This window comes from Pinus tabuliformis, chromosome 7 (genome assembly GCF_031772625.1).
Source record: "Pinus tabuliformis cultivar Carrire ecotype Pingquan chromosome 7, CPIR1, whole genome shotgun sequence".
Classification (NCBI taxonomy): Eukaryota; Viridiplantae; Streptophyta; class Pinopsida; order Pinales; family Pinaceae; genus Pinus; species Pinus tabuliformis.
The window spans coordinates 1,696,858,086-1,696,930,174 of record NC_142293.1 but is presented as its reverse complement, the minus strand read 5'-3'; the positions used below and the strand labels follow the sequence as shown (position 1 = coordinate 1,696,930,174).

At 38.1% G+C, this 72,089-nt stretch overlaps 2 protein-coding genes across 3 annotated transcripts; both read left to right on the top strand.

The window, feature by feature from the left end:
* The first annotated feature begins 50,099 nt into the window (after window positions 1-50,099).
* On the top strand, window positions 50,100-57,125 carry LOC149255054 (uncharacterized). Of its 2 annotated transcripts, XM_089460302.1 has the most exons (4): window positions 50,100-50,773; window positions 51,631-51,782; window positions 52,261-55,685; window positions 55,836-57,125. In XM_089460302.1, exons 3-4 carry the CDS (start codon window positions 55,647-55,649, stop codon window positions 56,283-56,285), a joined length of 489 nt encoding a protein of 162 aa, XP_089316428.1. In that variant the 5' UTR covers window positions 50,100-50,773; window positions 51,631-51,782; window positions 52,261-55,646; the 3' UTR covers window positions 56,286-57,125. The 2 variants fall into 2 exon arrangements, with proteins under 2 accessions (XP_089316428.1, XP_089316429.1); XM_089460303.1 differs by lacking the exons at window positions 51,631-51,782; window positions 55,836-57,125 and having other exon boundaries at window positions 50,154-50,773; window positions 52,261-54,940.
* Window positions 55,073-55,474, top strand: LOC149255055 (UDP-glycosyltransferase 85A4-like). Its single transcript, XM_089454937.1, has one exon. The coding sequence runs from the start codon at window positions 55,073-55,075 to the stop codon at window positions 55,472-55,474; it is 402 nt and encodes a 133-aa protein (XP_089311063.1).
* Window positions 57,126-72,089: the final 14,964 nt, after the last annotated feature.

Below are 72,089 nucleotides of genomic sequence, written 5' to 3'. Positions count from 1 at the left end.
ACCAGCTCACAAAAAGATAGAAAATATAGATCATCGCCTTAGAATTCAGCCTCTTCGAGGGGGAAACCTCCTTCACATTACACAAATGAATGATTCCTTGATGATTCAAATGACAAAACCTCCTTTCTATATATAGGAGTCTAAGGAGTCACAATATAACCCAGCCAACCTAACAATAATAATATAAAGGCCCAAAAATAACAATAAAGGGATTCTATGGGGCACATTAATAAAAATATGGGGACAATAGGGGCACAACAATATTAATAAGGGATACAACTACAATAGTAATGGGGTAATCACTAGTATTGTAGGGACCTAACATAGGAAGGGGTTTTGAGCAGTTGTTTTCCCCTTAGAAAAATCTATGAGCATATGTGATGAATCTTGTCTGATGTTTATGTTGTGATTTCTCAATCATTTAATTGTTTCCACTGATGAGTAGAGTATATTCAAGTCTTTTGTTTTAGAAAATTACATAAGGAGTTTTAATCTACAAGGAATTTATACATGGTATTAGAGCAAAAATCACAATAGAAGAGAAGAATTTGAGTTTGTCTTTGCAGGTGAATCGAATTTGCAATATCACTTTTCATATCCAACGGGATGTCGTTCTATGGACTGAGACTCGAGTATGCCCTAAGTGTAGCTCGAATTATATTACTTGGAAGGATAGGACGGAGGAAGTGTTGGAAGATAAGGGGCTGAAGGAATTCATATACAATGATATTCCTAAGCCTCCAACAACTAATGCTCAAGGTTTGACAAAGTGGAAGAAATGTGTGGCAAAGGCGAGGAGGATCATACTAGAAGGAGTTCAATATCATATTGTGTTGAATCTCCATGGGAAGGACACCCCATATGCGATGTGGCAAGCATTGATAGACTTGTTTTAGAATAGCAGTGACCGCAGAAAGCTGGCACTAAAGGACAAGCTTCAAAAGACCAAGATGGAGAAGGGAAACACAATACCACAGTACCTAAGCAGGTTCACCCAATGTAGGGATGAACTTGGGAGTGTTGGTATTACAATTGTTGAAGATGGTCTAGTAAGCCTATCACTTCTAGGCCTTCCCAAGAGCTGGCACGACTACCAGGATTCGGTAAATGGGAGAGAGAAGCTACCAAATTGGGAGCGATTGTGGTGTGACTTGGTGCAAGAAGAGATAAGGCAGAACACTTGATATGGAACCTCATCTAAGCATGATGATGAGGATAATTGCGCCTTGGATGGAAAGGTAAAGAAAGGGAAAGGGAATAAATCTCAATCCAAATGGGATTCTAGTCAGGGCGGCAAGAAGAAATACTTGTTGAAGATCAAATTCTTTCACTATCATGAACTGGGACACTATGCCACGAAGTGTCCACACAAGAAGGCGGGTAAGAAGTCCTCAAGAGGAGCGACAGGTGAAGATTTTTCTTCACAATTAAAACTTTATTTCACCCTCATTGTTTGTATGGTGAGCACCATGATGTGTAGTGTGTTGTATCTCAATAGTGGAGCCTCATTCCATATGATAGGCAACTGAGAATTCTTTAGTGACTTGGAAGAGAAGGACCTCTAGATGCATATCGAAATGGGATATGACATAATGTATAATGTTACTGATATTGGTCTAGTTACTTTTCAGAGGGAGTATGCCCCCCCTCTAAAATTAAAAGACGTGATGTATGTTCCGGGTCTGAAGAAGAATCTCGTTTCAATTTCTATGTTGGAAGATCATGGCTACGATGTGATATTTAGTGACTTGGAAGAGAAGGACCTCTAGATGCACATCGAAATGGGATATGACATAAGGTATAATGTTACCGATATTGGTCTAGTTACTTTTCAGAGGGAGTATGCCCCGCCTCTCAAATTAAAAGACGTGATGTATGTTCTGGGTCTGAAGAAGAATCTCGTTTCAATTTCTATGTTGGAAGATCATGGCTACGATGTGATATTTAGGACAAGTGAAGCAATTTGAGCTTCGTGTGAAGAACCTCTACAAATTAGATGTAGAATATTGTCCAACATTGAACACAAAAGCATAGAAGGTGCAAAGTCAAGACATCGGTGAATTATGGCATGGAAGATTAGGCCATTTGTTGGGTGTGGAGCCTGATTATCTTATTCAAAGGTGTAGCCGCATTGGATGCTAGTTCGTGATGGGGCAACAACACCACATGTTTGTTCACTGCGAGGGGGGTCTAGGGGGGAAGACGATGATTTTTATGAGCCCCACCCTGGTGGGGGTTTAGGGACAGCTCCCCCAAAGCTAAAAATAGATGTAAAATTGCCTTGTAAAATGTTGTAATTTTGTAGTCAATCTGAGTCGTACATTAGGCGGATGATCTCACAATAGAAATTATGTTTAATTTATGGTTTTTTGCCCTAAAAGGAAACCCCTCGCTATATATGAGGGAATTGTATTGCGGTTGTGTATTCTGAACGAGAATGAGAGAGGAGATTATGTGAGAGTGAAGAGGAAATTACAACATATTTGCTGTAGGTTGTATCTCTTAATTTTGCTGGATAACATAAAGGAAGGACTAGCTGTTTCTCCGTGGACGTAACCCAAATTGGGTGAACCACGTATATCTGCGTCTCTCTTGTTTATGCGTTTTATATGTTTATAATTCTGCAATATTTTATGTGTTCCATTGCTCTATAATATATAATTTTCTAACACCATTTGCAACATGGAGCTTTGAAGATCATGCAATAGATTTCTACAGGACTTCCCAAGGGTGCACTGGAGTAGAGAGATACATGCAAAGGGTGTACATTGGGGAAGTACATGAAAGCCACCTTCCATGAGTGGGATAGTAAAGCGCAAGAAGTCCTTGAGAGAGTTCACTTGGATGTGTGTGGACCTTTCTCGATAGCCTCCACAACCAAGCACATGTATTATGTGATATTTGCAGATGATTTCTCACGAAAGTGCTAGATCTTCTTCATGCAGAAGAAGGCTATACATTCTCTTGTTCAATTTAAATACTTGTTGAAAAAGAGACTGGCAAGAAAGTAAAGGCTCTCAGGAGCAAAAATGATGGAGAATATGTGTTGAATGAATTTAAGAACTCCTGTGCAATAGAAGGCATTCGACAGGAGTTGAAAACACCTCATAGCCCATAGCGGAATGGGGTGGTTGAGAGGAAGAACAAAAGTATTGTGGGTGTTGCACGAGCCATGTTCCATGATCAGAGCCTACCATTGCACTTATGGATGAAGCATGCAACATAGCTATTTATTTGGAAAACATGAGTCCTCACATGATTCTTGGCATGAGTACAACAGAGAAAACTTTTTCAGGGAAGAAATCAGATGTGTCACACTTCAAGATATTTGGATCATCAATTTATTGTCATGTTTCCAAGGATGCAAGGAAAAAACTAGAGCCTACAATTGAGTTGGGCATATTTGTGGGGTACAATGATACACCTCAAAAATATCATGTGTACTTTCCATCTCTCAAGATGACAGTTGTCAGAAGAGATGTGAAGTTTGACGAGGAGAAGAAAATGAGGTGTTCCCTTGAGAGGGAGCTTCAGTTGCATTTAGTGCAAGAGCTTTTGGCTCCAAAAGAGGAACCTCGGGAAGTTTTGGAGCAACCACAAGAAGAGATAGAGAGAGTGGAGACTTCCACTCAAATAGAGACATCCAAATATGGAAGGAAGTGCACTAGAGAAGTTGGAAAATTATTGCATAATGCTAGAGAGAATGTGGGAGCACTCACATCACAACATAGACGGAGGAGGTCACCAGATCGATACACTAGTTACATGGCTCTTACGAGTGAGCTTGTAGGGACTGAGCCATCCTCATTTGACGAGGAAGCAATGCATATGGGTTGATACCATGGTAGAAGAGTATGACTCCATTATCATAAATAGTGTTTGGGAAGTGGTCCCAAGACCAAAGGACAAGTCAGTGGTAGGTTCCAGGTGGATCTACAAGGTGAAACAAGCAGTAGATGGAAGTGTTGAGAAACACAAGGCTAGATTTGTGGTGAAGGGGTTCTCTCAGGTGGAGGAATTAACTATGAGGAGAACTTTGCTCCAGTTCCAAGGTACTCTTCAATCAGATCAATTCTAGCTCTTGCAGCACAGATGCGATGGAAGATACATCTGATGGATGTGAAGACAACATTCCTCAATGGAGGGATTGTAGAGGAGGTGTACATTGAGCAGCCATAAATATTTGAGACCTTCGATAGAGAGTCACATGTGTGCAAAGTCAAGTGAGTGTTGTATGAATTGAAACAAACACCTCGTGCTTGGTACACCAGGATCAACAATTATCTCACCGGGTTGGGCTTCACCAAAAGTGAATCAAATGCAAACCTTTACCATATTTTTGATTGTAGTATTATATGTCGATGATTTAATTTTAACCGATGATGACAAGCTGATCAAGTCTTGTAAAGAGGATTTTGCAAGAGAATTCGAGATGAAGGACCTATGGCTCATGCACTATTTCCTCAGTATGGAAGTATGGAAAGGAGATGGGGAATTGTTTGTCTCTCAGGGAAAGTATGCCAATGATCAGATGCTAAAGAAGTTCCACATGGAGAGAAAGAAACCTATGGAGACACCTCTAGTAAGGAATTGGAGGAAGGAAGAAGCTACTTCAGGTGAAGTAGTGGAGGCTATCATCTATAGACAACTAGTGGGTTCACTTATGTATTTGGTGAAATCACGACCGGACATGTTTGATGCAGTTAACCAGCTTAGTCAAGCTATGGTTAAGCCAAAAAAACTGTATTGGAAGCATGTGTTGAGATACCTTAGAGGCACCACTTAGTTTGGTCTTTGGTACAAGTGGACAGAGGGAGTGAAGCTACAAGGTTTCACAGATGCAGATTGGTCGGGTAGTCCATCAGTCAAGAAGATCACATCAGGAGGAATTTTTAGTGTTAGGTCAGCAATGGTTTCTTGGTACAACAGGAAGTAGAGATATGTTGCACTCAACTCAGCAGAGGCAGAGTACATGGTTGCTAGCCAAGCAACATGTGAGGCTATCTGGATGAGAAAGATCCTTGTTGGGTTATTTGGTTAGATGATGGATCCTATAGTGATTTACTATGACAACCAGAGTTGTATCAAACTCTCTGAGAATCCAGTTTTTCATGATCGGTCCAAGAAAATCGACATCCGGTATCACCATCTACAAGATTGTGCGCAGAGGAGAATCATGTTGTTGGACTACATTCCTACAGAGGAACATGATGCAGATATTTTGACAAAGGAATTGTTAAGATGCAAATTCGAGTTCCATAGAGGTGGGATCAGGGTAGCAGATAATCCCTTTCTTGCTGAGAGGGAGTATTGAAAATGCAGCAAGAAATTCCTAATTTATTTTTTCTCGAAATTAATTAGGAGAAATTTGAATTCTAATTTCATAAAAATATTTGGAGGAATTTAACTGAAGTGATATGGCCCTTATCACTTAGTTAAATCAGTTAATTCGAGTTAGAGATACTTGAGTTTAGTTCTACATGATTGATTGCTAATTTGTAGGAATCTATTTCAGTTAATTTGAGTTATTGTTAGTGTAACTAGTTCTCATTGTTAGTAGAACTAGTGGAGGTTCAGTCAAGGGTGCGTAACTTTTTTCACATGGAGTGATCATCTAGTTAAACTGATCAATCAATCTAAATTAAATCATGCATGCAAAGAATTTGAGTTACCCAGTTGAGATTGGAGTTCAAGGGCAGTGTACAATCAGTTGTAAACAATTCCAAGTTGTATAGGTGGTGCATGCAGTCAGAGAAGGGCATACAGGGATTATGCAATTCTAATTGGGAATTTCCCTAATTAATAGGGGGATAATTCCTTGAGGAACAATGTAAGGAAATAGGGACTTGGGCAGGCTTGGATTTGGTTAAGTATTGACCAGAGCTTGTTTAGGAAGTAGTGAGATAGATTATACTAGTGTAGAGGTTGCTCGGGCTTGAGCAAGCATTGTATTTCTTCTCTATTTTCTGACTAATGCAATATAGATAAGAAGGGGTTTTGAGAAGTTGCTTTCCCCTTAGATAAATCTCTGAGCATATGTGATTGAATCTTGTCTCATGTTTATGTTGTGATTTCTCGATAGTTTAATTGTTTCCACTGATGAGTAGAGTAGATTCAAGTATTTTGTTTTAGAAAATTACATAAGGAGTTTGAATCTACAAGGAATTTCTACATTTCAGACCTTGGATATTCGAAAGATACAACAATTTCAATATTGAGGTCCAAAAAAGCAGCAAAAAGGTGTGTATTTTTTTAAAAAATTGCATAAATTTTATTTGAAAAAATAGTTTGAAGTGATTCAAAGGGCATAGTGAAACATAGATATAATTGTTTAATTATAAAATGCCTTGAAATAAAAAAAAATAGACACACCTAATAAGCAATTAGAAAGCTCTTCTATGACGCATGAAGAAGAGGAATAAATGCAACATGATATATCAAATTATGAGACCAAGTGTAACAAATTTCGCTTTCGCAAAGAGTAACCAAAAATGAATTGTAAGCAATGATGAATGTTAAGATGGATGGTTTAGAAGTAAAAATAAAAATGGACATGGAAGGTTTGAAGGATAGTTTAAAAGTAGATATGGGAGTTTTTAAAGTAGACATGGATGCAATGAATATCAAATTTTAAGGGTTGACAAAGTTGCTGCAAGAAAGGCTTCCCGATGGTGACAAGGTAATCCATGAAAATCATGATGAGGTGAAAAGGAATATGAATTATGATTTTAGAGACTCCAATGTTGGGTTTAAGAATCACCACATTCCAAAGATCGATATGAGGAAGTTTGATGGTAAAGATCCAGTAACATGGATACTATAGATGGATAAATATTTTGATCTCCATGATGTGCAACACACACAAAAGGTATGCATTGCATTTTTATATTTAGAACCAAATTAGTTTGTATGGTATCTGTTAGTGTCAGTCTTGTTAGCCTACCACCTGGATCAAAATTACTTTTACCATGTTTTTTCAAGCTTTCACCATCAAATTTTTTTGTTACTAGGTTTACACAACAAATTTGGTCATTGTATGGTCAGTCTAAAGATGAAGTCATCGTTTGAAGTCTCACTCATGCTGGTCACCTATCACACTTTATGAAGGTTTCACAATGAAAATGGGTCAGTCATCATCATCATTCCATTAGGTCTTAGGTCATCCATTAGGTCACTAGGGTCTCCAAGGTCCATCATTTCCATGAAAAAAACTAGCAATAAGTCAAACATGACAAAGCAACTGTTGAAGAATTGATCATGATTATCCACACACTCCTCATATTCTCATGATATCAAAGGTTCCAAAAAAAGAAGCTCCAACACTCAGGAAAGCAAAAGGACATTTGCAATGGTAAAGGTAAAATCTGTCTTCATAAAGTGAAAATCAGTTCCTAAAGGAGGGTGGGTTTCTTTTCCTTTTGAAAAAGTGAGGAAATTTTCCCTATATAAACTCAAAAATCCCCATAAATCTTTCATTCATATCCTATTCACTCTTTACCATCAAGCTCTCTCGCCCAAAAAAGCAAAAAAATTGTTTTCCTAGGAGAAAATAGCAAAAATTTGAAGGTGTTGCGCATAGAAGCACTGCACTGCACTTAGCAGATAGGCGTTGCACTTATGTGAACTACGTTGCGCATAGGAAAACTATGCTGCACGCAAGGCAAAGTGCCCCGAAACTCACCAAAATTCTCCCAAACTTCAAATTTTCACTTGCAAGCTTGGTTTAACTGTCTTCTAAGCTAAGGAACAAGACTTTGTGTCATCATGGAGGCAGAATCTTCACCAGAAAGAAAGAGACAACACAAAGGAGGGAGGATTCTCAAATATGAACCATCAGACTGCAACACAATCAACTACTATCCTTTCATCAAACAGTGCTTTGAGGATGTTCACTGCTTGGAATTTTGCAAAAGGGTAAGTGAGGCAGGGTTTTATGAGCAACTGACAGATTGGGTAGCAACACAACTGAAAGGAGAGACTGCTGTCATTGCTGGTATTGAGTTTAGTTTCTCAGTGGCCTCCATCTCAATAGCAACTGGCTTACCAAACAATGGTGAATATTGGTTCAAAGGAATGAGTCTAGATCTTGAAAACTACAAGCCTTTCCTAAAGACGCCATACAGAGATACACATACTCACCTCATGCCTTTCAGATATCTACTTGAGAAATATGCCCCTTTAATGAAAACTATCATGAGGTTCTTTACTTGTGAAGGTAGATTCTCCAGGTTGTATGCCTATCATATTCGCCTCTTGATGCACTTCACATCTCAAAATCCACTCAACATGTGTAATTACCTATTTAGGAACATTTCAAAAATGTTTGAAAAGATACAATTAAAGGACAAAGAGCACTACCCAAGCTTGCTCCATCACAGTCTCATCAAAACCATTGTCCTTCATCAGCTGGAAAAGAGAGGTATGGCTTGGGAAGCCTTTTTAGAAGCAACTTTAAAATGGCATGAGGAAAATGCAACATCTCAGTTTCCAAGTGCACCAAAAAAACAAACAGAGATGGGGTCATCTAGCAAGACAATGGAGAAGACTCAACTACCCAAACCTGAGGTGACCAAAGTGTATAAGAAAGGGCAGAGGTTTTTGTTTTCTTCTCACAAAGAGAAAGGGGCCAAGCCTTCTTCATTGACAAAGCAAGAAACGACAACAAAGGATAAGGACACGGTGCAACATGAGTTTGAGCTAATTGATCTAGAGGCTGAGGATCAAACCACAAACATGAGAAAGACTAATATGGACAAGGACTACCAAATCAAGGAGCTGGCAATAAATCTGGAAAGGGAAAAGTATGTTATATCATTCCTTGAACAGGAAAACAGTCAACTCAAAGCAAAGGAGTTGATCCTAGAAAGGGAAAAAACCAAGTCAATGCAACAAATTGGCAAAGGTAAGGAGATCATGACATCAAACTAGCTTGAAGCATCATCGGTGAGAGGAAAAAGGAAAATACCAAGGACAAGAGGCCTCAAGAAAGCTTTGCAAGAGGAACAAGAACAAATTTTGCTTAATGAAGACCTTGACTTGGAAGAAAGGATTGCCCTAGAGGTTCATCAAGATAAAGAATATTGGCTTAATAGGGTGAATGAACACTTGAAGAAGCTCCTTGAGAAGGCAAATAGAAACAATAAATTGCTCAAACACATGGTGCATCACTATCAAGCTCAAAACATGATCGCCAATGTCAAGGTAAAACAACTTGAAAATAAGCTCAAGGAGGCCAAGAAAGACCAAAAGGATGAGGGTAACTTGGAGATTCTTGTTGAAGCATCCATGAAGCTATAAAAAACCTATTTTTACACCTTCCCTCCGATTTTGAGCAATTTCTGAGCATTTTGAGTTTTTTGAGAATTTTTGGTCTAAGTTCAGAAATTCAGTTGCTCCAGAAGTGCAGCGCCAAGACGCTACGCTTTTTCCTCAGACCTCCATTTGAGGGAAGGTCTACATTTTTGCAAAGGTCTTAACGTCCTCTAAAACCCATTTTCCCAGATTCTACAGAGGTGGCTTAGTGTTGGAGAAAAATGAAAAAAAAAATGGCAAAAAATAGCATTTTGGACCATTTTTTGACAGGCGCTGCGCTTCTGGTGTGACCTTGGGAGAATGGATTTTTCAAGGTCTTCCCATGCTCCAAATTCAGAAATTAAAACTGTTATGAAAACTATACTTGAAGGGATAGTTGACCGTTCTCTCAGAGTTCTATTTTTACCCTTGGAAGGCACCTAAACATCAGCTCAAAGTCAGCATTGCACTTCTGCACTTTCTATGTTTCTATTTGGAAAATTTCACTATGTAAAATTTATAGTTTTCAGTCTGACTTGGTCAAAGTCAAGATTCTCTATGTAATGGCACTAGTTACGAGGTTTGGTGATGTAGGCATGAATAAATGTACATCATAGGTTGTTTTTGATGTTTATTAGGCCTCATAAAAGAAGCAAACTCCTAAACAAACTCTTCATGAAGTGTTTCAGTTGCACCTTCTCACTCTCACATGTTGGTTGAGAGAATCTTGGAGTCAGTTCCTCCACCAAAGAATTCGACTTCTGAAGGTGGGCAAGTGGTCTAGGAGAGTCTATAAGTATCATTTCACTTCAGGAGAAAAGGGTTGAAATTTTTGTGAAGGAGGCTTGCATTGTAATCATCTTTCAACTAATACAGATACAGGTTGCAACTATTTTCAAGGAACTCTAGCCCAGTGAGTTCATGGTGCTTGTGCTTCATTCTTTTTGTTTTCTCATGGTCTAAACATATTTATCTACATTATATCTCTTCTTTCTATGAATGCCTTGTGATAAAATATTCAGAATTCTTGTTTTTCAAGCTTTGTTATCTGGTTTTCATAGTTATGTGTTTTGTCTTCCTAAGCTAATGAAATCATGTTTATTTATGCTCATTAGTTTCTTCCACACTATATCCTCTATACCACACTGACAAATACCCAAATTACACCATGGCTTTTGATATCTAGCTCCTTCTTATTTTTGCTCCTGCATTCCCATAGCCTAGACCTACTTGTGGCTTTTGATGTCTAGTCTAAAATCCATTTGCTTTAAAGTCATATCACTGATAAGAGACTTAGAGGGATCCCTCTCATGCTCAGTAGGGCTAACTACTAAGCTAAAGTGGTTTGAGGTTACCCTTGTCAATTTCCTTTTCAGCCTAGGAGATCGTAAGGACTAACATTTTTGGCGTTGTTGCCAGGGAACGATTGTTAAATTATTCCTGGGAAATATCTAAGAGCTTTCAAAGAACTGGTTCTGTACCTCTCAGTTTCCAGTATTCGAAGTTAGGTTGAATTCATAAATTTCATCAGTTTAGGGTGTATACATTCTGGCTTCCAAAAGGCATACCAGGTCAAATCTTGACCCAAATCCACCCTTCATCATTGAAGATATAGAAACACTGCTCAGAAAACTTAGACTACCCATCACTAAAAGTGCAATTCGTAAAATTAAAAGAACAACTTCTTTGCCTAAACACCTATTCGCCTTTGAGCAAATTCCTTTTGAAGAGCAGATATAATTATCACTTACAAGGTCCAAGTCTGACTCTTGTATCTCTAATATAACATTAGAACCTTTAAAGGTTGAAACTCACTCTTTTTCTTCAAAATCTTTGCCTGCTAAGACTGATCACGAACTGTGGTTAAATTTTGATAAGCTTCAAAGCCTTGCTGACCAACTCCAGATCACTACTGAAAAAGCTTTTGTTCAATACCAACTTGAATACCTAGCCATAACTTCGTCCTCTTTTTCACCTCCAAGCTCATCTACCACATCTCCTAAAGCTTCAGTTTCACCATCTTTCCTACCTTCCCCATTCGTTCCATCCTTGCCTCTACAACCCATTTTAGTAGTTCCATCATCCTCATCAACATCACCACCCTTACTTACACAATCCATTGTAACAACCTCACTTTCTCCAGCAGTCATGGCAATATTTGTGCCTCTTTTATTGCCTACTCAACTTATTGCTTTGCCTTAGAACAACGGTCAAAGACTTCCTTTGTTTGACGGAAGTGCAGAAATTACAACTCAGCAGCATGTTGACAAGTTAATAGACTTCATTGATTTAGAAGAAATTGATGAGGAGAATGCCAAAATGAGGATTATTGCTCAAATTCTCTCAAGAGATGTTAAGAAATGGTTTCGAAGTATGGCTGCAAATTCTATTAACAGTTCTCAAAGATTGATTGAATTATTTCTAGCTCATTGGCAAGAGAAGAAAAATCCATTACAGATATTGGCTGAGTATAATTCAATGAAAAGGAACCCCAATGAAATAGTTCAAGAATTCACATCAAGATTTAATACAATGTACAATTCTATACCTGATGATATGAAACCTCCTCCTGGTTTGGCTCTTCTTCATTATCTTAATGCTTTCGATCCAGATATGGCCTACCAGCTCAGAGAAAGAGACCCAACTACTCTTGAAGAGATGCAATGGAATGCAATCAGTGTTGAAGGCAATTTGCTCATTAAGAAGTCAAAATCAAAGCCAAAGAGGGCGGAGAAGAAAGTTTTCTTCAAAGAAGAGCCTGCATCATCCTTTTATGCAAAGCTTGACAGTCTGATAAAAACTATGGAGAGGATGATGGATAGAATATCCATAATTGATCGACAAGCTGAACCATCAGTAAGGAATCCTAACTTTCACGGACAGCAGCAACAGCAGTTCAAAAATCAACAAAAAGAGTAGCAAAACCAAGATCCTCAAAGTCAAGTAAGAGCTCCATTTTAGCAAAACTACACTGAAGGTCAGAAAGAAGATGAAGAAGAAATTGTAGAAGCGAATCACTTCTTTCAAGAAGATGAACTGCCTACTTTCATAACAGAGGAAGATCAGTTTTCCAGAGACTCTCTCATGCCAAATGATCAAAAATTTGTGCTCGCAAGTGAAGATCTATGGGCTAATAGGACTGAAGAGTACCAAAGAGGATATCAGAATGCCCTCAGTCATCTCCAAAAGAAATACAATTTAAGGAATAGAAATGTACCTGTTACTCTAACTCAGAAAAGACAAAATTTACAAAAGGACGCACCAAGCAAAGAAACCACTCCTGCAGGCCAGAATAAAGACAAAGATATTGTCATACTGAATCGGGATAGAACCAATGAAGCCTCCACTAGCAATGTGAGGAAGGATAAAGAATTGCAAACTGAAAGCCAAAGGAAGGAGCCTCAAGCTAAAGGCCAAATAGAAAGGAAGGATATCGCTTCAAAAGAGGTAGAAAAGCAATCTAATCTTTTTAGTTTGGAAAATGAAATTTCTAAATTCAAAATAGCTATTCCCCTCACCGAATTGGTAAGGAATGACAAATATAAATTTCAGATTGCAAAAATGCTTAGGGTTGATAAGATGTTTGATACAGTTAAAGTAGCTGATGATGAGCCAGCGATCCTTTTTGGTCCAGCTTTAGAAGGAGCTCCTGAAGATAGTGAAATTCCTCCTTTTTATCTGAGCCTTGAACTTCATGACTTTATCCTTCATAATGCTATGCTAGATTCTAGCACCTCTCGTAATCTGATGCCTAAAGCCATCATGGATAAACTAGGACTGAGCATCACCCGACCTTACCATGATCTTTATTCTTTTGATTATGGAAGAGTGAAATGCCTTGGCCTCATTAAAGACTTGGTAGTGTCCTTGGACTAAATCACGACCAAAAATGTACTTATGGATGTCGTAGTTGCCGATATTCCTCCTAGGTTTGGCATGTTGCTTTCGAGGTTTTGGGGAGCAAAATTAACGGGCACTCTACAGCTTGACTTTTCATACGCCACTATCCCTATTTTTGGATAGCTCCGAAAACTTTATAGAGAAAAGAAGATGAAATTTATGATCAGTAGTAAGAAGAAGCCAGCCAATCATCCTATACATGTTGTTCATACTGATCTTGACTCTTTCATTCTATTTAGTGATATGAATTCTGTTGATGATGAAAGTCAATTAGTGGAAATTTCTGAAGTTCCCAACCTAATAGGAAGCATACATGAAACTATCACAGCATAAGGTAAAGAGGTTGGTGAGAAATGTAGGCAGCTTGCAAATACTATTGAGGAGATTCAAAAAATAGTGCAGAAAACAGAAAGTTTTGAGATAGCCGTTCAAAATCCTAAAAATAAAAAAAATTCAGTCTTCAGAAATTCTTTTTCCAGATGAACAAAATGGTCTTTGGACCATGGAGTTCGATGGTGCATTAGGAAGAGAAGGAGTAGGAATTGGTGTTTGGATACATGGTCCATTACATCAGTCAAACAAAATCCCTCGAAATGTGAGAATGAGCTCTTACAAGTTGGCTTTTGAATGTTCAAACAATGAGGCGAAGTATGAGGCATTGATTGCTGGCCTCAAAATTATGAAAAAGTTGGGAGCAAAAAAGATTTCTGTTTATGGTGACTCTGAATTAGTGATCAAGCAAGTCAAAGGGGAATACCAGGCCAAACACCCAAGAATGAGAGCTTATCGCAATGTTGTACTTGATATTCTCAAAACTTTTTCAGAATATACATTATCTCTTATTCCTAGAACTTAGAATGTCATAGCTGATTCACTCGCCACTGCAGCAAGTATGGTGAAGATCCCTATTCATCCTAATCATAAGTAATCCATCCATGTTAAGCATCGCCCAGCTATCCTGGATAACATGAGGTTTTTGCAAGTGTTTGGTGATGATAAGCAAATAAACAATTTTCTGCAGTTGGAGGGGGAATTTCAGAATTCTCACATTGATGATGCATACAACTTTGATGATCCCCACATTCATTCAGCTAACACTGAAGTATTACAACTCAAGGACAACAACATTCCAAGAGGCTTGGTGCCTTTGGAAGAGTTATTTGACAGGGATGATATCGCCAAGAAGCCCACCATGGTTCCTATAGAAAAGGGAGTTGAAGATGTAAACATTGGTATAACTGAAAATCCTAAATTGGTCAAACTATCAAAGTCTTTATCTCCTGAAACAAAGGGTAAGTACATGTCTTTAATGAAGGAATTTGCTGATGCATTTGCTTGGGATTACTCAAATCTAAAATTTTATGACAAGAGTATCATTCAACACATCATTCCTATAAAGCTCGATCAGAAGCCATTTCACGATAAATTGAGAAGAATCAATCCCAAGTTGTTGCCATCAATTGAAAAAGAGGTAAATAGACTTTATAATTCTGGAATAATAGTTCCCATTCAGTTTTCTGAATGGATGTCTAATCCAGTACTTGTGAGGAAGAAGACCAGGGAAATTCGTCTATGTATTGAATTCAGAAATCTCAATAAGGTTTCACTGAAAGACAATTATCCCCTACCTAAGATGGATCACATACTACAGAGGGTGGTCGAATCCTCTAGGATGTCACTGCTTGATGGATACTCTAGGTACAATCAAATTTTGGTACACAAAGACGATCAGCTCAAGACAACCTTCACAACACCATGGGGTACATTCATGTATGTCAAGATGCCTTTTAGGCTGAAGAATGTAGGAGCTACCTTTCAACGGGCTATGGACATAGCATTTGCAAATGAAAAAGATGTATTTCTGGTTATCTATCCAGATGATCTAATAGTATTTTCAAAATTTGACGAAGATCACTTGCATCACTCAAGGATTGTTTTTCAGAAATGCAGAAAATTTGGCATCTCACTTAACCCAAAGAAGAGCTTGTTTACCATGGAAGAAGGTAAGCTACTAGGACAGATCATCTCTAAAGATGGCATCCACATTGATCCTACCAGAGTGGAGGGCATTCAACAACTAGACTTCCCTAGGAACAAGAAAGAGATTCAATCGTTTAATGGAAAAATTAATTTTTTGAGGAGATTTATTCCTAATCTAGCTGAGCACTTGAAAGAAATGACAAATATGTTGAAAAAGGACAGCAAGGTAAAGTTGTCTTTGGAAGCTAAGAAATCATTTCATGAGGTAAAATTTGCATTATCTACTGCTCCTATTTTGATTAGCCCAGATTATACCTCAGATTTCATCATTTTTTCTTTTGCTTCTGAGCATACATTAGCAGCAATCCTAATGCAGAAAAAAGATCAGAAAAATGAGCAGCCTATAACATTTTTCAGTCGCACTATAAGAGTTGCAGCATTGAGATATAATATCATTGGGAAATAGGCATTGGCATTGGTAAAAGCCCTCAAGGATTTCTGAGTCTATATTTTACATTCACATACCATTGCTTATGTTCCTACTATAGCAGTAAAAGAAATTCTTGTGCAAACAGATCCTGAAGGCAGAAAAGGAAAGTGGATTGCAGCCATGCTGGAATATGACTTGGAGATAAAACCTACAAAGCTCATCAAAGGAAAAGGGTTAGCCAAACTTATGGTGGAATCAAATCTACATGCACTGGATATTAATTTGATGGCTGCACTATCAGAAGAACCAGAAGAAGATGACCCTTTCCTGCAGGTGTCTGATATGTTCATGTCCTCACCTTGGTACTCCAACATTGTCTATGTCTTGCAGCACTTGAATCCTCCTCCGGAAGTCCCCAAAGGTAAAGTTAGATCACTGAAACTCAAAGCTTCAAAATATTGTATTCTAGATGGTGTTTTATTTTGGAAAGATCCTGGAGGTGTGTTGCTGAATTGTTTGATAGAAAATGAAGCTAAAGATATAATGAAGGATTTTCATAAAGGAGATTGTGGCAGTCATCATTTTTGGAAAACTACAGCAAACAAGATCTTAAGAGCTGGTTTCTATTGGCCCACCCTCTTTTCTGATACATACAAAATAGTCATGAGCTTCCATGAATGTCAAATTTTTCAAGGAAAGAGGAAACTTCTGCCATTACCACTACAACCAATTTTGATTTCAGCTCCTTTCCAGCAGTGGGGTCTTGATTTCATTGGCGAAATCCATCCTTCATCTTCAGCACAACACAAATGGATATTAACAACCACCGACTACTTTACAAAGTGGATTGAAGCTATCCCAACTAGGCAAGCTATTGATTTTGTCATCATTCAATTTCTGGAGTCTAATATTTTGTCTAGATTTGGCTGCCCACAGAAAATAATAACAGACAACGTTGCTGCTTTTAAATGAAAAATAATGGTGAATTTATGTGCCAAATATCATATTGTGCTAGGAAATTCTACTGCTTATCATCCACAAGGGAACGACCTTGTTGAATCTTCCAACAAATATTTGGTTAACATCATCAAAAAGGTCTTGGAGGTGAACAAGAAGAATTGGCATAAAAAACTCATCAATGCCTTGTGGGTAGATAGGGTCAACACCAAAAAGTCAATAGGTATGTCTCCTTTCCAGTTGGTATATGGAGTTGACACAGTATTTCCTTCATCTCTTGTTGTCCCAGTAATGAAAATCCTACAGGAATTGGATAGTGAAACTAATGACATACAAAGGAGAATAAACTAGATGATTCATTTACAACAAACAAGAGAAGAAGTTTTTCAAAACACATCCAAACTCCAAGAAAAGATTAAAAAGATTTATGACCGCAAAACCAAGGAAGACAATTTCAATTTGGGAGTTGTAGTCCTTCGGTGGGATGCTAGAAATGAAGACAAAGGAAAACATGGTAAGTTTGAGAAATTATGGAAGGGACCATACAAAAATTATGCTTTCAAAGGAAAGAATGTTGTCTTGTTGGAAGAAATGGATGGAAAAGATTATTCAGGAGGGGCAACCAACAGTAGGCTTCTCAAGCACTACTATGTCTAAAATCCTGAAAGGTCATCATCATTGTACATACCGGTGTGTATTTTACTTCTAGCATTTTATATAGTTGTCATCAGAGTTTGAAGCCCGAAGTGAAGGCCCTAAGGCTCTTTGAGTCAGTACTATTTTCATTCTTTTTATTCAGCTTTTTTGTCATGTCAAAAGGTCAGTCAGTCTCAAGTCAAAAATCATTTTTTATGCATGTTGACTCCATTGCCCAAATGAATAAGGCTACTTGGTCTACGGTGTTCTTGACACCTCCAAGGATCTGCCATCCCCAGTTGGAGCCAATGTTAGTGTCAGTCTTGTTAGCCTATCACTTGGATCAAAAATGCTTTTACCATGTTTTTTCAGGCTTTCACCATCAAATTTTTCTGTTACTAGGTTTACACAGCAAATTTGGTCATTGTATGGTCAGTCTAAAGATGAAGTCATCATTTGAAATTTCACTCATGCTGGTCGCCTATCACACTTTATGAAGGTTTCACAATGAAAATGGGTCAGTCATCATCATCATTCCATTAGGTCTTAGGTCATCCATTAGGTCACTAGGGTCTCCAAGGTCCATCATTTCCATGAAAAAAAACCAGCAATAAGTCAAACATGACAAAGCAATTGTTGAAGAATTGATCATGATTATCCACACACTCCTCATATTCTCATGATATCAAAGGTTTCAGAAAAAGAAGCTCCAACACTCAGGAAAGCAAAAGCACATTTGCAATGGTAAAGGTAAAATCTGTCTTCATAAAGTGAAAATTAGTTCCTAAAGGAGGGTGGGTTTCTTTTCCTTTTGAAAAAGTGAGGAAATTTTCCCTATATAAACTCAAAAAGCCCCATAACTCTTTCATTCATATCCTATTCACTCTTTACCATCAAGCTCTCTCGCCCAAAAAAGTAAAAAACTTGGAGATGCTTGCTGAAGCATCCAAGAAGCTATAACAAACCTATTTTTACACCTTCCATCCAATTTTGAGCAAATTCTGAGCATTTTGAGTTTTTTGAAAATTTCTGGTCTAAATTTAGAAATTCAGCTGCTCCAGAAGCACAGTGCCAAGAGAATATCCATTTGAGGAAAGGTCTACCATTTTGGAAAGGTCTTGACATCCTCTAAAAACCCATTTTCCTAGATTTTGCAGAGGTGGCTTAATTTTGGAGAAAACTGCAAAAAGGTGGCAAAAAACTAGCATTCTGGACCATTTTTTGACAGGCATTGGGCTTCTAAAGTGACCTTCGGAGAATGGTTTTTGAACTTCTTCCCATGCTCCAAATTCAAAAATTAAAACTGTTCTGGAAACTATACTTGAAGGACTAGTTGACCGTTCTCTCAGATTTGCATTTTGACCCCTGGAAGGCACCTAAAAATTAGCTCAAAGTCGGTGTTGCACTTCTGCACTTTCTGTGTTTCTATTTGGAAAATTTCACTATGTAAAATTTCTAGTTTTCAATTTGACTTGGTCAAAGTCAAGATTCTCTATGTAATGGCACTAGTTACGAGGCTAGGTGATGTAGGCATGAATAAATGTACATCATAGGTTGTTTTTGATGTTTATTAGGCCTCATAAAAGAAGCAAACTCCTAAACAAACTCTTCATGAAGTGTTTGAGTTGCACCTTCTCACTCTCACCTGTTGGTTGAGAGAATCTTGGAGTCAGTTCCTCCACCAAAGAATTCAAATCCTGAAGGTGGGCAAGTGATCTAGGAGAGTCTATAAGTATCATTTCACTTCATTGTAATCATCTTTCAACTAATACATATACATGTTGCAACTATTTTCAAGGAATTCTAGCCCAGTGAGTTCATGGTGCTTGTGCTTCATCCTTTTTGTTTTCTCATGGTCTAAACATCTTTATCTACATTATATCTCTTCTTTCTATGAATGCCTTGTGATAAAATATTCAAAATTCTTGTTTTTAAAGCTCTGTTATCTGGTTTTCATAGTTATGTGTTTTATCTTCCTAAGCTAACGAAATCATGTTTATTTATGCTTATTAGTTTCTTCCACACTATATCCTTTATACTACACTGACAAATATCCAAATTACACCATGGCTTCTGATATCTAGCTCCTTCTTAGGTTTGCTCATGCATTCCCATAGCCTAGACCTACTTGTGGCTCCAAACCCTAAGTTCAGCGAATCCTTAAAAACCAAAATTTCATAAACAAACAAATACTCATATCTAGTCTAAAATCCATTTGCTTTAAATTCATATCACTGATAAGAGACTTAGAGAGATCCCTCTCATGCTCAGTAGGGCTAGCTACTGAGTTGAAGTGGTTTGAGGTTACCCTTGTCGATTTCCTTTTCAGCCTAGGAGATTGTAAGGACTAACAGTATCAATGGCTTTGTTCTCGTAAACCACTTGTTACTTGGTCACTTTTTATGGAGGAAATGATAGCACATTATGAGGATACAAAGAGAAAAACCTTCTTTATCCAATTGATAAATCCCAAACAAAAGGGTTCAATGGCGGAGCACATTGAGGACTTCCAAAAATTGAATATCAAGGTAACTGATATTCCAGAGGAGCATAAGATTGATGTCTTCATAGGGACTTTAAAGGATAACATCCAACATGAGGTTCACCTTTGGGAACCTGATTTATTGGAGAAGGCATTTAGGGTGCCAAGAAAAGTTGAAAGAAAAATTATGGCAACAAGGAAGTCTACGACTCACAACTATAAAGATGGAATTGTTGCTGCTCCTAGCCTTCCACAACCTACAAGGTTGACACCACAACAATTGGAGGAAAAAAAGTAAAATGGCTTTGTAACAATTTTGATAGAAAATACACTAAAGTTCATAAGTGCATCAAGAATAAATTATTTTACATATATTGCGAAGAGGAGGACGAAAAGGAACAAGAAACATCAAAAGAGGAGGATATACACCAGGAACCAACCCTAGATAAAGAAGAAAAGAATATGACCATATCTTGTAATAATGCTTGTAATGCATTGGCAGGAATTACCACTCCTCAAACTCTCAAGATAGAAGGTTATATCAAGAAGAAAAAGGTAATAGTGATGATTGATTTAGGTAGTACCCATAATTTTATTCATTGTAAGATAGCCAAGGAATTGAATTAATTTCTATATCCAACACCAGACTACCAAGTGACGGTTGCAAATGGAGGAACTATAAATCACTCTGGAAATTGCCATAATATCAAGCTGAATATGTATCAAATAGTCCAATGCTTTCCATTCCAATGGGTGGTGTTGATGTTGTAATAGGAGTCCAATTGTTACAATCTTTGGGGACGATAACTTTTCATTTTCAAGAACTTTTCTTGAATTTTTTTGGGAAGGAAAGGAAGTTGAACTAAGGGGTATCGTAGGGAAACCAAGGAATATAATCAACTCTAATGGCATGACAAAGCTTCTGAAGAAAGAACAACGAGGGTAATTTCACAATTATGCTCAGTAGAGGTTCAAACATAAAAATCATCTATTTCTCTAGATCTCCAAAAAGCCTTGGATAATTCATTCTAGGGTACTTGAGACTCCCAAAGGCCACCCACCTATTCATGATCATGATCATGCTATTCACTTGATTCCAGGAAGTGTTCCTCCAAACATCAGGCCTTATAGATATCCCTATGCCCAAAAGAGTGAAATTGAATGTATGGTTGCATAGATGCTAGAGGTCAGTATAATTCAACCTAGTCAAAGTTCTTTCTTTGCTCCAATAATATTGGTGCACACGAAGGATGGATCATGGCGTATGTGTCCGGATTATAGGGAGCTCAATAAGCTCACTATTAAAGATAAATTTCCCATTCCTATCATTGATGAATTACTAGATGAATTACATGGAGCAATTTACTTCACCAAGCTAGATCTTCGTTCAGGATATCATCAAATTAGAATGAAGAATGAAGACATTCTGAAAACAACATTCAGAACACAATAAGGGGATTATGAATTGTTGGTCATGCCTTTTGGCCTTACTAATGCAACCTCCACATTTCAAGGTTTGATGAATTTCATTTTCCAACCCACCCTTAGAAAATGTGTGTTAGTACATTTTTATGATATACTAATCTACAACAAGTCTTGGAAGGATCATGTTGAACATGTTGATAGGGTGCTAAAACTATTGGAGGATAAATACTTATATGAAAAAACCTCCAAATGTTTCTTTGGAGCACATGAGGTGGAATATTTGGGTCATATTGTATCTCATGAGGGTGTTAAGGTAGACCCTAACAAAATTAAAGCCATAAAGGAATGGAAAATCCCCACAACCCTAAAGCATCTTTGAGGATTTCTTGGGTTGACAGGGTATTATCGCAAGTTTGTTAATAATTATGGGAGAATGACAACACCTTTAACAACATTGCTGAAGAAATATGATTTTCTTGGACTCCAAAAGAAACTAAGGCCTTTGAACATCTTAAATAGGCAATGTGCCAAACATCAGTCTCAGCTACGCAAGACTTCACAAAAACCTTTATTGTGGAATGTGATGCCTCGGGAAATGGAATTGGTGTTGTTCTAATTCAAGAAGCAAGACCCATTTCTTTTGAAATTTGTCCAATCAAGGGAAAATATTTACACAAACCTATTAATGAGAAGGAAATATTGGGAATACTACATGCACTAAAGCAATGACATCCTTACCTAATAGGAAGACACTTCAAGGTAAAAATAGATTATGATAGTCTTAAATACTTTTTGGAACAAAGCTTATCTTCAGAATAGAAACATAAATGGGTCACAAAGATGTTGGGTTATGACTTTGAAATCGTCTACAAAAAAGGGAAGAAAAATGTTGTTGTAGATGCACTCTCAAAAAAAGATGAGGATGTGGAAACATTGCTTTGTGCCATTTCTATTATCCAACTTGATTGGATAACTGAAGCAAGGAATGAATGAAAGAATGACGAAGAGGTGTGGGCACTCATTCAAAAGTTGTAGCAAGATCCTAGTACATCTGATACATTTATCTGGAAAAACATTTTGTTATGGTACAAAGATCTCTTATATATTTGTAAGAATTCCCAACCCAAACAAAAAATTCTTTTGGAATCGCACACCTCCCCCATAGGAGGGCACTCAAGATTTTTAAAAACTCACCACAAGGTCAAGAAGGATTTTTTTTGGGATGGCCTTAAATCTAATATTCAGAAGTTTGTGGTAGAATGTATGGTTTTCCAACAAAATAAAGTTGAGACAATTAAGACCTCGAGTTTGTTACAACTTTTATCCATTCCAAGTCAGCGTTGGGAGGAGGTATCAATGGTTTTTATCACGAGTTTACCCAAGTCTGAAGGAAAGAGTGTCAGCATGGTGGTAGTTGATAAATTTACCAAGTATGCACACTTTTGTGCATTATCTCTTCCTTTTGAAGCCAACACAGTTGCTACTACATTTATGGGAACAATTCAAAAGCTACATGGAAACCCAAAGATTATGATAAGTGACAGAGATCCCATTTTCACTGGAAATTTTTGGACATAATTATTTTCTTATGTTGATACTCAATTAGTTCATAACTCATCTTATCATCCTCAATCTAATAGGAAAACTGAGATACTGAACAATGTTTAAAAGGATATATTCGTTGCTTTGTATATGATAAACAAACACAATGGTTAAAGCGGTTACCTCTGGCTTAATGGTGGTATAACACTTCTTTCCATACTACAACAAAAATGACCTCATTTATGGTACTTTATGGATATCATCCACCATTCATCACATCATATTTAAGAGAAATATCTAAGGTTCAAGTAGTGGAAGATCACATCGAGCATCAACAACAAGTTCTACAACTCTTAAAGGATAACCTCATTGTGGCGCAGAAGCGAATGAAATAACAGGAAGATAAATATCGCAGTGAAAGAAGTTTTGATGTAGGAGACTGGGTATTTTTACGGCTACAACCATGCAAACTAATGTCCCTCAAGAAAGTTAATAAGGATAATAAATTATCACCCAAGTACTATGGTTCTTACAATGTGTTGCAAAAGATTGGTACTATGGCATACAAATTGGAGATGCCAGCATCATCCCAAGTACACCTCGTTTTCCATGCTTCATGCTTAAAGAATATTATTCATGATAAGCTCCCAGTTCAAACAGTATTGCTAGAACTTGACGAAGAAGGAAAAATCATATTTGAGCTTGAAGCAGTCATGGAAACAAGAACCTGACAACTGCGGAATCGATTAATTTCAGAGTACCTCATTAAGTGGAAGAACTTACCTACTTAAGATTCCACATGGGAGGATGAGAATTTTATATAGAAGCATCCATAACTACTTAAGCGTTGAGAACAAATTTGAAGGATAGGGGCATGTTAGGCCCCTATAATACTAGTGTAGCCCCCTTATTCTTATTGTTAGTAAAACCCCCTATTGTTATTATTGTACCCATGTATCCCTCATATTGTTATTGTTGTGCCCCATAAAAACCCACTATTATTATTGTTGTGCCCTTACCTTATTATTGTTATGTACGCTCTGATTATATTGTGACCCCTTAGACTCCTATATATACCAGGGAGGTCTAATCATTTGCATCATAAACGAATTGTTCACTTGTGTGATGTAAAGTAGGTTTCCCCCTCGAAGAGGTTATTTATCACGTCGTTGACCTATCTTTTCTTCAGTTTTGTGAGATGGTTTCATAACAGGTATGGTGTTCATGTTATGATGGTCATGGTCTCGGTAGTATGATATGATGTAAATGTTGCATCGAGTTATGCTATAAAGCTCCATCGGCAACATGTGTTTTGCTGGTTATAGGTGTTATTGAACACCGAGGATGGTGTTCCACCAAGGGGGAGGGGTTTGTAACAACCCCTGGTTGATTTTCTATGTAAATTAAAAAAAAAAAAAAAATTAAGACCAAGGTCATGGGAAACATATTCCAAGTTGAATTTTGGGCAAAACATAGTGATGGGTATCACTGGTGATTAATTAATGTTATGGAAATTGGCAAAGGCATTGGAAAAGGAAAAGAGACATTAATTGGCATTTTATTTATAAAATAAAGGAAAATAGGAGAAAGGGGAGACCAAGGGTCATAGATTTGCATGAGAGGGAAATTGAATTAAAATGAAGAAAATAGAGGTATCAATGATAAAAAGGCTTATGATGATCAATTCACAACTTCTTTTTTGTTAGATTTTGTCAGTTTTTGGGTGGAGCCTTCTGCTATTCTCTCATTCTCTCATACTCTTGCACAATTAGAGCATTCTTGGAGCACCCTTGGAGCACTCTAGTTTCACTTGGATTGAAGAAAGAAAGAAAAGGAAAGCAGGAAAGCAGGAAAGCACAAGGGAACAGGTGGATCAACAACTAAAACTGGAATTCTTTGCAGGTAACAGGTTACATGTGTGAATTCCTTGCTGATTTATGGATCCATGGTATATGCATGTGATTTTCTAGTTATGTGTTGTCATTGACATGGAGGATTTCTTGTATTGACAGTGGTTTTAGCCTTACCTTGCCATTTCCTGGATAACCATGGTGTTGTGGAATTTTCCACTTGATTTTTTTCTAATTAGTTGATCCAGGAAATTTTCATGAGTGATTTCAAACAAAAATCCCCATTATACAAGACCTTTTACTAACGCTTATTTGCATGTGAAATCATGAGCAATGTGAATTATTAAACACACTTCAAAGAACCATCAACATGAAAACAAGAAGCAATAATCAGGAAGCACAACCATAACTCAACTATATGATAATAGAGTTCGTCCACTATGGACTACGTCTTTGGGCTCGATGTCATTAGTGTGGAGGCCACTTCATTAGTTGCTGCAGGAAGATGATGAGTACATGATGTATTCTTTTTGTAAATACAAGGATGAACCCCTTTTACTAGAGTGCCATGTCTCTTCATGAGATATTCTTCTATAAGAACTCTCATTCATAAAATCTCTCCTTTGGCATGACAAAATCATAATCTCTCACATAAAGTGGCATACAAAGATCGTCTCACAGAGTGGCATACATGGATCACAAAATTGAATCACCATCTCAACAAAATCAAATCATGACATGGAAAAAATGCATCTTATACCTCCAAGTTTGGGGATGACCTAGAAATTGGCTATTCAGATGAAGGAACTACCTACACCATTGTGTTCCTTGCGAAAAAACTATGAAATTTGACTGTAAACGCAACCCCTTTCTGACTCGATCAAATCTGGGCTCCTTGGGAATCTCAAATATTCCTCAAATATTCTCTTCTGCGGGTTGACTGAAATTAGGCTTCTTAGATGAATAAAATGATCATACCATTTCGTTCCTTGCGAAAAATCAAGACAAATGAGTATAAAGTTGGCTTGGTTCTGAAACTATCAATTTTAGGCCTCCAAGGAATCTTTCAGATTCCATGTAGATTCTTGTGTCAAGGTTCCAACTTCATGGTTTTGTAACTGCCTCCTGCCACATTTACCCACTTTCACCAGATTTCCCGGGGTAAACATGAGCTGAGGGTCATTATGATAAGACTCAACCTCCTATATGACCTTAAGGAAATGGAGTTGACAACTTGAGACCTTACTGACTTCCCTTAGGTGCTACATGACCTCCAAGAGCAACCCAACCCCTCCAGGTGTCCAACCCCTGATAAGTCTCTCTTTTCAACAAATTTGAGGCTCAAACTTTCCCTTTCCAAGGCATGAAAGCGGTTGTAATACTCTAGTCTCTCCCATAGGCCTTCCTGCCAATGATTGTGGACTTTTCCAGTCACTTTTATGCCAATGACCCTGAATTCTGAGCCACTTTTTCAGGGCCAGGACTCATGCCTCTACCCAGAACTCAGTGCAACTTCCAGAAATTATAAAAGACATAGAAACAAATAAACCAAAACTTGAATTGAGATTTGACCTGACCCCTCCCAACCGGGAATGACATTCCGTGAAACACATGGTAAACATGCAACCTATAGGTCATGAATGCAAATATGAACATAGGGATTTGAAACTTATCTGAGATTAGACAAGAAGGATCAATTCCTTCTCACTATAGATGTCATAACACCAATTAGGTTATGCATTCATTAACTAGACATTCACTAATGGAAATGTGATAAGATCCATACTTAGATCTGTCAATTAACCATGCTTATAACCAACATATAACCAGATAAATAATAATGATAGAACAACCATTAAAGTCACATAATAGCAAGTACATTTACACATCTAAATCAATAGGAACTTAGCTCTTAATAACCATATGACAAATCTAACCAAGTTAGGGGCTTCCACGTACCACCTGACCATAGATTGGGCTGCATCAAATCTTTCTTTTAGCCAATCACCCCCATGCCATATTCCAAGCATGAATGTGGGATCTCATGGAATAAACCAATCCATAAAAAACCAAGGCAATCTAGATGTTAAACCACCTCCACCCTACCAAGAGCACAAAACCAAACTAAGCTTTGATGCCTCATAATTCCTTCACCATCCCTTGAGGAATTTTCTTGTCTCCACCCACCTGTTGAGTGCTTCTTGGAGAAAACCATCTCCACCCCCAACCCCTGGCATTTTTCCCAAGACCACCTCACCCGGATCCAAAACCTTCCGGCAATCCAAAGCTCAACCAAGAAAGAATCCCATCACACCATGGCTATCCAAAAATGGCAAGGCAAGGCTAAAACCACTATTAAAACCTAGAAAAATCCATGCCAATGAGAACAAATGAACCAAATATATACATGCATATACCAAGCATTCCAAAACCAACTAGGAAATCATACATGCAATCTATTACCTACAATTATTATTGTTGAAGCTACTTGGTCCAAACTTTCCTTGCTTGATCCTTGCTTCCTTTTCCTTCCTTGTCCTTCCTTTGCTTTCCTTGTCCTTCCTTTGCTTTCTTTCTTTCCTTCTCCTCTTAGTGCTCTTCTCCTCTCTATGACTAACTCCAAAACTAAACTGACAAAAGGATCCCAACTGATGCTTTGATGTCTTTTTATTCTTGATGCCTCTAATTTCTTCATTTTTCCATTATTTTCCTTCATTTTCCTCCTTAGATGCAACCTGTGACCTTTAACCTCCCTTTTCTTCTAATTTTATTTATTTTCATAAAAAAATATGTTAATTAATGCATCTTTTCCTTTTCAAAGCCTTTTCCAATTTCCCCTTAGCCATAAACACGAGTGATGCCCACTAGGATATTTTTCCCAATATTCAGCTTGGAATAAGTGTCCCATGACCTTGGTCTTATTTTACCTTTATTAACTTTTATTACATGAACTTTTGACCCGGGGTTGTTACAGACCCCTTCCCCTTATGAGAACACCATCCTCGGTGTTATATGACACCTACAACCAACAAAACCATTGAAAAGCATAACATACTACCCATGGAGCCTTATAACATAGCTCATTGTAGTATTTACAATGAACATATTTCCTAACAAAAAAACCATCATGAAAAAAATGAAAACCATATTGCTTATTGGAGCTTTATAACACAACTCATTATGGTATTTACAATAACAGCCATACATAAATATGTACAAATAACAAAAACTCATTTTCCTCCTCTGAAAAACAATGTAGGATACATAGCCCACATCTGATCAACCATCTCTCATGTAGCTTCATCAGGCCCAAAGTGCTTCCACTATACTTTAACTTACTCGATTGCTCTGTTCTGGAGCACGAGTTGTTTCCGTTGCAATATGCACTGAGGTTCTGGATGGAATTCTCATTTTGGCTCCACCTACGATACAAAAAAATCAATCATGATCAACATCCTTTACTTATCTTTTAGGAAATGAAACATGGAAAACATCATGGACTTTCACCGTCGGAGGTAGTGCAAGTTTGTAGGCAATTGGTCCAATCCTCTCAAGGATCTCAAAAGGGTTGCAATATTGTGGTACCAACTTAGCACATGATCCAATCCTCAAGGAGCTTTTCTTGGGCTTGATGCACAAATACACATGCTCCCCAACCTAAAACTCCTTAAATTCCCTGTGTTGGTTTGCATAAATATTCTGCCTATCATGTATTGCCTTTGGATTCTTCTTTATAACCTACATTTCCCGTTCCATGTTTGCCAACATGTATGGTCATATCAATACCCTATTCACTGGATCACTCCAGCTGATGGGAGTATTACAACTCCACCCATACAGTGCCTCAAATAGACTCATCCTCAATGACTCTTGATAACCATTGTTGTAAGAAAACTCAACCAATGGAAGGTACTCCTACCATCTCCTCTGCTAATTCATCACATACATCCTCAACATATCCTCCAAAATCCTGTTAACCCTCTCCGTATGTCCATCTATCTGCATATGATAGGTTGTACTGAAGGCCAACTCTGTCCCAAACCTGCAAATAACTCCTTACAAAACTTGGAAGTGAACTTAGCATCCTTGTCTGACACAATCTTCTTTGGAACACCATGCAATCTCATGATCTCCCTGATGAAGACCTGTGCTACCTCACTAGCTAAATAAGTAGTCTTCACTAGAATGAAGTGAGCTACCTTGCTCAACTTGTCAACCACAACCATGATAGAATCATGCTACCTCAATGTCCTCAGAAGACCTGTAATGAAGTCCATGTAAATGACCTCCCATTTCCATTCTGGAATCGGAATAGGCTGAAGCAACCCACCTGAATGCTTACACTCTACTTTCACTTGTTGATAGTCCAAGCATCTGGCTACAAACTCTGCCACTTCTTTCTTCAAATTCAACCAGTAGTAGAACTTCTTTACTATTGTCAACGTCTTATGATATCCTAGATGACCTGAATATGGCTTGACTTGAAACTCCCTCAAGATAAGCTTCTTAGCCCACTGTCATCTGGCACATAGATCCTGTCCCTGAATCTCACTAATCCATCTACCATGAGATGATAGTCCACATATCGATCACCTATACCTTGCTGTTGTAACCTGTGTCTAAGCTTCTTGTACATGTCATCCTGTTGTCCTGCCTATAAGATCTGATCCTATAAATCTATCCCATACGCGCTTACTGCTGCAACATGGTTCATCTACACTCTCCTACTAAGAGCGTCTGAAACCTTGTTCTCCTTACCCTTGATGTATCTAATCTTAAAGTCAAATTCACTAAGGGTGGGCAACCATCTAGCTTGCCTGGCATTCAGATTTGGTTGGTCAAACAAATATCTCAACCCACGGTGGTCGCTCATCAATATGAACCTCTTGCAAAGAAGATAATGCCTCCACATATTCATGGCATGAATGATGGCTGCCAACTCAAGACCATGATTCACATAGTTTTGCTCGTGCTCATTCAGTTTCCTGGACTCATAGTACACCACCTATCCATCTTGCATCAGGACTCCACCAAGTCCTCTCTTGCAAACATCTGTACACACCGCAAACTCTTCATCTATATATGCAATCTTAAGAACTGGAGCATTTATCAACAACTGCTCCAACTACTTAAAATTTGTTGCACAATCCTCTGTCCATTCAAATCTCTTCCCTTTTATCTGTAAATATGTAAAGGGGATATGCAATGTGTGAGGAGTTCTTGATGAACCTCCTATAATAACCTACTAACCCCATGAATTATCTCACTTCATCCACATTCTTAGGATATGCCCACTCCATGATAACCATTATATTTTCTAGATCTACTGCTATGCCTTCCTTGGAAATAACATGTCCCAAGTAATGAACCCCTGTTTGAAAGAAACTAAACTTGCTAAGCTTAGCATACAATTGATGCTCTCTTAGAAATCTCAACACTACTGCTAAATGCTCAGCATGCTCTTGCTCATTCTTAAAATATATCAAGATGCCATCATTGAATACAATAACAAACTTGTCCAGATAAGGACACAATATACTATTCATCAAGCACATAAAAGTAGTTGGAGCATTAGTCAAACCAAATGGAACTGAAACAAACTCATAATGCCCATACCTGGTCCTGAAAGCAGTCATGTAGATGTCCTCTTCTTTGATGCGTACCTGATGGTATCCTGATCTCAGATCAATATTCAAGAATATTGTTTCTCCCTTCAATTGATCAAACAAATCATCAACTCTCGACAATGGGTACCTGTTATTGATCGTCACCTTGTTCAGTTTCCTGTAATCAAATGCACAACCTGAGAGTACCATCCTTCTTTTTCAGAAACAATACTGGTGCACCCCTAGGCGATACACTTGTCCTAATGTATCCCTTATCAAGCATTTCCTTCAACTGCAACTTCAACTCTACCAACTCTGGAGTGCTCATGTTGTAAGGTGCTTTTGATGTTGTGTTGCCCCTAGTACCAACTCAATAGAAAATCCCACTTCCCTGTATGGAGACAACTCTAGAATCTTTTCCAAAAGCACATATTGAAACTCATGTAATACAGGGTACCTCTTAAAGATTTATGCATCCTCAACATCCTTACCCTTGTCACTGGAGATATGGACTGCAAATATCACACATCCTTTTTTGCAATTGTGCTTAGCCTGGATGACAATGACCATCCTCGTTGATGTAGGCTTCTTCTTTCCTTGCAAAATTCTCTTTTCCCCATTATCACCCAGACACTCAATAACCTTGTCATAACAATTTACTTTGGTCTTGTGAAGGTACAACCAATCCATACCAAAAATCATACTCTATGATCCCAACGGTAGTACATTCAAATGTGATGTTGTAGGCATACCATTCAGCCCAAATGCACAAGCTCTTACCCCATGATGAACTCTCTTCTTAGTACCTGTAGCCAACTACACCAACCAAGACTCTACAAGAACTTATTTTCTCAAGCCACACTTATCGACCAGGTTAGGATTAACATAACTATAATTAGATCCAGGATCAATCAAAATAGGAACAACTCGACCACAAATCTTACCCTCCATCTCAATAATGGATGCTCGGTGATCTTCCTGCTTGTTTTCCACAACTGCATAAATATGAGGAATGTTATGACCAACATTCCAAATTGTTTGTGCCTCCTGAGCACTATAGATTTGAGGCCCACCACCTTGTTACAATGGACAATACTTCTTGTGATGATCTTTGCCACATATCCAACACTGCAAAGATCCCCTACCATCACCTTTGTTTTGTTTCTTTTTAGGCTACGACCCATGTCCCTTCTCAACTGCATTGAACTTCTTGTAAGGAACCACATTTTCTTTCTCACTTGCATCCTTAAGTCTTCCCCACTTCGGTGACCACTTCCCTTTAATTTTCTCATTTCCTTTCAAGTCATGCTTAGGCTCAGATTTGTGCTTTGACTGCTCATAACAATTATTTAGCTTCTGAATGGCCTCCTCCAACGATTTGGGCTCATCAAACTCAATCCAATCTCTATATGTTGTTGGAAACCCATTGATGAATCTCTCGATCTTAGCCTTCTCATCCTTGAGATAAGGCACATAACTCAACAAATCCAGGAACCTGCTAGTATGCTCACCATCTATCACAAAACCCCTCTGCAGCTCACAAGACTCCTTAGCCCTGTCATCATAGTACCTCTCAGACAAGTTCTTCTTCTTGAAGAGTCTCTCAAACTCATCCCAAATACCCTTGACATTCTTGACATCTTCCCACCAGATATTTTCTTTCCCTTTAAGATTGAAGTTTTTGTTTTCATGTTCTCTGAGTAGTTATGCAATCTGAATAATTTCTTCATTCCAAGAAACCATGCCTCTACATCTTCTGACTTCTTCATCTCTCCATCGAATGTAAGCAACTTGACTTTCTTGAACTCCTTAGGAAAGTACTCACCCCTCCTTTAAGGATGATGAGGGTGATGACTGTGATGATGTATCCTAGATGAGGAACTAGAATGATGCCCATACATACTAGTTCTCTTGTCATGTTTATCCAATGATATGACACCTCTGATTGTATCCCCTTTATCCAACCTGTATACGGACTAAGAAATTCTACCATAGGCTCCATTATTTTTCTCTTCCTGCTCTTGACTGATCCTCAATTGTCCCTATCTCTGCAACTCTAACAAGCTATGAAGAATCACTGTGTTGAACTCTACCTACTTCTCATGAGCCCTTGGAAGTCTTTCTTGAGCCTCAAACAACCTGTCATTGTTCGTTTTGCAACCTCTGATCTTTTCCCTAAAACTCCTCAATGTATCTGTTATACTAGGAGAGTGCTCTCCTCCTTGTTTCCCAACTGATCTGTAGGGAGAGTCATGAGAATTGTAGTCTACCATTTTTCTCGTCATCTTTGATTTTCTTCTTCCTGCAAGTGTACCATGTTAGATAAACCAAATAGATACCAAAATCAAATCCATACCTCATTGATGTTCAGGGGAGGCTTATCTCATCTGCAAGATCAATCCACATTAGTGTGATACATGTATAATTATAATCATATCAATATAACAACATCATGCTTGACCATAAAAATTGTACACCATAACCCCATGCATGATGACTATAACCATGACAGCATCAGACTTTACCCAAAGAGAGAGTAACCCGCTCTCATACCACCCTGTAACTGCTTCCTCCCACATTTACCCACTTTCACTGACTTTCCCAGGGTAAACAGAGCTGAGGGTCGTTATGATAAGACTCAACCTCCTATATGACCTTAAGAAAATGGAGTCGACAACTTGAGACCTTACTGACTTCCCTCAGGTGCTACAAGACCTCCAGGAGAAACCCAACCCCAATAGGTGTCCAACCCCTGAGATAAATCTCTTTTTCACTAAAATAGAGCCTCAATTGCTCCCTTTCCAAGGCATGCAAGTGAACAAAACCTCCAATCGCTCCCATAGGCTTGCCTGCCAGCGACTATGGACTTTCCAATCAGTTCTATGCTAGTGACCCCAAATTCTGAGCCACTTTTTCAGGGCCAGGACTCGGGCCTCTGCCCAGAACTAAATGAAACTTCAAAAAATGATAAATGACATAGAAACAAAGCTTATAAACCAAAACTTGAACCGAGACTTGACCTTACCCCTCCCAAATGGGACTAACATTCCGTCAAACACATGGTAAACATGCAACTGCCATGAATGAAAATCTGAACATAGGGATGTGAAACTTATCTAAGGTTAAACAAGAAGGACCATTTCCTTCTCACTATAACTGTCATAACACCAATTAGGTCATGCATTCATTAACCATACATTCACTAATGGAAATGTAATAAGATCCATACTTAGATCTGTCAATTAACCATGCTTATAACCAACATATAACCATATAAATAACAGTGATAGAACAACCATTAAATCCACATAATAACAATTACATTTACTCATCAAAAGAAAGAAGAACTTAGCTCTTATTAACCATATGCAAAATTCAACCAAGTCAGGGACTTCCACGTACCACATGACAATAGTTTGGGCTAAACCAAATATTTCTTTCAGCCAATCACCCCTGTTCCATATTCCAAGCATGAATGTGGGATCTCATGGGAAACCAATCCATAAAAAACCAAGGGAATCTAGAGGTTAAACCACCTCCACCCTCACCATACTGTGATCTCACCTAAACCGACCCTGAGATCACAAAACCAAATTGAGCTTGGATGCCTCAGAATTCCTTCACCATCCCTTAAGGAATTTTCCTATTTCCACCCACCTATTGAGGGCTTATCGGAGAAAATCATCTCCACCCCAACCCTTGGTATTTTTCCTAAGACCACCTCACCCAGATCCAAAACATTTTACAATCCAAAGCTCAACAGAGAAAGAATCCCATCACACCATGGTTATCCGGAAATGGCGAGGCAAGGCTAAAACCATTGTCAAAACCTTGAAAAGTCCATGCCAATGGAAACAAATGAACCAAATACACACATGCATATACCATACATGCCAAAACCAGCTAGGAAATCATACATGCAATTTGTTACCTACAAGTATTCCTGTCGAAGTTGCCTGATCTAACCTTTCCTTGCATGATCCCTGTTTCCTTTGTCTTCTTTGTCCTTCCTTTGATTTCCTTGTCCTTCCTTTGCTTTCTTGCTTTCCTTCTCCTCTTGGTGCTCTTTTTCTCTTCTGCTCTCTGAGACTAACTCCAAAACTGAACTGACAAAAAGCACCCAACTGATGCTCTAATGTATTTTTATTCTTTATGGCTCCAATTTCTTCACTTTCCCATTATTTTCCTTCATTTTCCTTCTCACATGCAACCTATGACCTTTCACCTCTCTTTTCTCCAAATTTATTTTATTTTCATAAAAAGAAAATATGTTAGTTAATGCCTCTTTGCCTTTTCAAAGGCTTTGCCATTGCCTTTGTCAATTTCCCCTTAGCCATAAACACAACAAGTGATGCCCACTATGATATTTTTCCCAGAATTCAACTTGGAATAAGTGTCCCATGACCTTAGTCTTATTTTTCCTTCATTAACTTTTATTACAAGAACTTTTGACCTAGGGATGTTATTGGTTCCGCCCTCAACATTTTGCTTCCGAAAAATCCGTTCCTTAGATCAGAAAACTGATCATGCCATCAGACTCCTGGAAATTTTTTGGTTAATCTAAGTATAAACTTGGCATATTTCTGACACTTTGAATAAGAATAATAATAAGAATCCTCAATGATTTTGAATAAGAATATTCCCCTGGAATATTCTCCTTGAAATTTGTGCCCGTGCATAGTTCCCTCTACGTCAAGGTTCTGTTTTCCCTCCGTCGGTTTGGTCATGCCTCTATTGGCTCTGTTGCTCGTTGAATTCAAATTTAAAGACTGGTTTAAATAGCCCATGTCAGGCAAACTTTTCAAAGTGCCATCGCATGGTTTGTTGGCACATGTCTTGTGTCGTAATGGGAGTGACTTGGGTTCAAGCTCGTGGCTTGGCACTTTGTTGCATTGTATATTTTGGGTCATCAGTTAGTGGGCCAACCACTCGAACAATACAGGTTCAAACCCTGCTAGCCCATTATTAACATATAATATATATAACGAGGGTCAAATTGGTTGGCGGGTCCACCGACCATATTTTAAATTTATTTTTCATGTTTTAATAACAAACCGACTGTCGCTGGATTTTGCTGGGGGCATAAACAAAATTAAAGAGGTGACAATTTTGCGATTTCCAACCACCGCACAGTGCCAAATTATCGCTTCGTTAGTGGCCACCAAATTTATCGGCTTTCACCAAATTTAGGCGGACCTCCAATTTTAGCAGACCTCCAAATTTAGTTGGCACTCAGCTAAATATAACCAGTGGGACCAAGTTTACCAAAAATTTGGCTGCGAATATCTTAGGCATATGAACTCGGATTTGAGTGTCATTTGCATTGTATGAATCAGGATGATGAGCTCTACATTCTGGCCCTAGTTTCAATGAAATCTTACGAATTTGATTTTTGGGCCTTTGTGGAGCCACCTAGATCATTCCTCCCCACTAAGGAGATTTTGGTCCTCCAAAAGCATGAACACTATCTGCAATTTTTTGTATGCTCCCATCTGCACAACAAGTGTCCTGTCAGGCTGCACTTCCTTCTCCTTCACCTTTGTACTTCAGAGCCATAAGGGATGAACCAACACCTCCATTTTATGCAAACATGTAGTACATTCTTTGCAAAATACATGCTCTTAATACAAGACCAATCATGACCCAATCAAACCCCATAGTTTCCAAGAGTTTATAACACACACAAGGACATGTTTAAATCAAAATCATAACATAAAACAAACCCCAAGCCATCAAGTAAAAGGCCAAAAAGATCACTATGTTGTATTCATAAGTGATGGAAAACACTTCATCACTTTTATAATCATTTCGCAATATGTGATTTACAAAATGTGGCCATGACAAGCTACTACCCATAATACCAAAATTTCTCACTCAACAAAGTGAATGGGTCATCTTCATGGAGTTGATTATCTTGTTGAAAAGCTTCATTGGCTGGTCCTTCTTCCTTCATAGATTCTTTCTGGTCCTCCTTAAGTCACTTCTCTGGATGGAGCTCCCATCATATGGCTCTCTGACGTCCACTCTTGTTGCAATGACTGCAAAAATTCATATTCCTCCATACATGCTTGACATTCTTCCTTTCCTGATGTGGAGAAGGGCCTTCATGTCTTGTTATTTTCCTAACTGCCATTCTCTTCCAACACTTGGCAATAACATGATTATACAATCCACAAAAAGTAGATGGTCTTTTGTGCCACAAATTTTGTTCATCATTATCAATTTTCTTGTAATCAAAATGAATATTAGAATATCAAGACCTCTTATACCTTGACTGGTTGTTTTTGGTGCAATCCTGGTGATGAGAGCTTTCCTTAGCTCTTCTTCTGCAATATTCACTATCATGGGAAGTTTGTGATGTGTTCCCATCATCCTCTTTCCTTGATGGTTTCAGAAATGGATTGTATTCTTTGTGTGAATAACCTCTTGCTCTAGCTTCCTTTGAACACTCTCCTTCAATGAACCCCAATCTTGTAAATTGAGGCCTTTGTACAACCTCCAATGGTTTATTCATTCCTTGGACATTGACACCAATTCCTCCTCCTTTATACCCCATCTTGGTAAGGAGTCTCATGTCGATTCCTGAAATGGGTAGCTCAATGCTTCCAATAGAAATAACATCATGTGAAAATGAAATTGATGAATTACTAACATTGTTTACCTCAGCTATTGTTTTTGAAGCAGGTGATGATGGCTTTACTAAGCCATCATTACACTTCAACTTTTCCAAGGCCTCTTCCGTGGCTTGTACTTGAAGTTGCAATCTCTGCTTCTAAAAGTCTCTTCAATTGAACATTCTCTACTTTAAGGCTTTGATTTATCTCCTCATTTGAATGATAAGAAGAAGATGAATAAGAACATTCACCCGAGGATGGAGATGGAGCATCGTCCTCTGCTCTCTCTTTCTCTTTTTCCTCTTTTTCCATTTTCTCCTCATAAACTACAAACAATATATATACCATGTTTTCCATTATGTAGAAGGCCTCGTAGAGATATTTGTTGTTCTCCATTTCCCTTCTTGCATGCTTAATTCACAATCCCTGGAAAAAAGTTCAGAACAATCTAATGCTACTTGATCCGAGAAATTTTTCGTGAGTGTTTCCAAACAAAAATCCCCATTATACAAGACCATTTACTGACACTTATTTACATGTGAAATCATGAGCAATGTAAATTACTAAACACACTTCAAAGAACCATCAATATGAAAACAAGAAGCAATAACCAGGAAGCACAACCATAACTCAACAATATGATAACGAAATTCGTCTAGTGTGGACTATGTCTCCGAGCCCAGTGTCAAGAGTGGGGAGCCTGCTTCATTAGTTGTTGCAGGAAGATGATGAGTACATGATGTATTCTTTGTGTCAATACAAGGATGAACCCCTTTTACTAGAGGGACATGTCTCTCCATGAGACATTCTTCTATAAGAACTCTCACTTATAAAATCTCTCCTTCATCATGAAAAAATAATAGTCTCTTACATAATGTGGCATGCAAAGATCCTCTCACAAAGTGCCATACATGGATCACATAATTAAATCATCATCTCAACAAAATCAAATGAAGACATGTCAACAATGCATCTTATACCTCCAAGTCTAGGGATGACCTAGAAATCAACTATTTGAAAGAAGAAATTGCTTGCACCATTGTGTTCCTTGTGAAAAACTGTGAAATCTAACTATAAACGCGACCCCTTTCTGACTCGATCAAATCTAGGCTCCTCGGGAATATTGAAGATTCCTCAAAGATTCTCTTTTGTGGGTTGACTGAAATTAGGCTGCTCAGATGAAGAAATTGATCACACCATTGCGTTCCTTGCAAAATATTGAGACAAATGAGTATAAAGTTGTCTTGGTTTTGAAATTGTCAATTTTTGGCCTCTAGGGAATCTTTCAAATTCCATGTAGATTCAAGGTTCCAACTTCATGGTTTTGCCCTCAACATTATTCTTCTGAAAATTTTTCTACTCAGATCAGAAAACTGATCACGCCATTAGACTCCTAGTGAAATTCTAATTAATCTGAAAATAATTGTCTCTCCTTTCAGTGGACAAAGGGGGGAATGATAATGGAATTAAGGGTGGTTGTCAGACTGAGAGTCTCGCCAACATCTTCAAAATCAGGCAATGGGCATCTTCAAATCAGCGAGTGGGCATCATCAACAAATCAGCCAGTGAGCATCGTCAAATTAGCCAGTGTGAATACACCTTATCACTCCATTACAAAAGTTTTCACTTTATGATACCTTTTTAAAATTCTTTTACATACATCCTTTTAAATTATTAAAAGAATTTGATGAAATTTATGAAATCACTTAAAAGTGATAGGTTGCCTTCTATATTTTATAGTTTATGCTTGTAAAAGAACCATACACCATTCCATGAGTGAGAGGGTACGTAACCATTCATGTCCTCTCGGTTGTTGTCATTGGAGTAATAAACTATTTTACCTTTGAAATTCATGCTCACCGCACCATAAACTCTGCTACTCCACATGTAAGCTTCTCTAAGATGAGGATGGTCTCTCATGCTGCTAGCACAATTAAAGGAACACTATTAGAACCCCACATCCACGTAGCACAAACAGAAGGTATACTGGGTTCGCTCGACATCGTTCACAGAACCTCAATGGTTCTAATTTATGCTTTGATTGACCCATATTGTAATTGTTCTTGTCAGGGGAAGATAGTTACGACATCCAGAGGTCAGTCGGCAATGAGTTCTCCAACTATTTGTAGGTCCAATCAGCACAACGTCAAACTTTTCTCCTGACGCAGAATGGCTCCTTACATTGCGTCGTCTTAACTGGCTGGTTGCTCCATTCTTTTGCTCCTTAATTCCCCTTTCATGTTGCACTTTCCTACATTATTTCTTCAGAAATCGTCAACAATGCGCATTTCCAAAAAACTTAGGTTAGAACTCTGCAATCAACAAAATGGAACTGAGGTGGAAGCATAGTTGAATCGCTTCCTTTCGTTCATTGACAGGGGCATAAATAGTTCTGGGGAAAAATGAAAAAAAAAAGAAAAGAAAAAACTACCCCACCATGGATTAATGTACTCTTGCAATGGCTATGAACGTCTCCACCTTTAGAACAAATAATTTCGATGTAGGACAAATAAAAAATTTGTAAGGATTATAGAACAACAGAACACGCCAACTTGTTCAACGAAATCCTCCTCCAATAACAAATTCAAGCAATGGTCTCTCAGAGCTTGAGATTGCATCCTTAAAAATAGATAGAACATTGGTTTAAATTTATGAAATCACATTCTCTCTCTATCACACTCATCAAACCCTCATATTTTTGTTTCACTTACTCTCTTTTCACATTCTCAATGCCCCTTTACAAGTGTGCCTTCAACAATATGAAGCTGAGATTAAATTATTGTTAGTGCTGGCGATTCTCGGCAATTTTTTAGCAGGGATGACAACGGTAGGCGGCCATGGATGCTTTTAACTCTGCAACGTTGCCCCTTTTATTTGAGAAAGCATACAGATCAATATATAAACTCGACAATTCTGATAAGCTCACTCTCCATTGTTGCACAAATTTATCGTCTCTCCACCATGGCTCTGATACCAAATAAAGAAATCTAATAAAAAACTATTAAAACACTCATAAAATAAAGAACAGAAATATACAAATCAGACATGGCGGAAAAGGCCTGAGAGCCTCACTGTATTATATTCCTCACACTCTCAATGTAATGTGATCTTAATGTACAAATAATGATAATAGTACAAATAAATACATGAGGGAGTTTGTCTCAAGATAGTACGTCTATCTTGGACACTATGGTTGAGAAAATATCTCAACAACACACTAATCTAGGAGCCTAACTAGTTGGAGAGAATCTCTCAACCAACTAAGCCTAAACTGACTCCTAACCATGAGGAACAAACTCAATCTAGAAAGGTAGGATTAAATCCTAACTTTCATGATTTTAATTAATTTAATTATTTGGACTTAGAATTGTTTTAACATATGAGAGTGAGGCTAACATTTATGAAACTTTGAAAATTCGGGGTCCAAGGAATCTCCAAGATTCCTCAATGATTCTGCATAACAATATTCCCTTAGATTATTCTCCTCGAAATTCATGCCCACGCACGGTTCCCTCTGCATCAGGGTTCTGCTTTTCATTTGTCAGTTCGGTCATGGCTCTATTAGCTCTGTTGCTCAGAAAATGCAAAATATTGGTTTAAATAGCCCATGTCAGGCAGACTTTTCAAAGGCCCGACTCATGGTTTGCTGGCACACGTCCTGGGTTGTAATGGCAGTGACCCGAGTTCAAACCCGTGGCTTGACACATTGTTGTTTTATATATTTTGGGTTGCCAGTTGGCAGGCTGACCACCTAGCCAGCGCGGGTTCAAACCCCATCAGCCCATTATTAACATATAATATATATAACAGGGGTCAAACTGGTTGGCAGGTCTGCCAACCACATTTTTAATTTATTTTTCATGTTTTAATAACAAACTGACCGTCGCCAGATTTCACTGGGGTCACCGAAAAAATTAAAGAGGTGACAATTTCACCATTTATGAGCATCACACAATGCCAAATTGTCGCTTAGTTGGCAGTCACCAAATTTAATTAGACCTCCAATTTTAGTGGACCTCCAAATTTAGTTGGTGCTCAGCCAAATATAGCAAGTGGGTCCAAGTGGACCAAAAATTTGACTATGAATATCTTGAGAATACGAACTTGGATTTGGGTGACGTTTGCACCATTGGAATAAGGAGGACGTGCTCTATGTTCTGGTCCTAATTTCGATGAAATATGACGAATTTTATTTTTGGGCCTTTCTTGAGCCACCTAAATCATTGGTGCTCATAATTCCATATGGTTGTGGGTCTGAAAAAATGCTTTGGAAGCCCTGGAACAACTTGGGTTGAGTTATTAGTTTTGGAGCCTAGGTTGGGACAAACGCTCTAGAGCCCTTGGTGGGTTGAGTTACTAGTCCCTAGAGCCAGGTTGGACATACACTCTGGAGCCTTGGAAGGCTATGGGTTGAGTTACTAGTTCTTGAAGTCCTGGACAACTTGGGTGGAGACCGATTTGGTCGGTGTTAGTGATGTCTGACCATAGAGGTGGAACCATTGGTTGAGGGTTGAGGAGGTTGGCCTTTGGAAGCCCTAAATGGTTTTGTTTTGATTTATTCCATGAGATCCCATATTCATGCTTGGAATATGGTGTGGGGTGATTGGCTAAAAGAGAGATTTGGTTCAACCCAATCTATGGTCGGTTGGTATGTGGAATTCCCCAACTTGGTCGGTATTTTCTTATGTTAATATGATATATTTCCTTATTTTGATGCTTGAGCATTTATAGTATTATATTGGTGATATTATGGTTGTGTTTCCATGGTTTCTATGTTGGTTATTTTATGATTATATGTTGGTTATATTATGTGTACAATCTACGACTTTTGTCATGAATAATTTAGTTATTGATTGGTTGATGAATATATGGACTATCAAGTGTTGTTGCATCTATGTGGAGAAGGCATAGAGCCTTCTTTGTGATTCTCAGATGAATCTCAGACTATTATGATTAGATATGCATTCATGCCCTGTAGCTTACATGTTTGACAAGTGTTTGACGAAACGTCTAGTGTGTTTTAGGCAGTCTAGGTCAAGTTCTTGGTCCAAGTCTGGATGTTTAAATTTATCCTCATGTCAATAATGATTATGGAAAGTCTCAAACAGTTCTAGGTAGTGTTTTGGAGGCTGGCCTGGAACTGTGGCTCAGATCTTGGGACCACACCCTCTAATTTGGAAATTTTGGGCTATAACCGAATGGAAGCAGTATCATGCATGTAGTTGAAGCTCTATAACCTCACCCTTGCAGGCTTGTGTGTGCAGTTGGGCTACTAAGTCTGAGAAAAGTATCCCTAGCTCAGGGTTTGGTCACCTGGGGTGGTTCTTTAGCCCCTAAGTGTCCTGTAAGCCTTGACAAATGTTTGTGAGTTGTCAATTGTCGACCCCACTTTAATAACTGAAGCTTGGAGGTCGGGTCATGTCATAGTGACTCTTCATCTCATGTTTACCTTGGAAGGTCGGTGAAATTGGGCAAATGTGGGAGGGGGTGGTTACACATGTCTTGGTCTAGTGTTGGTTGAAGGTGTTGCTATTTTTGGTGGTGGTGCAGTAGTTTTTGGTGTAATTGGTGCTAGTGTTGTGGATAATACTTCTACATGTGACAGAAGCATATTATTCTATGTCAACTTCCATAAGAGTGGAGAGTATACATTATCATTAATAACTTTGTTTTCTATCAGGTGATGTAGGGTGGTTCAGGCTATTATATCAACATATAGGGGCACTTCCAGGTCTCTAGTGGTCTCCGATGTTGGAGTTGTTGGTGGCGAGGAGGTGTCATGTACATGAGGTCATTGCATTACTAACACTATTGAAATTACTTAGGGTGGAGTGTCTCCATTTTCTAATTATTAATGTGTTTCCTTGCAGGTGTTGGTGATTGGTTAAAGGAAGTGAGAAGTATATGTTGCTAAGTTATATACACAACATAGAAATACGGTTGGAATAGTGGGAGCGGGTGATATGGGGAATGTTTTTTTGTGGGATGAGCACACTAGCTTACATTGTTGACTTCCCATTGGATGGTATGACTAAAATATTGCCATTAATGGCCATTTATCTACTTCTCTCAGGCTCTACTACATGGGGAAATAGGAAGAGATGAATAGTTGCAGTCAATGCATTGGCGGATCTCCGAGTTTGACCAATAGTTTTTCGTTGTGGATACAAGAACACCATGTGTGGATGATTTTCGATATTTTAGTTTTATGACATTAGTTATCGATCAATTATGTCAGGTAGTGTTGTTGTTGACTGTAGAGGGTCATGGACCAACACTGTAACATTTACGATTCTATGAGACACAGGGGTATATTTTTTTAATTTGTTTTTTCCTCGCAAGTTGACATTGCATAGTAACTCATTTAATTTGTCGACCTTCGTGATTCTTGGGATAAGGCTATTAATCCCTTTTCATCTAAGGATGTTAGAGGATGTGATGTAAGATAATGTAAGTTTGGTAACACAATTACTTTGAGATCTCTTTGAGATCGATTAGCCTCAATCACGCACCAATATGGTTTCCATGCATTGATTTTTTTCATTTGCTCCTGTATGGCTCCATGCGATCATTAATAGGCTAAGGGATCTTTAATTTATACTCCTCAGGCTTTCATTAATTTTTCATATCTTCATATGATGCTTCTTACTGTGTGTTGGGGGATGAAGGTACTTTTGGCGATGTGTTAGGATGTCTATCTTGTCTTCGTTTATCTTTCAATTCTCATATGTGGTTGGCAAACATGCCTTCTGGGTTTCCAAGGACCTTCTAACATTCTCTGGCTATCATAAGACCCTCTCTTTGTGACTAGTTTTCCTGGATGGAAATAATTTGAATTTTCCAGTTGACACGGGGGCCTTTCACATCTATGTCAGTTCTTTTCCATTTGTGCTGATCACTTTCCATGTGTGGAGATAGGTATCCCTTGGTCCTATGGTGGCAATAGATTGTGTCAATTATTCTTATGTCTCTGCAACCTAAGATGAACATGCATGAAACCTCCTTGTTGGACTCTAAGACACTAATAGAAATTATGGTTGAAGCTGAGAAACATGAAAAAGATTTATTGCATCGAGGTAGTTCTATGGATATAGGGCTAGAGGTGGATATTGAAGGGTTTTTGTCAACTTTCCTAGGTGGACTGTCCCATGTTTTCCCTCAAAAAGGTGCAGTTGCAAAACAAAAGAAAGCCTTGAAGTTGGTAGATAAAGCTCATACTTTGTCCCTCGGGGTTGAGACATACTGAGATAGTGTCAAAAGGCATAGGTCGTTGGCAATTTATGAAGTTGTCCAGGGAACAGATTAAGTCACGAGCCGAGAAGACTTGGTCATCGACTTTAAAATATTGGTAAAAAAACAGTATGCTACATAATGGATGGATTTGCTTCCACTTTATTAGCCACGAAGATGCAAAATAGGTCTCGGTGACTCCATGGGTAAAAGGTCGAGGATTTTTAGCCCTTCAAAAATGGCGGGCAAGATTTAATCCATTTAAGGAAAGTCCCCTTAGGCAGATTATTTGGGAAAAATTATCAGGCCTTCCATTGGAGCTTGGTCCATCTAGTGATTGTCGCCATTGCAAACACTATTAGCAAATTCCACTACTAGGATGAAGGGATTTTTGGGCAAATGGATGAAAGAATCGCATGGGTTCTAGTGGAGGTAGACTAGAGTGACAATTTATTAGCTGAATTAGACCTATTTTGGGGCTTATTATATTTCAGGATGAGTATATATTATTGGGGGATAGTGTTCAGGTGTTTGGTATGTCACAAGACGAGGCACTTGTTAGCTTCATGACTTTTGAGGTTGCATGTAGGTCATCGGCTAGTCTCTGACGATATTGATCATGGACCTATGAAATTGGCACAAATAACCGCAAACTCTCAAAAGAGGATGGCATGCCATCCAAAGGTTCCAGGTAATTTTGATGACTTTCCTCTGTTTACACATGATGTTCGTTTGATGAATAATCCATATCATAAAAAGGAAAAATTTAAGGGGTAGTCATAGTCGACTTTAGGGTCCATTGATCTGATTTACATATCTTTCACTTATGATGTTGGGAAAAGGGGCTACAAACCTATCCACATATTCCATTTAGTCATTATGCTTCTTTGTGGGGTGAAGGGGTCTGACCCACAATGCTCTTATGTCACTCTGTCTATGACATAGGGGGGCGAGGATTTTGTATCTATGACTATTAATGATCCATTGTCTCTAGAACCTCAGTGATAGTCTGTTGTGGGCAAAGAATAATCACCATTATCTCTTGACATGGAACTGGGGGTATTATCTCAATATGGGTATGTCAGTATATAACCTCTGCCCATTAAGAGGCCATTTTTCCAACAAAAGGAGGGTTTAGAAAACTCTAGTCTGTGGAAGTATGTGACCACTCAGAAAAATAACAATGCTAAATATAAGAAGGTTACATCATGCATCCAATCTAACTAGACTTTACAACATTCCTTATTGGGGTTAGATTTAGAGCCTCACCTAATCGTTGATCGTCACTATATCTTTGGAGAAATTATGATCATGGATTTTTCCAGTTCTAGGATCCTTAGAGGGGAATTGGCTAGCTCACAAATTCCCCCATGAATATTTTGTCTTTACATGTTAGGGGGTTGGGTGAGGCCCTGAAATATTTCTCCTTTAGGGGGCTTATCAAGATGCATAAGCCCTCTGTGGTTCTTCTTCAGGAAATTATGATTCCTCAGGAAAGGGCATGGGAAATACTTCTTAATATATGTCTTGGTTGGTTTGTTTGTGCAACTAATGCATAGGGTCTCTTTAACAGGATGTTAGCAGTGTGGATCCCATTGGTTATTAATTTTAAGGCCTTTCTCTCACTTGAAAGTATTATATTGTCCGAATATATGAAGGGAATTCATCTCAGCTTCGCATTATCAACACTTATGCTCCATATTTTGGTAGGAAGGGTTTTTGGGAACTCATCGATAACAATGGGATTTTAGAATTGAATTCTCTCATATGGCTGGGGATTTGAATATGACGATGGGACAAGAGGATATTTTGGGAGCAAAGACCAAGCGAGATCCTTTGGAAGCATATTTCAAGGGGATCTTTAGTTCATATTCACTCAGAGATATTGTTCCCCATCTGATTGTCCCCACTTGGAGAAATGGTCGTTTAGGGTTTGAGGGCATCTCTAAAAAGCTGGAAAAGTTTTTCATCAACGAGGCTCTGGCCGATAGCTTGAACGATCTAAAATCACAAGTCATTCCCTCTTTCTCCTATGATCACTTTCTAATTATTTTTTCATGGGAGGGGGAAACATGACATAGGGCATACCCTTTTAAATTCAACCATTCCTGGCTAAAATTAAAATATTTCTAAGATATTGTTAGAGAATTATGGAACAAGCCACTATCTACCAAAACCTAGAATTGTATGGAATCCATTTGTGAAAAACTAAGAGATTTAAAGAAGGAGGTCTATATTTGGGAGAAGAAAAAGAAGGCTATCAATGTTCAGGTTTTGGTAGACATCGAAGAAGCCTTGGGTACTACGAATGACCCTTGTGTCCCCTTATACTTCTTTGAACAATACAAATCAAGAATTCTAGATTTGGAAGCAAGGAAAAGACAAATCTTCTTGATGTAGGAAGAAGAATGGCGGATGCAAACCAAGGCTATTTGGGTGGTGGCAGGATACATGAACACAATTATTTTTCACAATCATGCATCTAAAAGGAGGAAGGAAAACACCATATGGGGAATTTGGGATGATGATGGTCATTGCAACACCTCACAATCTAATATAGAGTAGGTGGCTATTAGATACTTCAAAGAATCATCTCAAAGAAAGAGATCAAATCTTTCTTCCCAATGGAGTTCATAAATCATATGCCCCATATGTTCTCTGTAGAAGAAAATGAACTGCTAGGGAGGTTGATTACAAAGGATGAGCTTACTATGGTATTATGTGCATGTGACAAGGAAAAAATTCCTGACCTAGATGATTGGGGGTTGAATTTTTCATTCATTTTTTGGAGTTGTTGATTCCTGGTCTCTTGGCGATGGCAAAAGAGTCTAGGACTCACTGCTACATATATGGGGCCATTAACACTACATTCATATCATTAATTCCCAAGAAATAGAATCCATCTTCCTTTGCGGATTATAGGCCTATATTGCTTTGTAATTCTGTCTACAAGATGATATCAAAATTAATTGCTTATAGGCTGAAAAATACACTATCAAAGCACATCTCGCCGGAGCAGTTTGGCTTCCTATATGGGAGACAAATACATGATGCAGTCCCAATCACTCAAGAATGCTTACACTCCATAAAGGTGAGAAATAAAAAGGCATGCTTGATGAAGATCGATTTGAACAAAGCTTACAACACCGTTGACTGGGAATTCCTGTGGTTGATCCTCGATAAGATTGGGCTGGAATATCAGAATATTGGGTGGATTATGGGTTGTGTCTCCTCCTTTTCGTGCTTATTATAGATGGATTAAGTAGGAAGATGGCTGACTCAAGGGCCAGGGGTATTATAAAGGGAGTATGGTTGACAAGGCATATCAACATTTACTGATCGGTGGAGAGACACATATTGAAGAATGGTCACATATACATTCGATCCTTACATCCTTTGGGGAGGCATCTAACCTCTTCATGAATAAGGGAAAAACAAAGCTGATCACAAGTAATAGGGAGGACAATGTGACCAAGGAGATATGTAACATTTTTGGGGCATCGTCCATTCATATAGATGAAGGCTTTGTATACCTTGGATTCAAATTAAAGCCAAACAATTATGGCAACTCAGACTGGGAGTGGTTGTTAAGTAATTTCGACAAGAAGTTGTTGTCATGGTCAAACATATGGCTATCTCTTGGTGGTCAGTTCTTATTGATCAAGTTTGTTCTTCAAAGTATCATGAAGTTTTGGATGCATTTATATATGCTCCCAATGGAGATCATTCACAAAATCAATGTTGTCATGGCTATATTTCTGTGATCTGGTCACAATCAATTGGGGAAAATTCATTTGGTTCACATGTCAACCATAGCTAGACTGGTTGAAGCAGGTGGATGGGTCATCTTGGACACTAAAACCTTTAATAGGGCTATGATAATTAAGAGTCTATGGGGAGTGTTGTTTGGTAACAACATCTAGAAACTAATTATCAGTGGGAAATATATGAATTACTAGCAATCTGATGTTTGGATCAAAGAAGGAGTGATACAAAAGAAGTGTTGTTCATTCATATGGCGCAGTATGATTGAAAACAAGCACTGGCTTCTTAGGAGCTTATGATGGGACGTTGGGATAGGCACACATATTGAAGTTGTTTTGGATGCCATCAAAGGATTTGAGGGAAACCATTCACTATCAGTTCCTCTTCTTTGCCATTTACATGAAAGAGGTATCTTCTTCCTTAATCATATATCCATTGTTTGATTTTTTTTCACCATTTTTCATTCTTGGCTAAAAGCAGACGATATTTGCTTAACAAGGGTTTTAGCAGCAGAGTGGGAAAATTACATCACTCAGCTATGTGTTGCGGATATCACAATTTCCGAGCAGGAGGATAAGTTGATATGCGATGGCTAGGTTAAAAAAGGGTCATATTGTGGCTAGGGAGATATATTATATACTCTCTTTGACATCAGAGGCCCTATTAAATAGGTCATGGTTTCAAAAATCTTGGTTTTGGGAAATCCCACAGAAATTAAAATGTTTTAGCTAGTGGTTTTTGCGCAACAAAATTCTTATGTAGAAGAATCTTTTACATAGAGGTTTCGACCTTGGTTTATGCTCTATGTGTATGAATGATGCTGAGGATGTGAGGCATTTATTCCTAAATTGCCCCTTTGCATCAACAATATGGAATGATGTTTTACACTCATTAAGCATTGTTTCAGTTTGGATTTAGAGTTCACTATAAGACTGTCTACAACATTGGTTTGGAACCCAAAAATAACATTATACTCTTCCCTTCTACATTATATGGGGCATTTGGAGGAATAAGAACTACAAGATCTTTGAACAAAAAGAGGCTGATGTTAGGAGCAACGTGATTAAGATAGTGGCATATTATTCAAAGATTGGACCAAGGAAAAAGATACAAAGCAAAAGATCGACCAACAAAATAGAGATATGGAGGAACTTCCCTTTCAGATTCTTTCACAATGCATGTACACAAGGGAAGTGCAGATGTGGTGCCTACATTGTTATAAAGTTGGGCATATACTATCATTTTTGGTGGGAGGGGGGAATTGGTTCCAACAATTGTGCATAATCATTGCTTTATGGGGCATACTCATCTATGCTAAATGGTTGGGTATAGATGTTTTACATGTGCATGGAGATTCAAAAGGCATCATTAATTGGGCCAATGGACATTAACAATTTCAGCCCCATCTGCTCTCAAATTGGATGTGTCACATTCATTCTTTGGTGAAGTCTTTCCAACAAATATCTTTCAGGCACATTTACAAGGAACAAAACCGGGTCACAGACAGTCAGAGAGGAGTTGCAAAGGGGCCAGGTGTGATCTATTTTGCTGCTTTTGTCCAGGGTTCTTTGTTTAATGCAGGAAGCATTAATATCATATAAGAGCTATCTATAAACTCTTATTGCTTTTTTTGTGGTTTTTGGTGGTCTTTGATACAACTTTTTGTGATGATAATTTCATACTGAACAATTTCCAAGTATGATAGATTGGTATATGTAATGTCTTGTAAAGTGTCACTAGTGGATAGTTATGTAGATACACCATGATGTTTTATCAATGAGGATGTCCTAATATGGAAAATAGGAGCATTTAGATGTTTTTGTAACACATACGAGCCTATAGTGGATCATGGAGACTTTAAAGAGAAAGAACCATGCCATACTCTATTTTTTTAAATAAAAACAAAGCGTTTTTTTTCTGAAAAAAAAAAATTCAAAATTTAACCTCTTTCTCTTTAGTATTCCCTTCCCTTGCTTGAGGGGTATGCTAGTTTATATGAATATGCTAATATATAATACACCATGTTGTTTTATTGATGAAGAAGTCTAATTATGAATTTTTTTTTTATATGTTTTTTTGACACATAGACCTACAGTGGATCATGAAGACTTTACAAAATAAAAACCATATCATATATATATTCTCTTTTTTGAAAAAAATAAATAAAACATTTTTTCCTACCAACACAAACACAAACACAAAAAAAACCAAAATTTGTTTCCCGAGGTACGCTGGATATGAATATGCTACTAATATATGACCTACAACGCTCTCCCTTTAAGAGCAAGAGTGAGGTAACTGCCAGACAACTATACAAATTCATTATTGGAGTGGATAAAGCTATCTTGAGACAAGTGGAGTAACACTTAAGTGGACAGAGATACCGCTGTGTCATGGTACGGATAGAGCTATTTGACCTAATCTTTAAAATCTTTTGAGAAAAGTGGAGTGATATGGTTAATCTTAAAACATATAGTGGATAATCCTATCGTCAAGGAGAAAGCCTCAATGGTTACACTTAGTTTTTAGTATTCGATGTCCCTCAATCACAGATGCAATTTTTCATTTCTAGCAGCAGTAAGGAAAAGGTAAGCGGCAGCCCAACTTTCCTCTTTTCAGAAAAAGAATACCCGTATTTTTACTTGCTCCGAATACTTGTTCAGAGGCCCCGGCTGCTTCTGCCCATGGTAAAGCTAATAATGCCAACGCTTCTCCTCTAAGAGTTGAAATCCGAGAAGTGGGTCTAACGCCGCATGATCCCCAAAGCCTCCATTACCTACTCATTTCTTCACTTCCTCATCTTCTGGTTTTCCAATTGTTGTCAGGCAAGGTGTCTCTGTTGGATCTCCAAATGCTACTACTAATAACAAGGTTGCAGATGATGGTCAGTTTAAGAGATGCCCTGTTCAGATGATGGTTAGTTTAAGGGATGCCCTGCTCTTCTTCCAGCGTTCAAACAATATCTGTGCTAAGAGAAGGGATAAAAAATATGATAAAAAAAGGAAACAGCGTTGATGGTGGAACCCTGTATCATCTGTCCATATTGATTGTTCCAAATTTATCAGGTGAGTACTCAATACGTTTTTGATCTAAAAGATCTATTAATCTTAACTTACGAAAAGGGATTAAAAAGCATAAGGGTTAGGTTTGGTATTGTATATCTTTTTATCTTTCTCCAGGTTGTTTTCCATTGAGCGAATCATTTTTGTTTTTCTTTTGCGAAAACAACCCTCAACGGCAGTTTCATCTTTTCAAAAGACAATACCCACCTTTTTACTGCTCCAAGTGTTTTTTTTGGAGGTCATGTCTTCTTCTTCTGAATTTGCCAAACCTAATAGCAATACCATCGCTTCTTGTCTAAGAATTGAAACCCAAGAAGTGGATCTAACGCTGCATGACCGCCGACCGTCCATCTCCTCCTCATGCCTCCACTTCGACAGTGTGCGGTGTTGCATTGCAACTATCTTATTATTATTATTATTATATAATCAGGTTGAGTCCAACGCTGCATGACCGCCGACCGTCCATCTCCTCCTCATGCCTCCACTTCGACAGTGTGCGGTGTTGCATTGCAACTATCTTATTATTATTATATAATCAGGTTGAGTCCAGGTTGGGGGCTAAATCATTTATTGGATGGAAAAAGAAAAATCAACTTCCATAGATGTTATCATCTAGATTAATGTGTGAAACTCAAATTTGTTGAGATAAATTTAATTTTCAAAATAACTTTTATCTTCATCCTCTTCCCCTAAGATTTGAACTCAAAACACAACCTAACTCAGACCCATTGATCTACTGCATTGAAAATATTAATATGCAAAAAGACTTTTCTGGATCTTCAAACTCAAATATTAATATGCAAAAAAAACTTTTCGGGATCTTCAAACGCGGCTGCTAATAATAATGATGAATGTTGCAGATAGTCACTTTCAAAGGATGCCCTTCTCTTCTTCCAGTGTTGCAACATTGTCAAAAAAAAATGATTGAAAATATAATAAGAAAAGCAATAGAGTTGATAGTGGAACCTTCTATGACGTGCTGCAGTCAAATTGATTCTTCCAAATTTATGAGGTAAATATTCTGTACGTTTTTTAATTTAAAAGATTTATCTTAATCCTGGTATATGAAGAGCGAAAAAAAAACAGACTAAATTTGCTCTATGGTATGTGTCTTTTCTTTCTCCGTATTGGTGTATTGTTTTCCAAGGGGCAAAACAATGGTTTATGTTTCATTATTGTTTTCCATTACATTCATATTAATGTTATATGAAGAGACAAATATGTCTTCTACCCAGGTTTGATGAATATTAAAAATTGCTATCTACTTTAGCTTTTCATCTATTAAGATTAAAAAACATTAGATTCATGCTATTTTTTCTTCTCATATGGATAAAACCTGGCTTCCACCCGGGCTGTAAGTCTCCATGCAAAACCTATGTGTAGAGGCTCTATGCTGGTAAATTTTACAAAGACATCCACTTAGACAAGTTTTTTCTTATGTCTATACCTTCTTGTCCTATTTAAATTCATATTGACAATGTTTTATACAGAGCTCCGCTTGAACAACTTCTCCCTATCACTAAGGATGCTCATCACTGCAAGTGACAATGGCGGGTGTGGTGTTGCTGCCTTGGTGATACAGAAGCAATGAATCTTTTAAATAATGAGATGTATGATAAGGTAGATGACAAAGAGAAGCAAATGGATTTTAGCCAAATTCAACCAGAGAGAAGAGATATATGGGGGAATTCCAAAGCTAGATATTTGGTGGAATTCCAAAGCTTTTCATTAAGTCATCAACATTCATATGTTGCTATGAAGACATACAAAAAAAAATACATCATAGATTGGTGGAAAACAAAAACAAATAGAAGACATATGTGGTCATGAACACATACAAAAAAATGGTTATCATATAGTGATGGAAGACAAAAACAAATGGAATGCTACTTCTTGAATGACTTATAGAATAAACAGAGTACTGGTCACTGACAAAAACATTAATGTTAATATTACTTCAAAGGTATATGGAAATGGTTTGCCAAAAAGAGGGGAAGGAGATCCAAATTTACAAGTGCAAATCTACTGTAAACATGAAAATGGATTGTTGCCAAAAGGAACTGGAAGGAGATTCAAATTTACGCGTGCAAGTCAAGTTTGCTGCTAATATTACTGCAAAGATCTGTGAAAATAGGTTATCAAAAGAAAGGAAAAGAAAGCAGAGGAGATTCAAATTGACAAGTTCAAGTTATGTTGAGACCCCTTTTAAGCATAGATCTGTTTCATAATATGTTAATATGTTGAGACCTTTTTTAAGCATAGATCTGTTTCATGCGATGTATATCATATTTTTGACTCAATTAATTTGATAATGACATGCAGTTAAAATTCATAAGATCCAACGTATTTGTTTCCTGCGATGTATATCATATTTTTGACTCAATTAATTTGATAATGACATGCAGTTAAAATTCATAAGATCCAACGTATTTGTTTCATGCGATGTATATCATATTTTTGACTCAATTAATTTGATAATGACATGCAGTTAAAATTCATAAGATCCAACGTATTTGTTGAGTGAAAATAGCGATCCATTGTAGTAGAGTGTGTAACTCATTGAGAATTCTTGGACTTAGAAACTCAACAAAAGTGGAAGGAACATGCAATCAAATATTTGAGTTGTATTTTTCAAATTGCAGTTTCCTTTCTTCCTTTTCAAAGCTAAGGAGTTGTGATATGAGTTTTTCCCACGTAAAGGAATTGATATACTTGAGATAAAATCGTGAGTTAACGGATTTGGTTATAAACCTTTGGTATGCTTGTCAATTTAGGTTACAAACCCAGGACTGAAATGTACTTAAAAGAGGCAAGTTTGTAAAGGATTTGAGATACTTGAGATAAAGTCGTGAGTTAACGGATTTGATTATGAACCTGTGGTATTTTTGTCAATTTAGGTTACAAACCCAGGACTGAAATCTACTTAAAGAGGCAAGTTTGCTTCACATATGTATTCCCTTTTTCTTCTACTTCATTTTCTTGATAAATTTGAATCCATATAGGGCAATGTTTTATTAGGTTTAATAATTTGATTATGATTTTCACTTGTAAATTGCATTATCTGCATATGCCTTTTAATCGCGAACATATGGAATTAGACCGAAAGTTACATTTCCATGTCCTGGAAATCTCTCCCAGTGATTACCTGCTGCTCCACAATTTGCTTATTTGCGAGCACTGAAAATGATCCTTTGTGGAGTAAACAAGCTGTCTGAAAAATTGGGTGATTTGATAAATTAATGCATTGGTGTATTGTTTAATGATCACTGCAATTGAGCTGATTAATTACCAAGATCAATTTTAAAGCTTCATGTTTTGGTTAATGATCAATTTATAATGCAATTGGTCTGACTAACTACCAAAAACACTTTAAAGATTCTGTAATTAAGAGGCATTGAATATGGGTTACTGTTTGTTCGAGTTTGAGGCAAATTGCTAAAGATATTGGATAATTGTGATCTTTGCAAAAACACATTCTTTAATAGAGAAACTACCCAGATTAATTTCAAAGCTCCGTTCTTTAATTTCAATGCTCCGTTCTTTAAAGAATATTGAGAATTGATCACTACTCCAGTTTGATTTTATAGCAGTTATCAAAAGTGTTTAATTGAGTCTTTGCCTCTTATCAAAAGAGTTTAATCTATATCATAGTCTTTTCCTCTGTTGCCAAGAAGATGGACTTTAATATATTAATCTAATTCCAAGTTTTAGTGTAATGTCAAATGCTTTGTTAGATATCAATCTATAGACCTATGAGTTATAAACTTATTCGTTTAGGTAGGGTTTCATCTCCATCAGGTAACCCCAATCTATGTAGAGCTTAGTATTGGAAAAAAAATATCAATCTCGTGCACAATCTCACAGCTGGTTTGACATACATTTGTAGTTTTTTTGTGGCTTGGACTCTGTCGCCATCTCACATACCTGCGTAGTCTCTCTTTTGCATTGGGTTATCATGGGTTTGATATATCTATTTTTATTTTTTTTAATATTTAAATTAGAGTTTGTAAGATCTGCTGTTTGCCACTTTGGAGACCTGAAATTGAATTGGTGGGACTGTTATACTCCTGAACCTAGGACAATGACGCACAAATCTCTCTATCTCTTTAAGCTGGATAAACCATATCTTTCTCTTCTCGTGTGTTATTTGGTTACGCCAGAAAAACGTTATATTATGAGGTTCTTCCACCAACACTGGCAGATTTGTCGTTCTAAAAAGAATATACCAAATCGACGATGAATATGAGTTGCAGACACCGTGAAGTTTTCGTTCCTTTTCTTTCTCAAGGCCACATAAATCCCATGACGCAAGTGGCCTTGAAGCTTGCGGAGGAGGGATTCCTTATCAGTTTTGTAAACAGTACAGAATACAGCCACTCTCGGATAGCAGAGGCTGACAAGAACAGTTTGAGTAACCAAAGGATGATCTGCTCTGAGGTCATCCCGGATGGCCTTCCTCCCACTGATACTCGCACTGACATTGCCAAGCTTTGTGATGTTACAGAAAACGTGATTGTCCCATTTCTCGACAAACTCATTGACCAAATCAAAGAGGAAGATAATGATGCAAGTGTCTGCTTTGTAGCAGACGCACGCGCAGTAGAGATGGCTCAACGCCACCAGATTCCAATAGCTGCTTTCTGGACATCTCTTACTGCTACCTATGCACTGCTCTATAATATTACACCTTATGCATACAGTTAATTATTATGGCTTCATGGATTTTCTAATTATAGTCATTGAATCCTGGAATCCATGGAAGATGTGCAGAGCAGAGATGCGGCAGCATGGAGGGGAGGCATACAACAACTTTTCTTGGATGGGTGATGCAAATTTAAAATCAAGAGCCTCATAAATTGCAACAGGGGATTTCACCATGGAATCACCCTCTGGCAATGGCATTCTCGGAGGGGAGGTATACAACAACTTTTCTTGGATGGGTGATGCAAATTTAAAATCAAGAGTCTCATAAATTGCAACAGGGGATTTCACCATGGAATCACCCTCTGGCAATGGCATTCTCGGCTCATTCTCAGTTCTCTCACCCAACACGTTTTGGTTGCAGACGTGGCAGCCAGTTTTCTGGCACTGCAGAGAAGGAAGTAGGAAAAAGGAATCAGACAATGGCTCTAGGGTTTCGGGCATCCTACCATCGAGCATGCTTGTGATATCTTCCACTGTCTGGAATACAATGCAGCTACATTCAGCGATAATCTCTGCATTGCCAGACAAAGATTCACAGTCGCATTTGCAGATCTCTCCAGTGACTGGTGCAAATGGTGCAGACTTTAAAGGACAATTGAGTAAGATGGAGTACACATCATGGGCATTGCAGATATATTTCATGAATTCCCTAATAGAAGAGTTGGACGTATGGTTTGAGAGCATTACAACAGAAGCATCTCGATATTTTCTTTTCCCACCATGTATGGTTGTTAGTCCAAATTCATTAATGTCCTCTAGTTTGGGGCCTGTTATGATCGCCAGAGCATCCCTCGCGGCAATCTCCAAATAAAGCCTTCCCTTCACCAAACTTGTGAAAAAAAGATCTAGATTGCCTAAGCAAGCAATTCCCACATTAGTCAAATTAACAGTTCCTGTGACTGTTTCACTTAATTCCACTTGTGCTAAAGCAATTGCAGATAACCATCCCAACCAAACAACCAGATTCATCATTAACAACTGCATCATCATGTATATACTTCCCTGCCAATATGTGAAGATACCCATTTCAAAATACAATACCTTACCTCTGATAAACAGACACGCTGCCCCTCCTCCAAAATTGTGATTACAATTGCAAAGCTGCACAAACAAATCTCCCAACGTATGATAAACACAAAATTCCCAATATCCACTAGTGGATCCTTCTCTCAATAGATATTATAATTACAAACTTCAATTGCAAAGTTGTAGAAACAAAAACCTTTCCCCCTCTACTCACAAACTTCAATTGCAAAGTTGCACAAATCAGTCTCCCAACCTGTGAGAAGCAAAAACTTGTGCTCCTGTGCTCAATTTTTCTTTCACTTAATTCATATCGCACCCTGTTCTTTTATAATAAAGCCGGATAGATTGTATAATTGGCCTGGGATTCACGATAACACTGTGGTTACCATGCTTTATTTTTCTAGTTAGTGTTTACAATGCTTTATTTATCTACTTGGAACATGATTCTGTGGGAAAAAGGAACTCCATCTAGAGTCCAATTAAATCCATGACATAGCTGTAAGTGGGTAAATATCAATGTAAGGTTCAATGACATGACTGTAAGTGGGGATTTATCAATGTAAAGGTGAAACATAGAAAGTGGAGAAAATACAAAGAAGTTGGCAATAAGCACCATGATGTATTGCTATTGAAGTGTATGTGATGGGATTTAAAATTATTCATATTTAATAATACACCACTCAATATATAAACTATTAAATCTATATTAAATATTTTATAGTGAGATATTGATTATTAATTCAAAAATAAAAATATTTAATTTAATTAAATAAATAAAATAAGAAAAATGTAGTATAACAATATATATATTTTAGTTATTAGTGTTTTTTTCTCTAAATCTTATCTTAATTGTTAAATTTTAATTATTCTTATGATTGTTATCTAAATCTTTGTTATCTAAATTTTGAAATTTTTTAATAAGAAAGTTGGATAGATTGTAAATGGGTTGGGTTCAAAAGAAAGTTTATAGTATTTATAATGCTTTATTTTTAACATGGAATATAATTATGTATGTACAAAGTATCTAATTAAAGTCATATGAGTGTGGTCATATGAATGTAAGATAAGAAAAGTGGAGAATATAAATATAATGTGGATAAAAAAAGAGAAAAGAACAATTAGTAATTTTTTTTTGTAGAGGGGAAGATGAGATTCTAACTTTTGTTATTATGGTTTAATATCCAAATCTAAAAACTATGGAGTATGACCACTAGCTAGTGGATTACTTGGACGATATTCTATCATAGGTTCAAATATTGATCACTTATCTAGATATCTCTTTGTAGTGAAGAAGTTGTTTGGTACTTAAAGGGGTCTATTAGGGGATATCACATCTATCCATCCAAGAACTTTATATATTGGGCTAGGCATAATCCTTCTTGAACTATCAAATCTCTAGGTATAGGATGTCAAATCTCATGTCATGGATCTAATGGTCTATTGTTCCTTGAATGGTGGATGCACACTAAATATGAGGTTGGAGTTTTTGGCCCTCGAATTTGTTGTTGTTTGTAGTGACATGGCTATGAAAAAGCTAATTATGGTTTAATTTCAATCCTCTGGAATGTTATTCAAGCACTAAGGAGTCAAGTTTGAAGTTACAACTACTTTGGATAACCATTTATCCACTTTCGAAGCAAGTGCAATTCTATTTGATAGCGTTGAATTACCTGGAGGTGTATGAGAGTATGAAGCTTTAGATAAATCAGAAGACTACAAAGGAATTGTAGTTGTTAATTCATATTATCAATGCTCTAGTGAATTGTACAGTAAAGATGAATTTGGGTATTTGAGTGTTTTGAAGTTTTTCACGTATTTTTACAACTGCTGAAGAAAACAAATATGTGTTGGCAATGTTTTGTTTGGGAAGATTCAGTCTGATGTATCATTACTAGTAGGATCTTCCATTTTGCAGTTCCATACCATATGCTGATACAATTATTCATGACAACACAGTTAAAACCATATTAGAAACCATAGCACATTTGTTTCTTGCATGTGTGGTTCCAACAATGTGCTACATGCAATTATTCTATGGAGAAAAGTTTGTAAAGTCTTATGGGAAATGGTTGAAGTGTTGTGTTACTGGGATTTTAATACCTATGTACAAAGTTGGTTCATATTTATGTGGTAATGTGGTCAAATAGGGATTCTCTACTTGTGAATGAGAACTTTTCTTGGGCAACCGCTTCTCTGATTGGCATGTAAGCATACTAAGGTGATCAAAGGGGCCATATCCTATAAGATATATGCCCATAATTTACATGGAAACTGTTGGGTGTGGAGCATGATTATTTAGAGGTCTTTGTTTCAGCTGGATGTATACCCCAGGAAGTTTGTACACCCCTCCACACGGGGGGGGGGGTGCGGGGGTGACTTGTCCCCCCCGCGGGGGTTCGGGGGGGCCGATCCCCCCTGGTTGGGGGGTCCGGGGGCCAGCGGTCCCTCGAAGCTAAAAACATATGTAAAATTGCCTTGTAGAAGTATAGTAATTTCTAGTCAATCTGGGTCGTTCATTAGGTGGATGATCTGACGGTAGAACTATTGTTTAATTTAGGGTTTTTTGCCCTAGAAGGCAACCCCTCTCTTATATATGAGGGTATTGTATTGAGGCTGTGTAATAGATGTGTATTCTCCGAGCGAGAAACAGAGAGGTGATACTGTGAGAGAAAACAAAGGATATTACAATGGATCTGCTGTAGGTTGTGTCTCTTCATTTTGCTGGATAATAGAAAGGAATGACTGGCTGTTCGGGGTGGACGTAGCCCAAACTGGGTGAACCACGTATATCTGTGTCTCTTTGGTTTTATGCGTTTTCTGTGTTTATATTTATACAATATTCTATGTGTTCCATTGCTCTGTAATATATAATTTTTTAACAAAAACTATCATTATGAGCCACTGTTGTGTTGAGCACCATGGAAAATTGATACAATGCGATGTGAATATAGCAATAGTTTGGGGCTAAAGTATTGTAACAAAATATATTATCAAAGGAGAGAAATTATCTCTGGTTAAGGCACTGGTTGTAAAATATGATTACCACTTGATTGGCCACGGTGTTATTTGTTCAAAGAATAAAGGACAAATTTTGAAATACCTATACCTTTTATTTTTGATTCATTAGGAAGCCATTGTGAATTTCTACAAGTTGAGAGATATTTCTCAAACGGGGATTTGTTGGCTTCCACATGATTTATTAGGCAAATCTGTATTTAAAAAATGTCCAAGGAATTAGTGTAAAGTTTGTCCTTTCATTTTGGAGGAATTGCAAAGAAAGAAGCAAGTTGTGTCAATATTTGAGTTATGCTGTGATCCACATTACATGCGTTTTTTAGAGTCTTCTCTCTGATTGTCGGGTGTAATGTATATGTATTATCCTTTAACGAGGTATGTTCAATGCACCATAACACTCCTCCACAAAATATGCAACAATGCTCCACAAGGGGGAAGCCTCTGCCACACTTTTGATGTTGTTTCCTTGACATGGGTCCCTTGAATAACTATACTTTTTCCGTAATCGACATCCATCCAAAAACTATCTTTTCCCCCAATCTTCAAAGCCCAAATAACTATCTTTTTTTTTCCATAATCTACATCCATCAAAAAAAAATTAAAATAAAAACACAATTAACGACACCCAAATGCCTCTTCCAACAATAACAGGCTCCAGGGGCTAACATAAATGATAACACTTATCCTTTAACGAGCTTTGTTCAATGCACCACAACGTTCCTCCACAGAATATGCAACAATGCTACACAAGGGGGAAGCCTCTGCCACGCTTTTGGTGTTGTTTCCTTGACATGGGTCCCTTGAATAAAGGATTGAATCTACCTATAGTGGAGCTCCATCCTTGTTGGAAAATAATTCCTGCTAAGCTTGCCTCTTTAGGCCTCCATTGAAAGCAAAAGAGGATCAAAAAAGGGAAGCCTTAGTAGTATAGGTTTAAAAAATAATAAAAATCATACCTAATTGGCCCTTTCCATATTTTTTCTTCAGTGTCTGTCATATCAAACTTTTGTCATCAAGAAAATGGGACAATGAATGGGCACAATGTGATTCCATATTTCAACTTCAAAAATTATTATACAATTCGCCAGTGCACTTTACTTTCTTTAATTTAATGATAATTTTTGTACTTGTTATGGATAAACATTATAATATAATTCATTTGCAAAGTTGAAAGGAAAGGGAAGCCATCAATATAAATGTTGAGGAATGGCAACAAGAAATTTGAGTTTAAATTTGTCCTTGAATTTAAACTGTGAATTAAAATCAAATTCTTTTCTCATAGAAACTTGTAATAGTTAACTAAGTTGAGTTGACTTAGTTAATTTAGGAATTTCGAGTTGGAAGTCTATATGAAGTCATGTAAGTGTGATCCCTAAGTTTTAGGGGTTTAGGATGAGTTTATTTATGAGCTGTAATTAAATAACTCAGTTAAATTAGTTCTAAATGTTTGTGGAACTAATAGAGAGTTAACAGTTAGTTGGTGCACTAGTGCATCCACAAGTGTCACTTTAGTTAACTGAAGATTCCCTTATCAGAAACTCATGCATGTCGATTATGAGAAAGACCTAGTTGAGACTAAAGTGCAGGGACAATGTACTATTAGTTGTATGATTTACTGAGTTGTAAATATCATGTATGCAATCAGAGAAGGACCTATGTTTGGATTGCACAGTTTTGGAAGCATGAATTCGCTTTAAATACGTGCACTATTCATCCTAGGAATTGCGCAAGGAAATAGGGGCTTGGAGAGTTGCAAAATTGGTTAAGTGTTTGCCAAGAGCTTGGTTGTAAGTTGAGATAGTTGAGCATACTTGTGTGGAATTGTTCTAGTGAAAACAAGCTTTGTATCTTCACTCATATTTCTGATATATGCAATATAGATAGCGGGGTTTTGAGTAGTAGCTTTCCCCAGATACATCTTGTGTTATGTGCCATTGATTTATCTTATTCTTGTTCATATTGTTTTCATCGATCTATTGGCTTCCGCTGGTTGAAAGTAGAAGTAGATTTTTGTTTTTTGCTTTAGTAAATTGCATGAGCTTGTGAATCTACAGTAAATTCTACATGGTATCATAGCTAGATTTGTAGAAATTTTCTACATGGTATCAGAGTTAAGAACAATATATTAGAGGAGATTTCAAAGTTTTGAGTTTTGGGTTATAGGTGAAATTCGAATTTGCAATACATACTTTAGGATTGACAGATGGCGTTTTACGGTTTGCGGCTCGAGTATGCCTTGGAAGGCAACTCGAATTTTATAGTCTGGAGGGACAGAATGGAGGTTGTGCTAGAGGATAATGGCTTTAAGGAATTCGTTTATCAAGAAATTCCTAAGCCAATAACATTGGATGCACAAAATTTCGCTGAAAGGAAGAAGTGTGTGGTGAAGGCAAGGTAGATAATCCTTGAGGGAGTTCGAGACCACATCATTTCGAGTCTCCATGGCAAGGAAACTTCGTATGCTATGTGGAAAAAATTGATGGATTTGTATCAGAACAACAGTGACCAAAGGAAAGTGGCACTGAAAGACAAACTTTGAAAAATCAAAATGGAGAAAGGCGAGATGATTCCAAAATACTTGACCAAGTTCACTCAATGTCATGATGAACTTGGAAGTGTTGGAATCACGGTTGCTGAGGATGATATGGTGAGTCTTGCTCTTCTAGGACTCCCAAAGAGTTGGCATAATTATCAGGTCTCTGTCAATGGTTGGGAGAAGTTGCTAGATTGGGAACGATTGTAGTCGGATTTGATGCAAGAGGAGATTAAGAGGAACACCAGAGATGGCTCGTCATCAAAGATTGATGATGAAGAGAACTGTGCCTTAGCGATTAAGGCGAAGAAGGGGAAAGGGAAAGCTTCCCATTCCAAATCGGATTCTTATCATGGAGGTAAGAAGAAAGACATGACGAAAGTTAAGTGTTTTTATTGTCCACTCAAGAAGTCCAAGAAGAAGTTCTCAAGAGGAGCGGCAGGTGAGGCTTTGGCCTCTCAATTCTAATTGGACTTTTCCCTCATTGCATGCATGGTGCCATCAATGATGGGAAGTGTATGGTACTTAGACAGTGGAGCTTCTTTCCGCATGACTAGCGACAAAGAGTTATTCAATGACTCGAAGGAGAAAGATCTCTAGATGCATATCGAGATGGGTGATGACGGAAAGTATAGTGTTACTGGATTGGGCACGATTACTTTTCAGAGGGAGCATGGGGCTCCACTCACCTTGAAGAATGTTATGTATGTGCCCAGGTTGAAGAAGAACTTGGTATATGTTGCCATGCTTGAGGATAGAGACTATTATGTAATCTTCTCAAAAGGAAAGGTGTTCCTTCGACACAGTCACGGGTTAAGTAAAGAAGATAGGGATTCAAGTGAAGAATCTCTATAAGCTGGAGGTAGAGGAGTGTGCTACTTTGAGCACAAAAGCAGAAAGGCGAGTTGTGGCACATGCAATTGGGCCACTTGCATCATGGGGCTTTGAAGATATTGTAGTAGATCTCTACCAGTCTTCCCAAAGGTACGCTTGAGCAAGTTGATACATGCAAGGTATGTACTTTGGAAAAATACGCCAAGTCTTCCTTTCACAACAAAGACAATTGAGCAGAGTCTATTCTAGAGCGAGTTCATTTAGATGTGTGTGGACCATTCTCGACAACATCCACGACCAAACACAAGTATTATGTTATATTTGTTGATGATTTTTCTCGAAAATATTGGATATTTTTCATGCAGAAAAATGATCAAACCTTCACAAAGTTTTGTGAGTTTAAAGCATTGGTGCAGGAAGAGTCGGGAAAGAAGATTAAAGCCCTATGGAGTGATAACGGTGGTGAGCATGTCTCAAACGAGTTTAAGAACATTTGTGCAACGGAAGGGATTAAACAAGAGTTAACGATGTTAGCCTCCTGTTGCAACAAGGTATCATTTTTCATGATTGACATTTTTACATGCCAAATATGTCATACTTTGCAAGCTGCAGTGTTCCATATTTCCAGAAGAGACCAAAGAAGAAAGCCATGAAGTGTGCTAGTCCAAATGCCACTGCTGATTCCAATTTTGATGAGTTGTTCCAGTTTTGAAGACTTTTCATTTAAGGGAGGTCCAAACAGTTTAATCTTGGTCTCCCTAGGTTTCAATTTCCTGTTTTAGAATATAGAGAATGATATCTGTCCAAACAGTTTAATCTTGGCAGATCTGTAGATAGGTAGAGAATCAAAGGGACCCAACTGTTTAATCTGGGCCCTGGCAGAAATAAGTGTAGATTTAGATAGGAAAAATCCAAAAGAAAAATTGTAAATCTGGGTCTGCAAGTCTAAGTGCACCCAAACCAAAAAGAAGAAAAAATGTTAGGTGAGTAGGTCGGGTAGGTAGCTGTGAGGTTGCAGAATGATGATTTATGATCAATTTTGTGTTACAAAGTGCTTTATCTTTACAGATCACAGTGCAGGCAGCTTTTATGCAAAGGAGCTCAAAGTTGGACATAACTAACTCCCCCTTCTTCTAATTCCCCAAGTCACTTACTAACTCCCCAAAGAGGTCAAGATCTGCTTGATTCCTCTTAGTTTCATCACCATCCATATCAGTTGCCTTGGTGAAGATCTGCTTCACTCAAGGAATTTTATTTCTTTTCAAAGTCTTTTCCCCAAAATAGCCTAAGGTCCTTGACCTTAACGCTTGCTGATCACCTTCATATTAACTACTAACAGTATTACATAACTCCCTATCAGTTTTCCCCCTTCCCCTACTAAAACGTTGTATATAAAATTCCCCTATGTAAATATCCCCTCCCTAGCAATATAGCCATATTTTTTATAAGTCCGGGAAAAAATGGTCCATCTGGGGCTGTTTTTAGCCCATTCGAGTCATAGCAGGGCTTAGATGACACCTGGTCATGCTAACAGCCTCTTCCCTAGCCCTAAAAACCCTCAAAAACCCTCTTTCCGCCCCTAAACCAAAGTTTTGTGCATAAATCTTTAAACCCGCGCGCAAGAAACAACGCTTTACCCCTTATCCCTAAGCCCCGACTGTAAATACATTAACCGTGCTCATTATAAACCCATAAAACCCCTTTCCCTAAGCTTAAACCCCCACGCGCATTAATTAAAATCGGGATATTCCCTGTATATTCCCCCGCCCTAACCCTCCGTCTCTTTGTCCGCCCCGCCAGCTGTTAGATCTGGCCCGTCCCAGATCTACGGTGGGCGGGCCTTTTCGCGCGCCAACTGCCCAAGCTTTAGCATCCGGGAGATGGGCGGTATTACCCGCCGTACTCCCGCCATGCGTCAAGCGTTGGGGTGTGGCAGAGCCCCTCCCCCCAAAACCGCCCAGGCGCTAAGGCGGTGTGCCCAATACCGCTTACCGCCATCTCCCTTGTGACGTCACCCGCCTGCGTCACCCCCCTGCCCAGTCACCGCGACACATCGTCTGCCTGCGTGGCCCCCTGCCGAGTCACCTGCCACATGGCCTCCTGCCACCGTACCCTGCCACGTCAACGCTGACGTCACCCGCCGTACGAAGTCACATCCGCTGACGTCATGCTGACGTCATCAGCACTTTTAGCGCGAAGGAGCAAAAATCGCACTTCGGAGCCCCGGAATCAGTTTCTGAGGTAGTTTTTGATGAGCGATTTGCGCCTAGTCGCTAGGCGCTAGATTTTTTAGGCCAGAATGGGGAATCTTCAGGGAATCTTTTCATTCTGCAGCCCCCAGCAGGCTCGAAAGGCGCCGAATCAACCATTTTTCTTCGCGAAGCACTCAGAAAGGAGCAGAAAGTAGTTTTGAAGAAAACAGAGGCCGAAAAGCGGCCATTAAATGATGATTTAACACACAGCACGTCAGAACAACATCAGTTTATTGCCAAAGAGTATCAGAGGAAGATGAAAAGCCAAAGAGTATCAGCTGAAGATTTTTAGGGGCTCGAAGCACCTGAACATTGATGAACCCCCCCAGAAAGTCAAATCAAGAGGCATAAGCCCATCCTTGCCCTCAGATCACAGTTAAAGCTTTAAATGCAGACGGACAACAGAGATGCAGAAACCCATACACATTTATTTCAGAAAACACTGCAGCAAGCCACCAAGGACAACATCATTTACTCAGTTTTGATACGGCGGCCTTGAGCACAGCCCGAGATATTTTTGCATTTATTTCTGGATAGGATTAGGTTAAGTAATCATCTTTCTTTCAGACCTAATTAGGTCAAGATGTAATAAAGGAACTCTGTAGATAGTTTTTCCCTATATATACCGCCCTCTACATTGTTACAAGGGTTGGTTGATTGAGAATTTTCACTAGAGACTTGCATTGTATACCTGAGTTTTTTCTATAATCAAATATTGCTGAGAGCTTGGAGAGCAAACTGTCTGTTGTAAATGAATATTTTTGGAGATATGAAGATGGAATTCTTGTGCTGCAGCCTGAAGCAATAAGTGCATCTTACCTCTGTTTTATTGTTTCCCACTATCTAAATAGCAGAAAGAAAGAATAGCCTATAATTAGTTTAAATACTCTCTATGCTCAATTTCTGCTATTTCTTTATGTTTTCCTCTGAATGAATTGGTTATGAATATGAATTCCTTCTGGCTCATGTTTACCCCAATTCACCTGTGTTTGCCAATTATCTAGGGATTCTTTACTGCCCCTAGGTAGCGCTCTGTTACCTCCTCTGTTAAGCTGATTGAGAGATTCTTAACTGCCTCTCATCACTTAGCATTCTTTCCATCATTTAAACCTGAAATATTGTTTCATGCTCTGCTATCTTGCTCCACTTTCCCTCTCTTGTGACCGAAGAAATGCACCAGCAGTTCTCCTCCTCGACTCCACGCCCAATGGTTTGAAACTTCCAGACTATGCCTTGCCTCTCTGTCTGAAAACATCAATTTTCCCACCAAAAACAAAACAAAACCCTCTGAACTCAAGACCTAGCCTAAAATCCTTTTCAACAAAGCTAAATCATAAAGAGAGAGCCCTCTCTGGTTGCAGGTTGGCTAGAACCTGCAGTCCAAAGTTGGTCTGTGGTTACCTCGGCTGTATCCTTTTCCAGAGCTTAAGGACAACCTGAGTGATAACAGACGACACCCCATAACCCTCAGCAGAATGGGGTGGCCGAGAGGAAGAACAAAAACATAATAGGGCGGGTTTTCCTTCGCTCACTTAACCCTGGCCTAGAAGAAACTACCCCTTCTTACTCAGGGTTTACAGGGGGGCCGGCTGTGTGAAATATAGAAACTTGGCCAGCTGAAGAAATTGAATGCGGCCCCTACTATTATTAATTGGATAAGTTGGGCAATTAGATAGAAAGGGCACCGCAGATAAGAAAGCGCTTTATCCCCCTTATTATTATTTAAGCGGCACCACCTGCCTGTTTTTGGACAGGAGACGAGCTAGAGTTTAGCGCTGTTGGAAATCCATCTATAGATATAGGAGTCTGGCCCCTAATAGCATTTACATATTAGGGATTAGCCGGTATGGAGGAAAAGGGATGAATCGATGAATGAGATAGATAAGGGAAGGTGGAGGAGTATAGCTTGATAGTAGCAGACTTACAAGCGCTCTTCATTACCCTACCCACCTTCAATATATATAGAGCCCTAAACAGGTAGGGAGCGGGTAGAATGAAATAATAGTAAGTGGGGTTGAACCGTAGGAAGAATTCGTTGGTGGTGTGGGATAACCCCGGATCTACCCCCATTCATATGGGTTGGGTAGAAGAACTGGATCTGTCTCACCATCTACTTACAATATCACTGCTAGAGCACATTATTTTCGTATCACCTCTTTGATGGGTATCATCTTTTGCCTCCCTTGATCGGAGATGGAATAGAATACCCAACTAAGAATCTACCTAACCTCCACCCGCCTTTAGTGAAGAATGGTTAAGGTGGAACACCAAAGTTGATTCGCCTTCAATTGATCCAACTCCTTCGATGACTCTTACTTTCCGGCTTTTTATGATCCTTATCCTTTTTATGATTACCTAACTACCAGTCTTCCAGAGTCAACTTGTGGAACACCTTCTTTTTCGAACCTTCATTCTGACACATGTTTTTCTAATTCGTCACCGAGAGGGCTAGAATCTAGAACCAAGCTTCATTGTGTGCATGAAACTGCTTGCTTTGTTCGGTGGGCAGGAGAATAATGATAGCCGGGCGTAACCATAACTCTAGCTCCCGCGTAAAGTTTATCCACTTTGTTTGTGAAGCTTATTCACTTCAGCAAACGAACCAACAGCAGCCACAGCGAAGGTGATGTTGCATGATTAGGGGCTACCACTACACTTGTGGGCTGAGGCATGCAACAAAACGGTTGTGTTCAGAATTGTAGCCCACATTAGATACTTGAGATGAAGACACCAGAAGAGGCTTATTTCGGTAAGAGGCTAAATGTTGGTCACTTCAGGATTTTTGGGTCATTGGTATATTTCCATGTGACCAAAGATGCACGAAAGAAGCTTGAGCCGACAACAGAGTTGGGGATATTTGTGGGGTACATTGATACACCTCACAACTATCGGGTGTACTTGCCGACCAACAGGATGACAGTGGTTCGCAGGGATGTCAGATTCGATGAGGAGAAGGCCATGTGATTTTCCCTTGAGAGGGAGCTTGAGCTACATGCGGATGAGGAGCTTTTAGCTCCTAAGATTGAGGAGCCTCAGATTGATGTGGAGCGGCCACATGCAGAGGATTTAGGAGTGGAGACATCCACTCAGGCAGAGTCTTCTAGAGATTGAAGAAAGCACACCAGAGAGGCTGATATATTGTTGGATGATGCACGAGAGAATGTGGGAGCACCCACTTCTCAGTGCAGGGAGAGGAGGTCACCTGAGAGGTACACTGGATACATGGATTTTATGGGCGAATGTGTTGTGACAGAGCCATCTTCCTTTAAGGAAACAATGCAACCACTAGTTTGGGTTGATGCCATGGTGGAGGAGTATGACTCCATAGTTTGTAACAATGTTTGGGATGTGGTCCTGAGAATGGAGGACAAGTCAGTGGTGAGCTCCCGTTGGCTATACAAGGTAAAACAAGTTGTAGATCGTAGTATGGAGAAGCACAAGGCCAGATTTGTGACTTGTGGCTTTTCATAGGTAGAGGGGATTGACTATGATGAGACCTTTGCTCTTGTTGCAAGGTGCTCGTTGATAAGATCTATATTGGCACTATCAACACAAATGGGTTGGAAGATACATCAGATGGATGTGAAGGCAACCTTCCTTAATCACATGATTGAGGAAGAGGTGTACATAGAGCAGCCTGAAGGTTTTGAGACTTTTGACTGTGAGTCGCATGTGTGCCGGCCCAAGAGAGCGTTGTATGTGCTGAAGCAAGCACCCTGTGATTGGTACACCAGAATAGATAGCTACTTCACTGGGTTGGGCTTCACGAAGAGTGAAGCAGATGCAAACCTATACCACATAGTGGTGGAAGGTAATTTTGAACATTGTACTTTATGTTGATGATCTCACAGTGACAGGTGATGATCAACTGATCAAGTCTTGCAAGGAGGACCTTGCAAGAGAGTTTGAGATGAAGGACATAGGGCTCATGCATTACTTTCTTGGCATGGAGGTATGGCAAGGTGATGGGGAGTTGTTTGTGTCTCAGGGCAAGTATGTCAACGAGATATTCAGGAGATTCCGCAAGGAGAGCAACAAACCCATGGAGACTCCTTTAGCAGGTAACTGGAGGAAGGAGGATGCTACTTTAGGGGAAGAGTGGAGGGTACTATTTACAGTCAGGGTGTGGGTTCACTCATGTACTTTGTGAACACACGACCGGATATGTGCTATGAAGTTAACCAACTTAGTCAAGCGATGGTTAGGCCTACCAAGCTGTATTAGAAGGCGACAAAGCATATGTTGAGATACCTCAGGGGCACTTCTAAGTATGAATTATGGTACAAACAGACAGAGGGAGTGAAGCTTCAAGGCTTCACCGATGCAGATTGGGCAGGGAGTCCATCCGACTGGAAGAGCACATCAAAAGGGATCTTCAGTATTGGGTCAACGAAAGTTTCTTAGTACAACAAGGAAGAAAGATTGGTTGCACTCAGTTCAGCAGAGGCAGAGCACATGGCTGCGAGTCAAGCAGTATGTGAGGCCATCTGGAAGAGGAAGATATTTGGTTTCAGTTTATATTTTTTGAATTTTCTACTACTTTGGCTTCCATTCCAAATAGTTATATGGAGTGAAAATTACAAATAGAAATTCCATTCTTTCTAATAGCTCCAATTTTAGAAGAAAAATATAACAGTGATATTATATCAAAGTTGGTAAGGAACTTGCCACAAAACTCCCAGAACAATTGAGGTGCATGGGTCTTTGGATTCTTCTAAGGGGTGTTTAGGTCACTATTTTGTAGCAATTGAAGTGTTTGTTTTAGTGTTGGGGTTATTTAGCAGGTATTTTGTTAGAAGGTTATTGGAACTTTGAGGTATATGGAATTGCTGGGAATTCGTGTTGCGACTAGCCAACCTCCGAGCCCATTCGACCATTCGACCCCTGACCTCAAGTGAAATATTAGAAACCCTTCTATTTCCAATGTTATATATATATATATATATATATATATATATATTGGAAAGGGTAAAAAAACCCAAAACACTTTCCGCGTGTCTTTGCACCTCGTGCTGCAAATGCTAGTACTACTTTGTTTGACCAAAAAAAGCGAATGATGGAAGTTTGTGAATGAAAGCGAGGGGGCGTCTTCAATGTCAGTTGCCCCACCCATCGAGTTGCTAGATAATTTCTATTAACGGAGGGTGACTTGATTATATTGCAATGAGAAATGTTAATGTCTCTTCTTGAATGCAGGGGTGAAAACTCTAATCCGAATCTTTGTAGACAAACCCTCCATTAATTTTATGACTCTTATTACAACAACTTGGACATTTTGTTTATATTCCAAAAATAAACGACTCAAAGGAGGGTTAAATCTAAAATGTGTGAGGGGTTTAACTCAAAATTAATGATGTTAAATGAAATTAATGATATTTAAATTATTTGTGTAGAGGAATGAAATTAATGATATTTAAATCAGGTGTAGTTTAAATTAGAGATGAAATAACATTTTTCATCGTGACATTACAATTCAAGCAAGATTGTGATTTTTCGTTGTTTAAAATACATTTTGAATGTATAAATGGATTGAGTAGACAGATTTACATTTTTTTTTCTATATATATATGTTATGTGCCAATAATATATTGAATATATAAGGAATTACACTTCTCTGTCATAATGAAAAACACATTTAAAATGCTTTAATCATGATCAATATTAACTATGGTTTTACCGTGCTTCAAGAGGGATCAAATCTCTCAAGGTGTAAAAATGATTAATATTGACTATTGAGAAAAGAAATTGATGACATTCATATATGAACTTGTGTAAATAAATCCCTTGAGGTGTGAACTTTCCTTTAGTTTCTTTAATCTATAAAAATATTTCATTTGAAACACATAATTAGGCATTGAAGAAATTACACATCTCATGAGCAAAACACCTTTGAAATGATGAGCATATAAGGAGTTACACATTGTTTTTTTAGATTGAACTGCGTGTGAGTTTATTAGACATTTGATGTCCAATGGAAATTCCATTTGTATTAAGCAAGACACCTTCAAAATCCTTTAACCAATATCCACCTTAATTTTGAATTTACCATGAGTGAGAAGAATCAATTGCCATGAGGGTGTGGAACTTTCCTCTAATTTTTTTAGTTAAAAAAAAAAAATTTCACATTAAGAAACATGATTCCTCTTATCTTATGGTATATTTAAAGACATACACGTATGAAAGGAATTTCACATCTCCCTAGAATGAATGACACATTTCTAAAATATTTTAATTATATATATTGAAATAATTTACTTAACTTGAACAATGAAATACTTTATATGAATAGTGAATTATTTTATTTCACATAAATGTTAAAATGTTTTTTTTTTTTAAATGTATTTTTTAAATTAAGTACTGAAAGAATTACACATCTCCTTCATATTGGATGTACAAAACACTTCTTTTTTTTCCAAGGAAAAGATTTTGGGCATTAGGTACCACCAAGAGAACAAAGTCAACCTCCCTCTCAGCGCAAAGACAAGAGGGAGAGAGTGCAACAAAGCTACTCTATTCCACAGCGTCAACATGACAACTTACAAGACTTAACCTAGGTGGGGAGGATAATGACTATTTTTCCCAACCAACCAGCCTAATCTCAATTGACTATAAAAAACACTTATCTATATAATAATAATTTTTAGTACTCTCAGTTATTATGTACGTATGTATATGATATTCTCTTAAATATTATTTGTGAATTGAAAATCAACTACCAACCTAGATCTATCTTAACTTTGGCACTATCAAGTGCCGAGAGGGATCAAATCTCTTGAGGTGCAAACCTTTTTTTTGAGCGCAAAACTAGAGGAAAGATTTGCACCTCGAGAGATTTGATCCCTCTCGACACTTGATAGATCTAAAGTTAAGATGGATCTAGGGTGGTTTTAGTTGTGCGGAGCCACACAAAATTTGTTTAATATCTAAGTAATATGATGGATCAGTTACCTTAGTA

Bases quoted from the DNA above. Each gene is read 5' to 3' on its own strand.
- LOC149255054 (XM_089460302.1), top strand. From the start codon at position 55,647: ATGGAATCACCCTCTGGCAATGGCATTCTCGGAGGGGAG. The intron at 55,686-55,835 runs GTATACAACAAC...TTTTGGTTGCAG, and splicing joins ATGGCATTCTCGGAGGGGAG to ACGTGGCAGCCAGTTTTCTG.
- LOC149255055 (XM_089454937.1), top strand. From the start codon at position 55,073: ATGACGCAAGTGGCCTTGAAGCTTGCGGAGGAGGGATTCCTTATCAGT.